This window comes from Myodes glareolus, chromosome 23 (assembly GCF_982192425.1).
Source record: "Myodes glareolus chromosome 23, mMyoGla1.1, whole genome shotgun sequence".
In the NCBI taxonomy this organism is placed as follows: Eukaryota; Metazoa; Chordata; class Mammalia; order Rodentia; family Cricetidae; genus Myodes; species Myodes glareolus.
In genome coordinates, this window is record NC_142048.1 from 267,672 (window position 1) to 338,995 (window position 71,324).

The window sequence follows — 71,324 nt, forward strand, 5'->3', positions numbered from 1 at the left end:
AATTGTTGGAACAGACTGCTTCTCTTTAAGAGAAACGCATGTGAGTTTTTTGTGAATGCTTGAGAGTAGTTTAAGGCAATTTCAAAGGAAAGTAATTTTCTCTGAAAGGACAGAATTTAGAAAGTGAAGCAACGCTCCATTCACTTCGCACAGTGAATTGAAGTGTTGGAACAGACTGCTTCTCTTTCAGAGAAACGCATGTGATTTTCTGGTGAATGCTTGTAGGTAGCTTAAGGCACTTTCAAAGGAAAGTGATTTTCTCTGAAAGGACAGCATTTAGAAAGTGAAGCAACACTCCATTCCCTTCGTGCAGTGAACTGAAGTGTTGGAACAGAGTGCTTCTCTTTCATAGAAAAGCATTAGTGTTTCTTGTGAATGCTTGCAAGTTGCTTAAGGCACTTTCAAAGGAAAGTGATTTTCTCTGAAAGGACAGCATTTAGAAAGTGAAGCAACACTCCATTCACTTTGTACAGTGAATTGAAGTGTTGGAACAGACTGCTTCTCTTACAGAGAAACGCATGTGAGTTTTTTTGAATGCTTGAAAGTAGTTTAAGGCACTTTCAATGGAAAGTGATTTTCTCTGAAAGGACAGAATTTAGAAAGTGAAGCAACACTCCATTCACTTCGCTCAGTGAATTGAAGTGTTGGAACAGACTGCTTCTCTTTCAGAGAAACGCATGTGTGTTTCCTGTGAATGCTAGAAAGTAGCTTAAGGCACTTTCAAAGGAAAGTGATTTTCTCTGAAAGGACAGCATTTAGAAAGTAAAGCAACACTCCATTCCCTTCGCGCAATGAATTGAAGTGTTGGAACAGACTGCTTCTCTTTCATAGAAACGCATTAGCGTTTCTTGTGAATGCTTGCAAGTAGCTTAAGGCACTTTCAAAGGAAAGGGATTTTCTCTGAAAGGACAGCATTTAGAAACTGAAGCAACACTCCATTCACTTCGCACAGTGAATTGAAGTCTTGGAACAGACTGCTTCTCTTTAAGAGAAACGCATGTGATTTTTTTGTGAATGCTTGAAAGTAGTTTAAGGCACTTTCAAAGGAAAGTGATTTTCTCTGAAAGGACATAATTTAGAAAGTGAAGCAACACTCCATTCACTTCGCACAGTGAATTGAAGTGTTCGAACAGACTGCCTCTCTTTCAGAGAAACGCATGTGAGTTTCTGGTGAATGCTTGTAAGTAGCTTAAGGCACGTTCAAAGGAAAGTGATTTTCTCTGAAAGGACAGAATTTCGAAAGTGAAGCAACACTCCATTCCCTTCGTGCAGTGAATTGAAGTGTTGGAACAGAGTGCTTCTCTTTCATAGAAACGCATTAGTGTTTCTTGTGAATGCTTGCAAGTTGCTTAAGGCACTTTCAAAGGAAAGTGATTTTCTCTGAAAGGACAGCATTTAGAAAGCGAAGCAACACTCCATTCACTTTGTACAGTGAATTGAAGTGTTGGAACAGACTGCTTCTCTTTCAGAGAAACGCATGTGAGTTTTTTTGAATGCTTGAAAGTAGTTTAAGGCACTTTCAATGGAAAGTGATTTTCTCTGAAAGGACAGCATTTAGAAAGTGAAGCAACACTCCATTCACTTCGCACAGTGAACTGAAGTGTTGGAGCAGACTGCTTCTCTTTCAGAGAAACGCATGTGTGTTTCCTGTGAATGCTAGAATGTAGCTTAAGGCACTTTCAATGGAAAGTGATTTTCTCTGAAAGGACAGAATTTAGAAAGTGAAGCAACACTCCATTCACTTCGCTCAGTGAATTGAAGTGTTGGAACAGACTGCTTCTCTTTCAGAGAAACGCATGTGTGTTTCCTGTGAATGCTAGAAAGTAGCTTAAGGCACTTTCAAAGGAAAGTGATTTTCTCTGAAAGGACAGCATTTAGAAAGTAAAGCAACACTCCATTCCCTTCGCGCGATGAATTGAAGTGTTGGAACAGACTGCTTCTCTTTCATAGAAACGCATTAGTGTTTCTTGTTAATGTTTGCAAGTTGCTTAAGGCACTTTCAAAGGAAAGTGATTTTCTCTGAAAGGACAGCATTTAGAAAGTGAAGCAACACTCCATTCACTTTGTACAGTGAATTGAAGTGTTGGAACAGATTGCTTCTCTTTCAGAGAAATGCATGTGAATTTCTGTTGAATGCTTGTAAGTAGCTTAAGGCACATTCAAAGGAAAGGGATTTTCTCTGAAAGGACAGAATTTAGAAAGTGAAGCAACACTCCATTCACTTCACACAGTGAATTGAAGTGTTGGAACAGACTGCTTCTCTTTCAGAGAAATGCATGTGAGTTTCTGTTGAATGCTTTTAAGTAGCTCAAGGCTCTTTCAAAGGAAAGTGATGTTCTCTGAAAGGACAGCATTTAGAAAGTAAAGCAACACTCCATACCCTTCGCGCAATGAATTGAAGTGTTGGAACAGACTGCTTCTCTTTCCTAGAAACGCATTAGTGTTTCTTGTGAATGCTTGCAAGTAGCTTAAGGCACTTTCAAAGGAAAGTGATTTTCTCTGAAAGGACAGCATTTAGAAAGTGAAGCAACACTCCAATCACTTCGCACATTGAATTGAAGTGTTGGAACAGACTGCTTCTCTTTCAGAGAAACGCATGTGAGTTTCTGTTGAATGCTTGTAAGTAGCTTAAGGCACTTTCAAAGGAAAGTGATTTTCTCTGAAAGGACAGCATTTAGAAAGTGAGGCAACACTCCATTCACTTCACACAGTGAATTGAAGTGTTGGAACAGATTGCTTCTCTTTCAGAGAAACGCATGTGAGTTTCTTCCTAATGCTTGCAAGTAGCTTAAGGCACTTTCAGAGGAAAGTGATTTTCTCTGAAAGGACAGCATTTAGAAAGTGAAGCAACACTCCATTCACTTCGCACAGTGAATTGAAGTGTTGGAACAGACTGCTTCTCTTTCAGAGAAACGCATGAGAGTTTCTTCCTAATGCTTGCAAGTAGCTTAAGGCACTTTCAAAGGAAAGTGATTTTCTCTGAAAGGACAGCATTTGGAAAGTGAAGACACACTCCATTCATTTCGAACAGTGATTGAAGTGTTGGAACAGACTGCTTCTCTTTCAGAGAAACGCATGTGAGTTTCTGGTGAATGCTTGTAAGTAGCTTAAGGCACTTTCAAAGGAAAGTGATTTTCTCTGAAAGGACAGCATTTAGAAAGTGAAGCAACACTCCATTCACTTAGCACAGTGAATTGAAGTGTTGGAACAGACTGCTTCTCTTTCAGAGAAATGCATGTGAGTTTCTGTTGAATGCTTGTAAGTCGCTTAAGGCACATTCAAAGGAAAGTGATTTTCTCTGAAAGGACAGCATTTAGAAAGTGAAGCAACACTCCATTCACTTCGCAGAGTGAACTGAAGTATTGGAACAGACTCCTTCTCTTGCAGAGAAGCGCATGTGAGTTTCTGGTGAATGCTTGTAAGTACCTTAAGGCACTTTCAAAGGAAAGTCATTTTCTCTGAAAGGACAGCATTTAGAAAGTGAAGCAGCACTCCATTCACTTCGCACAGTGAATTGAAGTGTTGGAAAAGATTGCTTCTCTTTCAGAGAAACGCATGTGAGTTTCTTGTGAATGTTAGCATGTTGCTTAAGGCACTTTCAAAGGAAAGTGATTTTCTCTGAAAGGACAGCATTTAGAAACTGAAGCAACACTCCATTCACTTCGCACAGTGAATTGAAGTCTTGGAACAGACTGCTTCTCTTTAAGAGAAACGCATGTGATTTTTTTGTGAATGCTTGCAAGTAGCTTAAGGCACTTTCAAAGGAAAGTGATTTTCTCTGAAAGGACATAATTTAGAAAGTGAAGCAACACTCCATTCACTTCGCACAGTGAATTGAAGTGTTGGAACAGACTGCCTCTCTTTCAGAGAAACGCATGTGAGTTTCTGGTGAATGCTTGTAAGTAGCTTAAGGCACGTTCAAAGGAAAGTGATTTTCTCTGAAAGGACAGAATTTCGAAAGTGAAGCAACACTCCATTCCCTTCGTGCAGTGAATTGAAGTGTTGGAACAGAGTGCTTCTCTTTCATAGAAACGCATTAGTGTTTCTTGTGAATGCTTGCAAGTTGCTTAAGGCACTTTCAAAGTAAAGTGATTTTCTCTGAAAGGACATAATTTAGAAAGTGAAGCAACACTCCATTCACTTCGCACAGTGAATTGAAGTGTTGGAACAGACTGCTTCTCTTTCAGAGAAACAGATGTGAGTTTCTGTTGAATGCTTGTAAGTAGCTTAAGGCACTTTCAAAGGAAAGTGATTTTCTCTGAAAGGACAGAATTTAGAAAGTGAAGCAACACTCCATTCACTTCGCACATTGAATTGAAATGTTGGAACAGACTGCTTCTCTTTCAGAGAAACGCATGTGAGTTTCTGTTGAATGCTTGTAAGTAACTTAAGGCACTTTCAAAGGAAAGTGATTTTCTCTGAAAGGACAGCATTTAGAAAGTGAGGCAACACTCCATTCACTTCACACAGTGAATTGAAGTGTTGGAACAGATTGCTTCTCTTTCAGAGAAACGCATGTGAGTTTCTTCCTAATGCTTGCAAGTAGCTCAAGGCACTTTCAAAGGAAAGTGATTTTCTCTGAAAGGACAGCATTTAGAAAGTGAAGCAACACTCCATTCACTTCGCACAGTGAATTGAAGTGTTGGAACAGACTGCTTCTCTTTCAGAGAAACGCATGTGAGTTTCTTCCTAATGCTTGCAAGTAGCTTAAGGCACTTTCAAAGGAAAGTGATTTTCTCTGAAAGGACAGCATTTAGAAAGTGAAGCAACACTCCGTTCATTTCGAACAGTGAATTGAAGTGTTGGAACAGACTGCTTCTCTTTCAGAGAAACGCATGTGAGTTTCTGTTGAATGCTTGTAAGTAGCTTAAGGCACTTTCAAAGGAAAGTGATTTTCTCTGAAAGGACAGGATTTAGAAAGTGAAGCAACACTCCATTCACTTCGCACAGTGAATTGAAGTGTTGGAACAGACTGCTTCTCTTTCAGAAAAATGCATGTGAGTTTCTGTTGAATGCTTGTAAGTAGCTTAAGGCACTTTCAAAGGAAAGTGATTTTCTCTGAAAGGACAGCATTTAGAAAGTGAAGCAACACTCCATTCACTTCGCAGAGTGAATTGAAGTATTGGAACAGATTGCTTCTCTTTCAGAGAAACGCATGTGAGTTTCTGGTGAAAGCTTGTAAGTAGCTTAAGGCACTTTCAAAGGAAAGTGATTTTCTCTGAAAGGACAGCATTTAGAAAGTAAAGCAACACTCCATTCCCTTCGTGCAGTGAATTGAAGTGTTGGAACAGAGTGCTTCTCTTTCATAGAAACGCATTAGTGTTTCCTGTGAATGCTTGCAAGTTGCTTAAGGCACTTTCAAAGGGAAGTGATTTTCTCTGAAAGGACAGCATTTAGAAAGTGAAGCAACACTCCATTCACTTTGTACAGTGAATTGAAGTGTTGGAACAGACTGCTTCTCTTTCAGAGAAACGCATGTGAGTTTTTTTGAATGTTTGAAAGTAGTTTAAGGCACTTTCAATGGAAAGTGATTTTCTCTGAAAGGACAGTATTTAGAAAGTGAAGCAACACTCCATTCACTTCGCACAGTGAATTGAAGTGGTGGAACAGATTGCTTCTCTTTCAGAGAAACGCATGTGAGTTTCTGGTGAATGCTTGTAAGTAGCTTAAGGCACTTTCAAAGGAAAGTGATTTTCTCTGAAAGGACAGCATTTAGAAAGTGAAGCAACACTCCATTCCCTACGTGCAGTGAATTGAAGTGTTGGAACAGAGTGCTTCTCTTTCATAGAAACGCATTAGTGTTTCTTGTGAATGCTTGCAAGTAGCTTAAGGCACTTTCAAAGGAAAGTGATTTTCTCTGAAAGGACAGCATTTAGAAAGTGAGGCAACACTCCATTCACTTCACACAGTGAATTGAAGTGTTGGAACAGATTGCTTCTCTTTCAGAGAAACGCATGTGAGTTTCTTCCTAATGCTTGCAAGTTGCTTAAGACACTTTCAAAGGAAAGTGATTTTCTCTGAAAGGACATAATTTAGAAAGTGAAGCAACACTCCATTCACTTCGCACAGTGAATTGAAGTGTTGGAACAGACTGCTTCTCTTTCAGAGAAATGCATGTGAGTTTCTGTTGAATGCTTGTAAGTAGCTTAAGGCACTTTCAAAGGAAAGTGATTTTCTCTGAAAGGACAGCATTTAGAAAGTGAAGCAACACTCCATTCACTTCGCACAGTGAACTGAAGTGTTGGAACAGACTGCTTCTCTTTCAGAGAAACGCATGTTTGTTTCCTGTGAATGCTAGAATGTAGCTTAAGGCACTTTCAAAATAAAGTGATTTTCTCTGAAAGGACAGCATTTAGAAAGTGAAGTAACATTCCATTCACTTCGCACAGTGAATTGAAGTGTTGGAACCGACTGCTTCTCTTTCAGAGAAATGCATGTGAGTTTCTGTTGAATGCTTGTAAGTAGCTCAAGGCTCTTTCAAAGGAAAGTGATTTTCTCTGAAAGGACAGCGTTTAGAAAGTAAAGCAACACTCCATTCCCTTCGCGCAATGAATTGAAGTGTTGGAACAGACTGCTTCCCTTTCATAGAAACGTATTAGTGTTTCTTGTGAATGCTTGCAAGTAGCTTAAGGCACTTTCAAAGTAAAGTGATTTTCTCTGAAAGGACAGAATTTAGAAAGTGAAGCAACACTCCATTCACTTCGCACATTGAATTGAAGTGTTGGAAGAGACTGCTTCTCTTTCAGAGAAACGCATGTGAGTTTCTGTTGAATGCTTGTAAGTAGCTTAAGGCACTTTCAAAGGAAAGTGATTTTCTCTGAAAGGACAGCATTTAGAAAGTGAGGCAACACTCCATTCACTTCACACAGTGAATTGAAGTGTTGGAACAGATTGCTTCTCTTTCAGAGAAACGCATGTGAGTTTCTTCCTAATGCTTGCAAGTAGCTCAAGGCACTTTCAAAGGAAAGTGATTTTCTCTGAAAGGACAGCATTTAGAAAGTGAAGCAACACTCCATTCACTTCGCACAGTGAATTGAAGTGTTGGAACAGACTGCTTCTCTTTCAGAGAAACGCATGTGAGTTTCTGTTGAATGCTTGTAAGTAGCTTAAGGCACTTTCAAAGGAAAGTGATTTTCTCTGAAAGGACAGCATTTAGAAAGTGAGGCAACACTCCATTCACTTCACACAGTGAATTGAAGTGTTGGAACAGATTGCTTCTCTTTCAGAGAAACGCATGTGAGTTTCTTCCTAATGCTTGCAAGTAGCTTAAGGCACTTTCAGAGGAAAGTGATTTTCTCTGAAAGGACAGCATTTAGAAAGTGAAGCAACACTCCATTCACTTCGCACAGTGAATTGAAGTGTTGGAACAGACTGCTTCTCTTTCAGAGAAACGCATGAGAGTTTCTTCCTAATGCTTGCAAGTAGCTTAAGGCACTTTCAAAGGAAAGTGATTTTCTCTGAAAGGACAGCATTTAGAAAGTGAAGACACACTCCATTCATTTCGAACAGTGATTGAAGTGTTGGAACAGACTGCTTCTCTTTCAGAGAAACGCATGTGAGTTTCTGGTGAATGCTTGTAAGTAGCTTAAGGCACTTTCAAAGGAAAGTGATTTTCTCTGAAAGGACAGCATTTAGAAAGTGAAGCAACACTCCATTCACTTCGCACAGTGAATTGAAGTGTTGGAACAGACTGCTTCTCTTTCAGAGAAATGCATGTGAGTTTCTGTTGAATGCTTGTAAGTCGCTTAAGGCACATTCAAAGGAAAGTGATTTTCTCTGAAAGGACAGCATTTAGAAAGTGAAGCAACACTCCATTCACTTCGCACAGTGAATTGAAGTGTTCGAACAGACTGCCTCTCTTTCAGAGAAACGCATGTGAGTTTCTGGTGAATGCTTGTAAGTAGCTTAAGGCACGTTCAAAGGAAAGTGATTTTCTCTGAAAGGACAGAATTTCGAAAGTGAAGCAACACTCCATTCCCTTCGTGCAGTGAATTGAAGTGTTGGAACAGAGTGCTTCTCTTTCATAGAAACGCATTAGTGTTTCTTGTGAATGCTTGCAAGTTGCTTAAGGCACTTTCAAAGGAAAGTGATTTTCTCTGAAAGGACAGCATTTAGAAAGCGAAGCAACACTCCATTCACTTTTTACAGTGAATTGAAGTGTTGGAACAGACTGCTTCTCTTTCAGAGAAACGCATGTGAGTTTTTTTGAATGCTTGAAAGTAGTTTAAGGCACTTTCAATTGAAAGTGATTTTCTCTGAAAGGACAGCATTTAGAAAGTGAAGCAACACTCCATTCACTTCGCACAGTGAACTGAAGTGTTGGAGCAGACTGCTTCTCTTTCAGAGAAACGCATGTGTGTTTCCTGTGAATGCTAGAATGTAGCTTAAGGCACTTTCAAAATAAAGTGATTTTCTCTGAAAGGACAGCATTTAGAAAGTGAAGTAACATTCCATTCACTTCGCACAGTGAATTGAAGTGTTGGAACCGACTGCTTCTCTTTCAGAGAAATGCATGTGAGTTTCTGCTGAATACTTGTAAGTAGCTCAAGGCACTTTCAAAGGAAAGTGATTTTCTCTGAAAGGACAGCATTTAGAAAGTGAAGCAACACTCCATTCACTTCGCACAGTGAATTGAATTGTTGGAACAGACTGCTTCTCTTTAAGAGAAACGCATGTGAGTTTTTTGTTAATGCTTGAGAGTAGTTTAAGGCAATTTCAAAGGAAAGTAATTTTCTCTGAAAGGACAGAATTTAGAAAGTGAAGCAACGCTCCATTCACTTCGCACAGTGAATTGAAGTGTTGGAACAGACTGCTTCTCTTTCAGAGAAACGCATGTGAGTTTCTGGTGAATGCTTGTAGGTAGCTTAAGGCACTTTCAAAGGAAAGTGATTTTCTCTGAAAGGACAGCATTTAGAAAGTGAAGCAACACTCCATTCCCTTCGTGCAGTGAATTGAAGTGTTGGAACAGAGTGCTTCTCTTTCATAGAAAAGCATTAGTGTTTCTTGTGAATGCTTGCAAGTTGCTTAAGGCACTTTCAAAGGAAAGTGATTTTCTCTGAAAGGACAGCATTTAGAAAGTGAAGCAACACTCCATTCACTTTGTACAGTGAATTGAAGTGTTGGAACAGACTGCTTCTCTTTCAGAGAAACGCATGTGAGTTTTTTTGAATGCTTGAAAGTAGTTTAAGGCACTTTCAATGGAAAGTGATTTTCTCTGAAAGGACAGAATTTAGAAAGTGAAGCAACACTCCATTCACTTCGCTCAGTGAATTGAAGTGTTGGAACAGACTGCTTCTCTTTCAGAGAAACGCATGTGTGTTTCCTGTGAATGCTAGAAAGTAGCTTAAGGCACTTTCAAAGGAAAGTGATTTTCTCTGAAAGGACAGCATTTAGAAAGTAAAGCAACACTCCATTCCCTTCGCGCAATGAATTGAAGTGTTGGAACAGACTGCTTCTCTTTCATAGAAACGCATTAGTGTTTCTTGTGAATGCTTGCAAGTAGCTTAAGGCACTTTCAAAGGAAAGGGATTTTCTCTTAAAGGACAGCATTTAGAAAGTGAAGAAACACTCCATTCACTTCGCACAGTGAATTGAAGTGTTGGAACAGACTGCTTCTCCTTCAGAGAAACGCATGTGAGTTTTTTGTGAATGCTTGAAAGTAGTTTAAGGCACTTTCAATGGAAAGTGATTTTCTCTGAAAGGACAGCATTTAGAAAGTGAGGCAACACTACATTCACTTCGCACAGTGAATTGAAGTGTTGGAACAGACTGCTTCTGTTTCAGAGAAAAGCATGTGAGTTTCTGGTGAATGCTTGTAAGTAGCTTAAGGCACTTTCAAAGGAAAGTGATTTTCTCTGAAAGGACAGCATTTAGAAAGTGAAGCAACACTCCATTCCCTTCGTGCAGTGAATTGAAGTGTTGGAACAGAGTGCTTCTCTTTCATATAAACGCATTAGTGTTTCTTGTGAATGCTTGCAAGTTGCTTAAGGCACTTTCAAAGTAAAGTGATTTTCTCTGAAAGGACATAATTTAGAAAGTGAAGCAACACTCCATTCACTTCGCACAGTGAATTGAAGTGTTGGAACAGACTGCTTCTCTTTCAGAGAAATGCATGTGAGTTTCTGTTGAATGCTTGTAAGTAGCTTAAGGCACTTTCAAAGGAAAGTGATTTTCTCTGAAAGGACAGAATTTAGAAAGTGAAGCAACACTCCATTCACTTCGCACATTGAATTGAAATGTTGGAACAGACTGCTTCTCTTTCAGAGAAACGCATGTGAGTTTCTGTTGAATGCTTGTAAGTAACTTAAGGCACTTTCAAAGGAAAGTGATTTTCTCTGAAAGGACAGCATTTAGAAAGTGAGGCAACACTCCATTCACTTCACACAGTGAATTGAAGTGTTGGAACAGATTGCTTCTCTTTCAGAGAAACGCATGTGAGTTGCTTCCTAATGCTTGCAAGTAGCTCAAGGCACTTTCAAAGGAAAGTGATTTTCTCTGAAAGGACAGCATTTAGAAAGTGAAGCAACACTCCATTCACTTCGCACAGTGAATTGAAGTGTTGGAACAGACTGCTTCTCTTTCAGAGAAACGCATGTGAGTTTCTTCCTAATGCTTGCAAGTAGCTTAAGGCACTTTCAAAGGAAAGTGATTTTCTCTGAAAGGACAGCATTTAGAAAGTGAAGCAACACTCCGTTCATTTCGAACAGTGAATTGAAGTGTTGGAACAGACTGCTTCTCTTTCAGAGAAACGCATGTGAGTTTCTGTTGAATGCTTGTAAGTAGCTTAAGGCACTTTCAAAGGAAAGTGATTTTCTCTGAAAGGACAGGATTTAGAAAGTGAAGCAACACTCCATTCACTTCGCACAGTGAATTGAAGTGTTGGAACAGACTGCTTCTCTTTCAGAGAAATGCATGTGAGTTTCTGTTGAATGCTTGTAAGTAGCTTAAGGCACTTTCAAAGGAAAGTGATTTTCTCTGAAAGGACAGCATTTAGAAAGTGAAGCAACACTCCATTCACTTCGCAGAGTGAATTGAAGTATTGGAACAGATTGCTTCTCTTTCAGAGAAACGCATGTGAGTTTCTGGTGAAAGCTTGTAAGTAGCTTAAGGCACTTTCAAAGGAAAGTGATTTTCTCTGAAAGGACAGCATTTAGAAAGTAAAGCAACACTCCATTCCCTTCGTGCAGTGAATTGAAGTGTTGGAACAGAGTGCTTCTCTTTCATAGAAACGCATTAGTGTTTCCTGTGAATGCTTGCAAGTTGCTTAAGGCACTTTCAAAGGGAAGTGATTTTCTCTGAAAGGACAGCATTTAGAAAGTGAAGCAACACTCCATTCACTTTGTACAGTGAATTGAAGTGTTGGAACAGACTGCTTCTCTTTCAGAGAAACGCATGTGAGTTTTTTTGAATGTTTGAAAGTAGTTTAAGGCACTTTCAATGGAAAGTGATTTTCTCTGAAAGGACAGTATTTAGAAAGTGAAGCAACACTCCATTCACTTCGCACAGTGAATTGAAGTGGTGGAACAGATTGCTTCTCTTTCAGAGAAACGCATGTGAGTTTCTGGTGAATGCTTGTAAGTAGCTTAAGGCACTTTCAAAGGAAAGTGATTTTCTCTGAAAGGACAGCATTTAGAAAGTGAAGCAACACTCCATTCCCTACGTGCAGTGAATTGAAGTGTTGGAACAGAGTGCTTCTCTTTCATAGAAACGCATTAGTGTTTCTTGTGAATGCTTGCAAGTAGCTTAAGGCACTTTCAAAGGAAAGTGATTTTCTCTGAAAGGACAGCATTTAGAAAGTGAGGCAACACTCCATTCACTTCACACAGTGAATTGAAGTGTTGGAACAGATTGCTTCTCTTTCAGAGAAACGCATGTGAGTTTCTTCCTAATGCTTGCAAGTTGCTTAAGACACTTTCAAAGGAAAGTGATTTTCTCTGAAAGGACATAATTTAGAAAGTGAAGCAACACTCCATTCACTTCGCACAGTGAATTGAAGTGTTGGAACAGACTGCTTCTCTTTCAGAGAAATGCATGTGAGTTTCTGTTGAATGCTTGTAAGTAGCTTAAGGCACTTTCAAAGGAAAGTGATTTTCTCTGAAAGGACAGCATTTAGAAAGTGAAGCAACACTCCATTCACTTCGCACAGTGAACTGAAGTGTTGGAACAGACTGCTTCTCTTTCAGAGAAACGCATGTTTGTTTCCTGTGAATGCTAGAATGTAGCTTAAGACACTTTCAAAATAAAGTGATTTTCTCTGAAAGGACAGCATTTAGAAAGTGAAGTAACATTCCATTCACTTCGCACAGTGAATTGAAGTGTTGGAACCGACTGCTTCTCTTTCAGAGAAATGCATGTGAGTTTCTGTTGAATGCTTGTAAGTAGCTCAAGGCTCTTTCAAAGGAAAGTGATTTTCTCTGAAAGGACAGCGTTTAGAAAGTAAAGCAACACTCCATTCCCTTCGCGCAATGAATTGAAGTGTTGGAACAGACTGCTTCCCTTTCATAGAAACGTATTAGTGTTTCTTGTGAATGCTTGCAAGTAGCTTAAGGCACTTTCAAAGTAAAGTGATTTTCTCTGAAAGGACAGAATTTAGAAAGTGAAGCAACACTCCATTCACTTCGCACATTGAATTGAAGTGTTGGAACAGACTGCTTCTCTTTCAGAGAAACGCATGTGAGTTTCTGTTGAATGCTTGTAAGTAGCTTAAGGCACTTTCAAAGGAAAGTGATTTTCTCTGAAAGGACAGCATTTAGAAAGTCAAGCAACACTCCATTCACTTCGTGCAGAGAATTGAAGTGTTGGAACAGAGTGCTTCTCTTTCATAGAAACGCATTAGTGTTTCTTGTGAATGCTTGCAAGTTGCTTAAGGCACTTTCAAAGGAAAGTGATTTTCTCTGAAAGGACATGATTTAGAAAGTGAAGCAACACTCCATTCACTTCGCACAGTGAATTGAAGTGTTGGAACAGATTGCTTCTCTTTCAGAGAAACGCATGTGAGTTTCTTCCTAATGCTTGCAAGTAGCTCAAGGCACTTTCAAAGGAAAGTGATTTTCTCTGAAAGGACAGCATTTAGAAAGTGAAGCAACACTCCATTCACTTCGCACAGTGAATTGAAGTGTTGGAACAGACTGCTTCTCTTTCAGAGAAACGCATGTGAGTTTCTTCCTAATGCTTGCAAGTAGCTTAAGGCACTTTCAAAGGAAAGTGATTTTCTCTGAAAGGACAGCATTTAGAAAGTGAAGCAACACTCCATTCATTTCGAACAGTGAATTGAAGTGTTGGAACAGACTGCTTCTCTTTCAGAGAAACGCATGTGAGTTTCTGTTGAATGCTTGTAAGTAGCTTAAGGCACTTTCAAAGGAAAGTGATTTTCTCTGAAAGGACAGGATTTAGAAAGTGAAGCAACACTCCATTCACTTCGCACAGTGAATTGAAGTGTTGGAACAGACTGCTTCTCTTTCAGAGAAATGCATGTGAGTTTCTGTTGAATGCTTGTAAGTAGCTTAAGGCACTTTCAAAGAAAGTGATTTTCTCTGAAAGGACAGCATTTAGAAAGTGAAGCAACACTCCATTCACTTCGCAGAGTGAATTGAAGTATTGGAACAGATTGCTTCTCTTTCAGAGAAACGCATGTGAGTTTCTGGTGAAAGCTTGTAAGTAGCTTAAGGCACTTTCAAAGGAAAGTGATTTTCTCTGAAAGGACAGCATTTAGAAAGTAAAGCAACACTCCATTCCCTTCGTGCAGTGAATTGAAGTGTTGGAACAGAGTGCTTCTCTTTCATAGAAACGCATTAGTGTTTCCTGTGAATGCTTGCAAGTTGCTTAAGGCACTTTCAAAGGGAAGTGATTTTCTCTGAAAGGACAGCATTTAGAAAGTGAAGCAACACTCCATTCACTTTGTACAGTGAATTGAAGTGTTGGAACAGACTGCTTCTCTTTCAGAGAAACGCATGTGAGTTTTTTTGAATGTTTGAAAGTAGTTTAAGGCACTTTCAATGGAAAGTGATTTTCTCTGAAAGGACAGTATTTAGAAAGTGAAGCAACACTCCATTCACTTCGCACAGTGAATTGAAGTGTTGGAACAGATTGCTTCTCTTTCAGAGAAACGCATGTGAGTTTCTTCCTAATGCTTGCAAGTTGCTTAAGGCACTTTCAAAGGAAAGTGATTTTCTCTGAAAGGACATAATTTAGAAAGTGAAGCAACACTCCATTCACTTCGCACAGTGAATTGAAGTGTTGGAACAGACTGCTTCTCTTTCAGAGAAATGCATGTGAGTTTCTGTTGAATGCTTGTAAGTAGCTTAAGGCACTTTCAAAGGAAAGTGATTTTCTCTGAAAGGACAGCATTTAGAAAGTGAAGCAACACTCCATTCACTTCGCACAGTGAACTGAAGTGTTGGAACAGACTGCTTCTCTTTCAGAGAAACGCATGCGTGTTTCCTGTGAATGCTAGAATGTAGCTTAAGGCACTTTCAAAATAAAGTGATTTTCTCTGAAAGGACAGCATTTAGAAAGTGAAGTAACATTCCATTCACTTCGCACAGTGAATTGAAGTGTTGGAACCGACTGCTTCTCTTTCAGAGAAATGCATGTGAGTTTCTGTTGAATGCTTGTAAGTAGCTCAAGGCTCTTTCAAAGGAAAGTGATTTTCTCTGAAAGGACAGCGTTTAGAAAGTAAAGCAACACTCCATTCCCTTCGCGCAATGAATTGAAGTGTTGGAACAGACTGCTTCTCTTTCATAGAAACGTATTAGTGTTTCTTGTGAATGCTTGCAAGTAGCTTAAGGCACTTTCAAAGTAAAGTGATTTTCTCTGAAAGGACATAATTTAGAAAGTGTAGCAACACTCCATTCACTTCGCACAGTGAATTGAAGTGTTGGAACAGACTGCTTCCTTTTCAGCGAAATGCATGTGAGTTTCTGTTGAATGCTTGTAAGTAGCTTAAGGCACTTTCAAAGGAAAGTGATTTTCTCTGAAAGGACAGAATTTAGAAAGTGAAGCAACACTCCATTCACTTCGCACATTGAATTGAAGTGTTGGAACAGACTGCTTCTCTTTCAGAGAAACGCATGTGAGTTTCTGTTGAATGCTTGTAAGTAGCTTAAGGCACTTTCAAAGGAAAGTGATTTTCTCTGAAAGGACAGCATTTAGAAAGTGAGGCAACACTCCATTCACTTCACACAGTGAATTGAAGTGTTGGAGCAGATTGCTTCTCTTTCAGAGAAACGCATGTGAGTTTCTTCCTAATGCTTGCAAGTAGTTTAAGGCACTTTCAAAGGAAAGTGATTTTCTCTGAAAGGACAGCATTTAGAAAGTGAAGCAACACTCCATTCACTTCGCACAGAGAATTGAAGTGTTGGAACAGACTGCTTCTCTTTCAGAGAAACGCATGTGAGTTTCTTCCTAATGATTGCAAGTAGCTTAAGGCACTTTCAAAGGAAAGTGATTTTCTCTGAAAAAACAGCATTTAGAAAGTGAAGCAACACTCCATTCATTTCGAACAGTGAATTGAAGTGTTGGAACAGACTGCTTCTCTTTCAGAGAAACGCATGTGAGTTTCTGTTGAATGCTTGTAAGTAGCTTAAGGCACTTTCAAAGGAAAGTGATTTTCTCTGAAAGGACAGCATTTAGAAAGTGAAGCAACACTCCATTCACTTCGCACAGTGAATAGAAGTGTTAGAACAGACTGCTTCTCTTTCAGAGAAATGCATGTGAGTTTCTGTTGAATGCTTGTAAGTAGCTTCAGGCACTTTCAAAGGAAAGTGATTTTCTCTGAAAGGACAGCATTTAGAAAGTGAAGCAACACTCCATTCACTTCGCAGAGTGAATTGAAGTATTGGAACAGATTGCTTCTCTTTCAGAGAAACGCATGTGAGTTTCTGGTGAATGCTTGTAAGTAGCTTAAGGCACTTTCAAAGGAAAGTGATTTTCTCTGAAAGGACAGCATTTAGAAAGTGAAGCAACACTCCATTCCCTTCGTGCAGTGAATTGAAATGTTGGAACAGAGTGCTTCTCTTTCAGAGAAACGCATTAGTGTTTCTTGTGAATGCTTGCAAGTAGCTTAAGGCACTTTCAAAGGAAAGTGATTTTCTCTGAAAGGACAGCATTTAGAAACTGAAGCAACACTCCATTCACTTCGCACAGTGAATTGAATTGTTGGAACAGACTGCTTCTCTTTAAGAGAAACGCATGTGAGTTTTTTGTGAAAGCTTGAAAGTAGTTTAAGGCAATTTCAAAGGAAAGTGATTTTCTCTGAAAGGACAGAATTTAGAAAGTGAAGCAACACTCCATTCACTTCGCACAGTGAATTGAAGTGTTGGAACAGACTGCTTCTCTTTCAGAGAAACGCATGTGAGTTTCTGGTGAATGCTTGTAGGTAGCTTAAGGCACTTTCAAAGGAAAGTGATTTTCTCTGAAAGGACAGCATTTAGAAAGTGAAGCAACACTCCATTCCCTTCGTGCAGTGAATTGAAGTGTTGGAACAGAGTGCTTCTCTTTCATAGAAACGCATTAGTGTTTCTTGTGAATGCTTGCAAGTTGCTTAAGGCACTTTCAAAGGAAAGTGATTTTCTCTGAAAGGACAGCATTTAGAAAGTGAAGCAACACTCCATTCACTTTGTACAGTGAATTGAAGTGTTGGAACAGACTGCTTCTCTTTCAGAGAAACGCATGTGAGTTTTTTTGAATGCTTGAAAGTAGTTTAAGGCACTTTCAATGGAAAGTGATTTTCTCTGAAAGGACAGAATTTAGAAAGTGAAGCAACACTCCATTCACTTCGCTCAGTGAACTGAAGTGTTGGAACAGACTGCTTCTCTTTCAGAGAAACGCATGTGTGTTTCCTGTGAATGCTAGAAAGTAGCTTAAGGCACTTTCAAAGGAAAGTGATTTTCTCTGAAAGGACAGCATTTAGAAAGTAAAGCAACACTCCATTCCCTTCGCGCAATGAATTGAAGTGTGGGAACAGACTGCTTCTCTTTCATAGAAACGCATTAGTGTTTTTTGTGAATGCTTGAAAGTAGTTTAAGGCAATTTCAAAATAAAGTGATTTTCTCTGAAAGGACAGAATTTAGAAAGTGAAGCAACACTCCATTCACTTCGCACAGTGAATTGAAGTGTTGGAACAGACTGCTTCTCTTTCGAGAAACGCATGTGAGTTTCTGGTGAATGCTTGTAGGTAGCTTAAGGCACTTTCAAAGGAAAGTGATTTTCTCTGAAAGGACAGCATTTAGAAAGTGAAGCAACACTCCATTCCCTTCGTGCAGTGAATTGAAGTGTTGGAACAGAGTGCTTCTCTTTCAGAGAAACGCATAAGTGTTTCTTGTGAATGCTTGCAAGTTGCTTAAGGCACTTTCAAAGGAAAGTGATTTTCTCTGAAAGGACAGCATTTAGAAAGTGAAGCAACACTCCATTCACTTCTCTCAGTGAATTGAAGTGTTGGAACAGACTGCTTCTCTTTCAGAGAAACGCATGTGTGTTTCCTGTGAATGCTAGAAAGTAGCTTAAGGCACTTTCAAAGGAAAGTGATTTTCTCTGAAAGGAAAGCATTTAGAAAGTAAAGCAACACTCCATTCCCTTCGCGCAATGAATTGAAGTGTGGGAACAGACTGCTTCTCTTTCATAGAAACGCATTAGTGTTTCTTGTGAATGCTTGCAAGTAGCTTAAGGCACTTTCAAAGGAAAGGGATTTTCTCTTAAAGGACAGCATTTAGAAAGTGAAGAAACACTCCATTAACTTCGCACAGTGAATTGAAGTGTTGGAACAGACTGCTTCTCTTTCAGAGAAACGCATGTGAGTTTTTTGAATTCTTGAAAGTAGTTTAAGGCACTTTCAATGGAAAGTGATTTTCTCTGAAAGGACAGCATTTAGAAAGTGAGGCAACACTCCATTCACTTCGCACAGTGAATTGAAGTGTTGGAACAGACTGCTTCTGTTTCAGAGAAACGCATGTGAGTTTCTGTTGAATGCTTGTAAGTAGCTTAAGGCACTTTCAAAGAAAGTGATTTTCTCTGAAAGGACAGCATTTAGAAAGTGAGGCAACACTCCATTCACTTCACACAGTGAATTGAAGTGTTGGAACAGATTGCTTCTCTTTCAGAGAAACGCATGTGAGTTTCTTCGTAATGCTTGCAAGTAGCTTAAGGCACTTTCAAAGGAAAGTGATTTTCTCTGAAAGGACAGCATTTAGAAAGTGAAGCAACACTCCATTCACTTCGCACAGTGAATTGAAGTGTTTGAACAGACTGCTTCTCTCTCAGAGAAACGCATGTGAGTTTCTTCCTAATGCTTGAAAGTAGCTTAAGGCACTTTCAAAGGAAAGTGATTTTCTCTGAAAGGACAGCATTTAGAAAGTGAAGCAACACTCCATTCATTTCGAACAGTGAATTGAAGTGTTGGAACATACTGCTTCTCTTTCAGAGAAACGCATGTGAGTTTCTGGTGAATGTTTGAAAGTAGCTTAAGGCACTTTCAAAGGAAAGTGATTTTCTCTGAAAGGACAGCATTTAGAAAGTGAAGCAACACTCCATTCACTTCACACAGTGAATTGAAGTGTTGGTACAGACTGCTTCTCTTTCAGAGAAATGCATGTGAGTTTTTGTTGAATGCTTGTAAGTAGCTTAAGGCACTTTCAAAGGAAAGTGATTTTCTCTGAAAGGACAGCATTTAGAAAGTGAAGCAACACTCCATTCACTTCGCAGAGTGAATTGAAGTGTTGGAACAGACTGCTTCTCTTTCAGAGAAACGCATGTGAGTTTCTGTTGAATGCTTGTAAGTAGCTTAAGGCAGTTTCAAGGAAAGTGATTTTCTCTGAAAGGACAGCATTTAGAAAGTGAGGAAACACTCCATTCACTTCACACAATGAATTGAAGTGTTGGAACAGATTGCTTCTCTTTCAGAGAAACGCATGTGAGTTTCTTCCTAATGCTTGCAAGTAGTTTAAGGCACTTTCAAAGGAAAGTGATTTTCTCTGAAAGGACAGCATTTAGAAAGTGAAGCAACACTTCATTCACTTCGCACAGTGAATTGAAGTGTTGGAACAGACTGCTTCTCTTTCAGAGAAATGCATGTGAGTTTCTTCCTAATGCTTGCAAGTAGCTTAAGGCAATTTCAAAGGAAAGTGATTTTCTCTGAAAAAACAGCATTTAGAAAGTGATGCAACACTCCATTCATTTCGCACAGTGAATTGAAGTGTTGGAACAGACTGCTTCTCTTTCAGAGAAACGCATGTGAGTTTCTTCCTAATGCTTGCAAGTAGCTTAAGGCACTTTCAAAGGAAAGTGATTTTCTCTGAAAGGACAGCATTTAGAAAGTGAAGCAACACTCCATTCATTTCGAACAGTGAATTGAAGTGTTGGAACAGACTGCTTCTCTTTCAGAGAAACGCATGTGAGTTTCTTCCTAATGCTTGCAAGTAGCTTAAGGCACTTTCAAAGGAAAGTGATTTTCTCTGAAAGGACAGCATTTAGAAAGTGAAGCAACACTCCATTCATTTCGAACAGTGAATTGAAGTGTTGGAACAGACTGCTTCTCTTTCAGAGAAACGCATGTGAGTTTCTGTTGAATGCTTGTAAGTAGCTTAAGGCACTTTCAAAGGAAAGTGATTTTCTCTGAAAGGACAGGATTTAGAAAGTGAAGCAACACTCCATTCACTTCGCACAGTGAATTGAAGTGTTGGAACAGACTGCTTCTCTTTCAGAGAAATGCATGTGAGTTTCTGTTGAATGCTTGTAAGTAGCTTAAGGCACTTTCAAAGGAAAGTGATTTTCTCTGAAAGGACAGAATTTAGAAAGTGAAGCAACACTCCATTCACTTCGCACAGTGAATTGAAGTGTTGGAACAGACTGCTTCTCTTTCAGAGAAACGCATGTGAGTTTCTGTTGAATGCTTGTAAGTAGCTTAAGGCACTTTCAAAGGAAAGTGATTTTCTCTGAAAGGACAGGATTTAGAAAGTGAAGCAACACTCCATTCACTTCGCACAGTGAATTGAAGTGTTGGAACAGACTGCTTCTCTTTCAGAGAAATGCATGTGAGTTTCTGTTGAATGCTTGTAAGTAGCTTAAGGCACTTTCAAAGAAAGTGATTTTCTCTGAAAGGACAGCATTTAGAAAGTGAAGCAACACTCCATTCACTTCGCAGAGTGAATTGAAGTATTGGAACAGATTGCTTCTCTTTCAGAGAAACGCATGTGAGTTTCTGGTGAAAGCTTGTAAGTAGCTTAAGGCACTTTCAAAGGAAAGTGATTTTCTCTGAAAGGACAGCATTTAGAAAGTAAAGCAACACTCCATTCCCTTCGTGCAGTGAATTGAAGTGTTGGAACAGAGTGCTTCTCTTTCATAGAAACGCATTAGTGTTTCCTGTGAATGCTTGCAAGTTGCTTAAGGCACTTTCAAAGGGAAGTGATTTTCTCTGAAAGGACAGCATTTAGAAAGTGAAGCAACACTCCATTCACTTTGTACAGTGAATTGAAGTGTTGGAACAGACTGCTTCTCTTTCAGAGAAACGCATGTGAGTTTTTTTGAATGTTTGAAAGTAGTTTAAGGCACTTTCAATGGAAAGTGATTTTCTCTGAAAGGACAGTATTTAGAAAGTGAAGCAACACTCCATTCACTTCGCACAGTGAATTGAAGTGGTGGAACAGATTGCTTCTCTTTCAGAGAAACGCATGTGAGTTTCTGGTGAATGCTTGTAAGTAGCTTAAGGCACTTTCAAAGGAAAGTGATTTTCTCTGAAAGGACAGCATTTAGAAAGTGAAGCAACACTCCATTCCCTACGTGCAGTGAATTGAAGTGTTGGAACAGAGTGCTTCTCTTTCATAGAAACGCATTAGTGTTTCTTGTGAACGCTTGCAAGTAGCTTAAGGCACTTTCAAAGGAAAGTGATTTTCTCTGAAAGGACAGCATTTAGAAAGTGAGGCAACACTCCATTCACTTCACACAGTGAATTGAAGTGTTGGAACAGATTGCTTCTCTTTCAGAGTAACGCATGTGAGTTTCTTCCTAATGCTTGCAAGTTGCTTAAGGCACTTTCAAAGGAAAGTGATTTTCTCTGAAAGGAAAGCATTTAGAAAGTAAAGCAACACTCCATTCCCTTCGCGCAATGAATTGAAGTGTGGGAACAGACTGCTTCTCTTTCATAGAAACGCATTAGTGTTTCTTGTGAATGCTTGCAAGTAGCTTAAGGCACTTTCAAAGGAAAGGGATTTTCTCTTAAAGGACAGCATTTAGAAAGTGAAGAAACACTCCATTCACTTCGCACAGTGAATTGAAGTGTTGGAACAGACTGCTTCTCTTTCAGAGAAACGCATGTGAGTTTTTTGAATTCTTGAAAGTAGTTTAAGGCACTTTCAATGGAAAGTGATTTTCTCTGAAAGGACAGCATTTAGAAAGTGAGGCAACACTCCATTCACTTCGCACAGTGAATTGAAGTGTTGGAACAGACTGCTTCTGTTTCAGAGAAACGCATGTGAGTTTCTGTTGAATGCTTGTAAGTAGCTTAAGGCACTTTCAAAGAAAGTGATTTTCTCTGAAAGGACAGCATTTAGAAAGTGAGGCAACACTCCATTCACTTCACACAGTGAATTGAAGTGTTGGAACAGATTGCTTCTCTTTCAGAGAAACGCATGTGAGTTTCTTCGTAATGCTTGCAAGTAGCTTAAGGCACTTTCAAAGGAAAGTGATTTTCTCTGAAAGGACAGCATTTAGAAAGTGAAGCAACACTCCATTCACTTCGCACAGTGAATTGAAGTGTTTGAACAGACTGCTTCTCTCTCAGAGAAACGCATGTGAGTTTCTTCCTAATGCTTGAAAGTAGCTTAAGGCACTTTCAAAGGAAAGTGATTTTCTCTGAAAGACAGCATTTAGAAAGTGAAGCAACACTCCATTCATTTCGAACAGTGAATTGAAGTGTTGGAACATACTGCTTCTCTTTCAGAGAAACGCATGTGAGTTTCTGGTGAATGCCTGTAAGTAGCTTAAGGCACTTTCAAAGGAAAGTGATTTTCTCTGAAAGGACAGCATTTAGAAAGAGAAGCAACACTCCATTCACTTCACACAGTGAATTGAAGTGTTGGTACAGACTGCTTCTCTTTCAGAGAAATGCATGTGAGTTTTTGTTGAATGCTTGTAAGTAGCTTAAGGCACTTTCAAAGGAAAGTGATTTTCTCTGAAAGGACAGCATTTAGAAAGTGAAGCAACACTCCATTCACTTCGCAGAGTGAATTGAAGTGTTGGAACAGACTGCTTCTCTTTCAGAGAAACGCATGTGAGTTTCTGTTGAATGCTTGTAAGTAGCTTAAGGCACTTTCAAGGAAAGTGATTTTCTCTGAAAGGACAGCATTTAGAAAGTGAGGAAACACTCCATTCACTTCACACAATGAATTGAAGTGTTGGAACAGATTGCTTCTCTTTCAGAGAAACGCATGTGAGTTTCTTCCTAATGCTTGCAAGTAGTTTAAGGCACTTTCAAAGGAAAGTGATTTTCTCTGAAAGGACAGCATTTAGAAAGTGAAGCAACACTTCATTCACTTCGCACAGTGAATTGAAGTGTTGGAACAGACTGCTTCTCTTTCAGAGAAATGCATGTGAGTTTCTTCCTAATGCTTGCAAGTAGCTTAAGGCAATTTCAAAGGAAAGTGATTTTCTCTGAAAAAACAGCATTTAGAAAGTGAAGCAACACTCCATTCATTTCGCACAGTGAATTGAAGTGTTGGAACAGACTGCTTCTCTTTCAGAGAAACGCATGTGAGTTTCTTCCTAATGCTTGCAAGTAGCTTAAGGCACTTTCAAAGGAAAGTGATTTTCTCTGAAAGGACAGCATTTAGAAAGTGAAGCAACACTCCATTCATTTCGCACAGTGAATTGAAGTGTTGGAACAGACTGCTTCTCTTTCAGAGAAACGCATGTGAGTTTCTTCCTAATGCTTGCAAGTAGCTTAAGGCACTTTCAAAGGAAAGTGATTTTCTCTGAAAGGACAGCATTTAGAAAGTGAAGCAACACTCCATTCATTTCGAACAGTGAATTGAAGTGTTGGAACAGACTGCTTCTCTTTCAGAGAAACGCATGTGAGTTTCTGTTGAATGCTTGTAAGTAGCTTAAGGCACTTTCAAAGGAAAGTGATTTTCTCTGAAAGGACAGGATTTAGAAAGTGAAGCAACACTCCATTCACTTCGCACAGTGAATTGAAGTGTTGGAACAGACTGCTTCTCTTTCAGAGAAATGCATGTGAGTTTCTGTTGAATGCTTGTAAGTAGCTTAAGGCACTTTCAAAGGAAAGTGATTTTCTCTGAAAGGACAGCATTTAGAAAGTGAAGCAACACTCCATTCACTTCGCACAGTGAATTGAAGTGTTGGAACAGACTGCTTCTCTTTCAGAGAAACGCATGTGAGTTTCTGTTGAATGCTTGTAAGTAGCTTAAGGCACTTTCAAAGGAAAGTGATTTTCTCTGAAAGGACAGGATTTAGAAAGTGAAGCAACACTCCATTCACTTCGCACAGTGAATTGAAGTGTTGGAACAGACTGCTTCTCTTTCAGAGAAATGCATGTGAGTTTCTGTTGAATGCTTGTAAGTAGCTTAAGGCACTTTCAAAGAAAGTGATTTTCTCTGAAAGGACAGCATTTAGAAAGTGAAGCAACACTCCATTCACTTCGCAGAGTGAATTGAAGTATTGGAACAGATTGCTTCTCTTTCAGAGAAACGCATGTGAGTTTCTGGTGAAAGCTTGTAAGTAGCTTAAGGCACTTTCAAAGGAAAGTGATTTTCTCTGAAAGGACAGCATTTAGAAAGTAAAGCAACACTCCATTCCCTTCGTGCAGTGAATTGAAGTGTTGGAACAGAGTGCTTCTCTTTCATAGAAACGCATTAGTGTTTCCTGTGAATGCTTGCAAGTTGCTTAAGGCACTTTCAAAGGGAAGTGATTTTCTCTGAAAGGACAGCATTTAGAAAGTGAAGCAACACTCCAGTCACTTTGTACAGTGAATTGAAGTGTTGGAACAGACTGCTTCTCTTTCAGAGAAACGCATGTGAGTTTTTTTGAATGTTTGAAAGTAGTTTAAGGCACTTTCAATGGAAAGTGATTTTCTCTGAAAGGACAGTATTTAGAAAGTGAAGCAACACTCCATTCACTTCGCACAGTGAATTGAAGTGGTGGAACAGATTGCTTCTCTTTCAGAGAAACGCATGTGAGTTTCTGGTGAATGCTTGTAAGTAGCTTAAGGCACTTTCAAAGGAAAGTGATTTTCTCTGAAAGGACAGCATTTAGAAAGTGAAGCAACACTCCATTCCCTACGTGCAGTGAATTGAAGTGTTGGAACAGAGTGCTTCTCTTTCATAGAAACGCATTAGTGTTTCTTGTGAACGCTTGCAAGTAGCTTAAGGCACTTTCAAAGGAAAGTGATTTTCTCTGAAAGGACAGCATTTAGAAAGTGAGGCAACACTCCATTCACTTCACACAGTGAATTGAAGTGTTGGAACAGATTGCTTCTCTTTCAGAGAAACGCATGTGAGTTTCTTCCTAATGCTTGCAAGTTGCTTAAGGCACTTTCAAAGGAAAGTGATTTTCTCTGAAAGGACATAATTTAGAAAGTGAAGCAACACTCCATTCACTTCGCACAGTGAATTGAAGTGTTGGAACAGACTGCTTCTCTTTCAGAGAAATGCATGTGAGTTTCTGTTGAATGCTTGTAAGTAGCTTAAGGCACTTTCAAAGGAAAGTGATTTTCTCTGAAAGGACAGCATTTAGAAAGTGAAGCAACACTCCATTCACTTCGCACAGTGAACTGAAGTGTTGGAACAGACTGCTTCTCTTTCAGAGAAACGCATCCGTGTTTCCTGTGAATGCTAGAATGTAGCTTAAGGCACTTTCAAAATAAAGTGATTTTCTCTGAAAGGACAGCATTTAGAAAGTGAAGTAACATTCCATTCACTTTGCACAGTGAATTGAAGTGTTGGAACCGACTGCTTCTCTTTCAGAGAAATGCATGTGAGTTTCTGTTGAATGCTTGTAAGTAGCTCAAGGCTCTTTCAAAGGAAAGTGATTTTCTCTGAAAGGACAGCGTTTAGAAAGTAAAGCAACACTCCATTCCCTTCGCGCAATGAATTGAAGTGTTGGAACAGACTGCTTCTCTTTCATAGAAACGTATTAGTGTTACTTGTGAATGCTTGCAAGTAGCTTAAGGCACTTTCAAAGTAAAGTGATTTTCTCTGAAAGGACATAATTTAGAAAGTGTAGCAACACTCCATTCACTTCGCACAGTGAATTGAAGTGTTGGAACAGACTGCTTCCTTTTCAGCGAAATGCATGTGAGTTTCTGTTGAATGCTTGTAAGTAGCTTAAGGCACTTTCAAAGGAAAGTGATTTTCTCTGAAAGGACAGCATTTAGAAAGTGAGGCAACACTCCATTCACTTCACACAGTGAATTGAAGTGTTGGAGCAGATTGCTTCTCTTTCAGAGAAACGCATGTGAGTTTCTTCCTAATGCTTGCAAGTAGTTTAAGGCACTTTCAAAGGAAAGTGATTTTCTCTGAAAGGACAGCATTTAGAAAGTGAAGCAACACTCCATTCACTTCGCACAGAGAATTGAAGTGTTGGAACAGACTGCTTCTCTTTCAGAGAAACGCATGTGAGTTTCTTCCTAATGATTGCAAGTAGCTTAAGGCACTTTCAAAGGAAAGTGATTTTCTCTGAAAAAACAGCATTTAGAAAGTGAAGCAACACTCCATTCATTTCGAACAGTGAATTGAAGTGTTGGAACAGACTGCTTCTCTTTCAGAGAAACGCATGTGAGTTTCTGTTGAATGCTTGTAAGTAGCTTAAGGCACTTTCAAAGGAAAGTGATTTTCTCTGAAAGGACAGCATTTAGAAAGTGAAGCAACACTCCATTCACTTCGCACAGTGAATAGAAGTGTTAGAACAGACTGCTTCTCTTTCAGAGAAATGCATGTGAGTTTCTGTTGAATGCTTGTAAGTAGCTTAAGGCACTTTCAAAGGAAAGTGATTTTCTCTGAAAGGACAGCATTTAGAAAGTGAAGCAACACTCCATTCACTTCGCAGAGTGAATTGAAGTATTGGAACAGATTGCTTCTCTTTCAGAGAAACGCATGTGAGTTTCTGGTGAATGCTTGTAAGTAGCTTAAGGCACTTTCAAAGGAAAGTGATTTTCTCTGAAAGGACAGCATTTAGAAAGTGAAGCAACACTCCATTCCCTACGTGCAGTGAATTGAAGTGTTGGAACAGAGTGCTTCTCTTTCATAGAAACGCATTAGTGTTTCTTGTGAACGCTTGCAAGTAGCTTAAGGCACTTTCAAAGGAAAGTGATTTTCTCTGAAAGGACAGCATTTAGAAAGTGAGGCAACACTCCATTCACTTCACACAGTGAATTGAAGTGTTGGAACAGATTGCTTCTCTTTCAGAGAAACGCATGTGAGTTTCTTCCTAATGCTTGCAAGTTGCTTAAGGCACTTTCAAAGGAAAGTGTTTTTCTCTGAAAGGACATAATTTAGAAAGTGAAGCAACACTCCATTCACTTCGCACAGTGAATTGAAGTGTTGGAACAGACTGCTTCTCTTTCAGAGAAATGCATGTGAGTTTCTGTTGAATGCTTGCAAGTAGTTTAAGGCACTTTCAAAGGAAAGTGATTTTCTCTGAAAGGACAGCATTTAGAAAGTGAAGCAACACTCCATTCACTTCGCACAGAGAATTGAAGTGTTGGAACAGACTGCTTCTCTTTCAGAGAAACGCATGTGAGTTTCTTCCTAATGATTGCAAGTAGCTTAAGGCACTTTCAAAGGAAAGTGATTTTCTCTGAAAAAACAGCATTTAGAAAGTGAAGCAACACTCCATTCATTTCGAACAGTGAATTGAAGTGTTGGAACAGACTGCTTCTCTTTCAGAGAAACGCATGTGAGTTTCTGTTGAATGCTTGTAAGTAGCTTAAGGCACTTTCAAAGGAAAGTGATTTTCTCTGAAAGGACAGCATTTAGAAAGTGAAGCAACACTCCATTCACTTCGCACAGTGAATAGAAGTGTTAGAACAGACTGCTTCTCTTTCAGAGAAATGCATGTGAGTTTCTGTTGAATGCTTGTAAGTAGCTTAAGGCACTTTCAAAGGAAAGTGATTTTCTCTGAAAGGACAGCATTTAGAAAGTGAAGCAACACTCCATTCACTTCGCAGAGTGAATTGAAGTATTGGAACAGATTGCTTCTCTTTCAGAGAAACGCATGTGAGTTTCTGGTGAATGCTTGTAAGTAGCTTAAGGCACTTTCAAAGGAAAGTGATTTTCTCTGAAAGGACAGCATTTAGAAAGTGAAGCAACACTCCATTCCCTTCGTGCAGTGAATTGAAATGTTGGAACAGAGTGCTTCTCTTTCAGAGAAACGCATTAGTGTTTCTTGTGAATGCTTGCAAGTTGCTTAAGGCACTTTCAAAGGAAAGTGATTTTCTCTGAAAGGACAGCATTTAGAAAGTGAAGCAACACTCCATTCCCTTCGTGCAGTGAATTGAAGTGTTGGAACAGAGTGCTTCTCTTTCAGAGAAACGCATTAGTGTTTCTTGTGAATGCTTGCAAGTTGCTTAAGGCACTTTCAAAGGAAAGTGATTTTCTCTGAAAGGACAGCATTTAGAAAGTGAAGCAACACTCCATTCACTTTGTACAGTGAATTGAAGTGTTGGAACAGACTGCTTCTCTTTCAGAGAAACGCATGTGAGTTTTTTTGAATGCTTGAAAGTAGTTTAAGGCACTTTCAATGGAAAGTGATTTTCTCTGAAAGGACAGAATTTAGAAAGTGAAGCAACACTCCATTCACTTCGCTCAGTGAACTGAAGTGTTGGAACAGACTGCTTCTCTTTCAGAGAAACGCATGTGTGTTTCCTGTGAATGCTAGAAAGTAGCTTAAGGCACTTTCAAAGGAAAGTGATTTTCTCTGAAAGGACAGCATTTAGAAAGTAAAGCAACACTCCATTCCCTTCGCGCAATGAATTGAAGTGTGGGAACAGACTGCTTCTCTTTCATAGAAACGCATTAGTGTTTTTTGTGAATGCTTGAAAGTAGTTTAAGGCAATTTCAAAGGAAAGTGATTTTCTCTGAAAGGACAGAATTTAGAAAGTGAAGCAACACTCCATTCACTTCGCACAGTGAATTGAAGTGTTGGAACAGACTGCTTCTCTTTCGAGAAACGCATGTGAGTTTCTGGTGAATGCTTGTAGGTAGCTTAAGGCACTTTCAAAGGAAAGTGATTTTCTCTGAAAGGACAGCATTTAGAAAGTGAAGCAACACTCCATTCCCTTCGTGCAGTGAATTGAAGTGTTGGAACAGAGTGCTTCTCTTTCAGAGAAACGTATAAGTGTTTCTTGTGAATGCTTGCAAGTTGCTTAAGGCACTTTCAAAGGAAAGTGATTTTCTCTGAAAGGACAGCATTTAGAAAGTGAAGCAACACTCCATTCACTTTGTACAGTGAATTGAAGTGTTGGAACAGACTGCTTCTCTTTCAGAGAAACGCATGTGAGTTTTTTTGAATGCTTGAAAGTAGTTTAAGGCACTTTCAATGGAAAGTGATTTTCTCTGAAAGGACAGAATTTAGAAAGTGAAGCAACACTCCATTCACTTCGCTCAGTGAATTGAAGTGTTGGAACAGACTGCTTCTCTTTCAGAGAAACGCATGTGTGTTTCCTGTGAATGCTAGAAAGTAGCTTAAGGCACTTTCAAAGGAAAGTGATTTTCTCTGAAAGGAAAGCATTTAGAAAGTAAAGCAACACTCCATTCCCTTCGCGCAATGAATTGAAGTGTGGGAACAGACTGCTTCTCTCTCAGAGAAACGCATGTGAGTTTCTTCCTAATGCTTGAAAGTAGCTTAAGGCACTTTCAAAGGAAAGTGATTTTCTCTGAAAGGACAGCATTTAGAAAGTGAAGCAACACTCCATTCATTTCGAACAGTGAATTGAAGTGTTGGAACATACTGCTTCTCTTTCAGAGAAACGCATGTGAGTTTCTGGTGAATGCCTGTAAGTAGCTTAAGGCACTTTCAAAGGAAAGTGATTTTCTCTGAAAGGACAGCATTTAGAAAGTGAAGCAACACTCCATTCACTTCACACAGTGAATTGAAGTGTTGGTACAGACTGCTTCTCTTTCAGAGAAATGCATGTGAGTTTTTGTTGAATGCTTGTAAGTAGCTTAAGGCACTTTCAAAGGAAAGTGATTTTCTCTGAAAGGACAGCATTTAGAAAGTGAAGCAACACTCCATTCACTTCGCAGAGTGAATTGAAGTGTTGGAACAGACTGCTTCTCTTTCAGAGAAACGCATGTGAGTTTCTGTTGAATGCTTGTAAGTAGCTTAAGGCACTTTCAAGGAAAGTGATTTTCTCTGAAAGGACAGCATTTAGAAAGTGAGGAAACACTCCATTCACTTCACACAATGAATTGAAGTGTTGGAACAGATTGCTTCTCTTTCAGAGAAACGCATGTGAGTTTCTTCCTAATGCTTGCAAGTAGTTTAAGGCACTTTCAAAGGAAAGTGATTTTCTCTGAAAGGACAGCATTTAGAAAGTGAAGCAACACTTCATTCACTTCGCACAGTGAATTGAAGTGTTGGAACAGACTGCTTCTCTTTCAGAGAAATGCATGTGAGTTTCTTCCTAATGCTTGCAAGTAGCTTAAGGCAATTTCAAAGGAAAGTGATTTTCTCTGAAAAAACAGCATTTAGAAAGTGAAGCAACACTCCATTCATTTCGCACAGTGAATTGAAGTGTTGGAACAGACTGCTTCTCTTTCAGTGAAACGCATGTGAGTTTCTTCCTAATGCTTGCAAGTAGCTTAAGGCACTTTCAAAGGAAAGTGATTTTCTCTGAAAGGACAGCATTTAGAAAGTGAAGCAACACTCCATTCATTTCGAACAGTGAATTGAAGTATTGGAACAGATTGCTTCTCTTTCAGAGAAACGCATGTGAGTTTCTGGTGAAAGCTTGTAAGTAGCTTAAGGCACTTTCAAAGGAAAGTGATTTTCTCTGAAAGGACAGCATTTAGAAAGTAAAGCAACACTCCATTCCCTTCGTGCAGTGAATTGAAGTGTTGGAACAGAGTGCTTCTCTTTCATAGAAACGCATTAGTGTTTCCTGTGAATGCTTGAAAGTTGCTTAAGGCACTTTCAAAGGGAAGTGATTTTCTCTGAAAGGACAGCATTTAGAAAGTGAGGCAACACTCCATTCACTTCACACAGTGAATTGAAGTGTTGGAACAGATTGCTTCTCTTTCAGAGAAACGCATGTGAGTTTCTTCCTAATGCTTGCAAGTTGCTTAAGGCACTTTCAAAGGAAAGTGATTTTCTCTGAAAGGACATAATTTAGAAAGTGAAGCAACACTCCATTCACTTCGCACAGTGAATTGAAGTGTTGGAACAGACTGCTTCTCTTTCAGAGAAATGCATGTGAGTTTCTGTTGAATGCTTGTAAGTAGCTTAAGGCACTTTCAAAGGAAAGTGATTTTCTCTGAAAGGACAGCATTTAGAAAGTGAAGCAACACTCCATTCACTTCGCACAGTGAACTGAAGTGTTGGAACAGACTGCTTCTCTTTCAGAGAAACGCATGCGTGTTTCCTGTGAATGCTAGAATGTAGCTTAAGGCACTTTCAAAATAAAGTGATTTTCTCTGAAAGGACAGCATTTAGAAAGTGAAGTAACATTCCATTCACTTCGCACAGTGAATTGAAGTGTTGGAACCGACTGCTTCTCTTTCAGAGAAATGCATGTGAGTTTCTGTTGAATGCTTGTAAGTAGCTCAAGGCTCTTTCAAAGGAAAGTGATTTTCTCTGAAAGGACAGCGTTTAGAAAGTAAAGCAACACTCCATTCCCTTCGCGCAATGAATTGAAGTGTTGGAACAGACTGCTTCTCTTTCATAGAAACGTATTAGTGTTTCTTGTGAATGCTTGCAAGTAGCTTAAGGCACTTTCAAAGTAAAGTGATTTTCTCTGAAAGGACATAATTTAGAAAGTGTAGCAACACTCCATTCACTTCGCACAGTGAATTGAAGTGTTGGAACAGACTGCTTCCTTTTCAGCGAAATGCATGTGAGTTTCTGTTGAATGCTTGTAAGTAGCTTAAGGCACTTTCAAAGGAAAGTGATTTTCTCTGAAAGGACAGAATTTAGAAAGTGAAGCAACACTCCATTCACTTCGCACATTGAATTGAAGTGTTGGAACAGACTGCTTCTCTTTCAGAGAAACGCATGTGAGTTTCTGTTGAATGCTTGTAAGTAGCTTAAGGCACTTTCAAAGGAAAGTGATTTTCTCTGAAAGGACAGCATTTAGAAAGTGAGGCAACACTCCATTCACTTCACACAGTGAATTGAAGTGTTGGAGCAGATTGCTTCTCTTTCAGAGAAACGCATGTGAGTTTCTTCCTAATGCTTGCAAGTAATTTAAGGCACTTTCAAAGGAAAGTGATTTTCTCTGAAAGGACAGCATTTAGAAAGTGAAGCAACACTCCATCCACTTCGCACAGTGAATTGAAGTGTTGGAACAGACTGCTTCTCTTTCAGAGAAACGCATGTGAGTTTCTTGTGAATTCTTGCAAGTTGCTTAAGGCACTTTCAAAGGAAAGTGATTTTCTCTGAAAGGACAGCATTTAGAAAGTGAAGCAACACTCCATTCACTTCGCACAGTGAATTGAAGTGTTGGAACAGACTGCTTCTCTTTCACAGAAACGCATGTGAGTTTTTTGTGAATGCTTGAAAGTAGTTAAGGCACTTTCAAAGGAAAGTGATTTTCTCTGAAAGGACAGCATTTAGAAAGTGAGGCAACACTCCATTCACTTCACACAGTGAATTGAAGTGTTGGAACAGATTGCTTCTCTTTCAGAGAAACGCATGTGAGTTTCTTCGTAATGCTTGCAAGTAGCTTAAGGCACTTTCAAAGGAAAGTGATTTTCTCTGAAAGGACAGCATTTAGAAAGTGAAGCAACACTCCATTCACTTCGCACAGTGAATTGAAGTGTTTGAACAGACTGCTTCTCTCTCAGAGAAACGCATGTGAGTTTCTTCCTAATGCTTGAAAGTAGCTTAAGGCACTTTCAAAGGAAAGTGATTTTCTCTGAAAGGACAGCATTTAGAAAGTGAAGCAACTCTCCATTCATTTCGAACAGTGAATTGAAGTGTTGGAACATACTGCTTCTCTTTCAGAGAAACGCATGTGAGTTTCTGGTGAATGCCTGTAAGTAGCTTAAGGCACTTTCAAAGGAAAGTGATTTTCTCTGAAAGGACAGCATTTAGAAAGTGAAGCAACACTCCATTCACTTCACACAGTGAATTGAAGTGTTGGTACAGACTGCTTCTCTTTCAGAGAAATGCATGTGAGTTTTTGTTGAATGCTTGTAAGTAGCTTAAGGCACTTTCAAAGGAAAGTGATTTTCTCTGAAAGGACAGCATTTAGAAAGTGAAGCAACACTCCATTCACTTCGCAGAGTGAATTGAAGTGTTGGAACAGACTGCTTCTCTTTCAGAGAAACGCATGTGAGTTTCTGTTGAATGCTTGTAAGTAGCTTAAGGCACTTTCAAGGAAAGTGATTTTCTCTGAAAGGACAGCATTTAGAAAGTGAGGAAACACTCCATTCACTTCACACAATGAATTGAAGTGTTGGAACAGATTGCTTCTCTTTCAGAGAAACGCATGTGAGTTTCTTCCTAATGCTTGCAAGTAGTTTAAGGCACTTTCAAAGGAAAGTGATTTTCTCTGAAAGGACAGCATTTAGAAAGTGAAGCAACACTTCATTCACTTCGCACAGTGAATTGAAGTGTTGGAACAGACTGCTTCTCTTTCAGAGAAATGCATGTGAGTTTCTTCCTAATGCTTGCAAGTAGCTTAAGGCAATTTCAAAGGAAAGTGATTTTCTCTGAAAAAACAGCATTTAGAAAGTGAAGCAACACTCCATTCATTTCGCACAGTGAATTGAAGTGTTGGAACAGACTGCTTCTCTTTCAGAGAAACGCATGTGAGTTTCTTCCTAATGCTTGCAAGTTGCTTAAGGCACTTTCAAAGGAAAGTGATTTTCTCTGAAAGGACATAATTTAGAAAGTGAAGCAACACTCCATTCACTTCGCACAGTGAATTGAAGTGTTGGAACAGACTGCTTCTCTTTCAGAGAAATGCATGTGAGTTTCTGTTGAATGCTTGTAAGTAGCTTAAGGCACTTTCAAAGGAAAGTGATTTTCTCTGAAAGGACAGCATTTAGAAAGTGAAGCAACACTCCATTCACTTCGCACAGTGAACTGAACTGTTGGAACAGACTGCTTCTCTTTCAGAGAAACGCATGCGTGTTTCCTGTGAATGCTAGAATGTAGCTTAAGGCACTTTCAAAATAAAGTGATTTTCTCTGAAAGGACAGCATTTAGAAAGTGAAGTAACATTCCATTCACTTTGCACAGTGAATTGAAGTGTTGGAACCGACTGCTTCTCTTTCAGAGAAATGCATGTGAGTTTCTGTTGAATGCTTGTAAGTAGCTCAAGGCTCTTTCAAAGGAAAGTGATTTTCTCTGAAAGGACAGCGTTTAGAAAGTAAAGCAACACTCCATTCCCTTCGCGCAATGAATTGAAGTGTTGGAACAGACTGCTTCTCTTTCATAGAAACGTATTAGTGTTTCTTGTGAATACTTGCAAGTAGCTTAAGGCACTTTCAAAGTAAAGTGATTTTCTCTGAAAGGACATAATTTTGAAAGTGTAGCAACACTCCATTCACTTCGCACAGTGAATTGAAGTGTTGGAACAGACTGCTTCCTTTTCAGCGAAATGCATGTGAGTTTCTGTTGAATGCTTGTAAGTAGCTTAAGGCACTTTCAAAGGAAAGTGATTTTCTCTGAAAGGACAGAATTTAGAAAGTGAAGCAACACTCCATTCACTTCGCACATTGAATTGAAGTGTTGGAACAGACTGCTTCTCTTTCAGAGAAACGCATGTGAGTTTCTGTTGAATGCTTGTAAGTAGCTTAAGGCACTTTCAAAGGAAAGTGATTTTCTCTGAAAGGACAGCATTTAGAAAGTGAGGCAACACTCCATTCACTTCACACAGTGAATTGAAGTGTTGGAGCAGATTGCTTCTCTTTCAGAGAAACGCATGTGAGTTTCTTCCTAATGCTTGCAAGTAGTTTAAGGCACTTTCAAAGGAAAGTGATTTTCTCTGAAAGGACAGCATTTAGAAAGTGAAGCAACACTCCATTCCCTTCGTGCAGTGAATTGAAGTGTTGGAACAGAGTGCTTCTCTTTCATAGAAACGCATTAGTGTTTCTTGTGAATGCTTGCAAGTTGCTTAAGGCACTTTCAAAGGAAAGTGATTTTCTCTGAAAGGACAGCATTTAGAAAGTGAAGCAACACTCCATTCACTTTGTACAGTGAATTGAAGTGTTGGAACAGACTGCTTCTCTTTCAGAGAAACGCATGTGAGTTTTTTTGAATGCTTGAAAGTAGTTTAAGGCACTTTCAATGGAAAGTGATTTTCTCTGAAAGGACAGAATTTAGAAAGTGAAGCAACACTCCATTCACTTCGCTCAGTGAACTGAAGTGTTGGAACAGACTGCTTCTCTTTCAGAGAAACGCATGTGTGTTTCCTGTGAATGCTAGAAAGTAGCTTAAGGCACTTTCAAAGGAAAGTGATTTTCTCTGAAAGGACAGCATTTAGAAAGTAAAGCAACACTCCATTCCCTTCGCGCAATGAATTGAAGTGTGGGAACAGACTGCTTCTCTTTCATAGAAACGCATTAGTGTTTTTTGTGAATGCTTGAAAGTAGTTTAAGGCAATTTCAAAGGAAAGTGATTTTCTCTGAAAGGACAGAATTTAGAAAGTGAAGCAACACTCCATTCACTTCGCACAGTGAATTGAAGTGTTGGAACAGACTGCTTCTCTTTCGAGAAACGCATGTGAGTTTCTGGTGAATGCTTGTAGGTAGCTTAAGGCACTTTCAAAGGAAAGTGATTTTCTCTGAAAGGACAGCATTTAGAAAGTGAAGCAACACTCCATTCCCTTCGTGCAGTGAATTCAAGTGTTGGAACAGAGTGCTTCTCTTTCAGAGAAACGCATAAGTGTTTCTTGTGAATGCTTGCAAGTTGCTTAAGGCACTTTCAAAGGAAAGTGATTTTTTCTGAAAGGACAGCATTTAGAAAGTGAAGCAACACTCCATTCACTTTGTACAGTGAATTGAAGTGTTGGAACAGACTGCTTCTCTTTCAGAGAAACGCATGTGAGTTTTTTTGAATGCTTGAAAGTAGTTTAAGGCATTTCAATGGAAAGTGATTTTCTCTGAAAGGACAGAATTTAGAAAGTGAAGCAACACTCCATTCACTTCGCTCAGTGAATTGAAGTGTTGGAACACACTGCTTCTCTTTCAGAGAAACGCATGTGTGTTTCCTGTGAATGCTAGAAAGTAGCTTAAGGCACTTTCAAAGGAAAGTGATTTTCTCTGAAAGGAAAGCATTTAGAAAGTAAAGCAACACTCCATTCCCTTCGCGCAATGAATTGAAGTGTGGGAACAGACTGCTTCTCTTTCATAGAAACGCATTAGTGTTTCTTGTGAATGCTTGCAAGTAGCTTAAGGCACTTTCAAAGGAAAGGGATTTTCTCTTAAAGGACAGCATTTAGAAAGTGAAGAAACACTCCATTCACTTCGCACAGTGAATTGAAGTGTTGGAACAGACTGCTTCTCTTTCAGAGAAACGCATGTGAGTTTTTTGAATTCTTGAAAGTAGTTTAAGGCACTTTCAATGGAAAGTGATTTTCTCTGAAAGGACAGCATTTAGAAAGTGAGGCAACACTCCATTCACTTCGCACAGTGAATTGAAGTGTTGGAACAGACTGCTTCTGTTTCAGAGAAACGCATGTGAGTTTCTGTTGAATGCTTGTAAGTAGCTTAAGGCACTTTCAAAGAAAGTGATTTTCTCTGAAAGGACAGCATTTAGAAAGTGAGGCAACACTCCATTCACTTCACACAGTGAATTGAAGTGTTGGAACAGATTGCTTCTCTTTCAGAGAAACGCATGTGAGTTTCTTCGTAATGCTTGCAAGTAGCTTAAGGCACTTTCAAAGGAAAGTGATTTTCTCTGAAAGGACAGCATTTAGAAAGTGAAGCAACACTCCATTCACTTCGCACAGTGAATTGAAGTGTTTGAACAGACTGCTTCTCTCTCAGAGAAACGCATGTGAGTTTCTTCCTAATGCTTGAAAGTAGCTTAAGGCACTTTCAAAGGAAAGTGATTTTCTCTGAAAGGACAGCATTTAGAAAGTGAAGCAACACTCCATTCATTTCGAACAGTGAATTGAAGTGTTGGAACATACTGCTTCTCTTTCAGAGAAACGCATGTGAGTTTCTGGTGAATGCCTGTAAGTAGCTTAAGGCACTTTCAAAGGAAAGTGATTTTCTCTGAAAGGACAGCATTTAGAAAGTGAAGCAACACTCCATTCACTTCACACAGTGAATTGAAGTGTTGGTACAGACTGCTTCTCTTTCAGAGAAATGCATGTGAGTTTTTGTTGAATGCTTGTAAGTAGCTTAAGGCACTTTCAAAGGAAAGTGATTTTCTCTGAAAGGACAGCATTTAGAAAGTGAGGCAACACTCCATTCACTTCGCACAGTGAATTGAAGTGTTGGAACAGACTGCTTCTGTTTCAGAGAAACGCATGTGAGTTTCTGTTGAATGCTTGTAAGTAGCTTAAGGCACTTTCAAAGAAAGTGATTTTCTCTGAAAGGACAGCATTTAGAAAGTGAGGCAACACTCCATTCACTTCACACAGTGAATTGAAGTGTTGGAACAGATTGCTTCTCTTTCAGAGAAACGCATGTGAGTTTCTTCCTAATGCTTGCAAGTAGTTTAAGGCACTTTCAAAGGAAAGTGATTTTCTCTGAAAGGACAGCATTTAGAAAGTGAAGCAACACTTCATTCACTTCGCACAGTGAATTGAAGTGTTGGAACAGACTGCTTCTCTTTCAGAGAAATGCATGTGAGTTTCTTCCTAATGCTTGCAAGTAGCTTAAGGCAATTTCAAAGGAAAGTGATTTTCTCTGAAAAAACAGCATTTAGAAAGTGAAGCAACACTCCATTCATTTCGCACAGTGAATTGAAGTGTTGGAACAGACTGCTTCTCTTTCAGAGAAACGCATGTGAGTTTCTTCCTAATGCTTGCAAGTAGCTTAAGGCACTTTCAAAGGAAAGTGATTTTCTCTGAAAGGACAGCATTTAGAAAGTGAAGCAACACTCCATTCATTTCGAACAGTGAATTGAAGTATTGGAACAGATTGCTTCTCTTTCAGAGAAACGCATGTGAGTTTCTGGTGAAAGCTTGTAAGTAGCTTAAGGCACTTTCAAAGGAAAGTGATTTTCTCTGAAAGGACAGCATTTAGAAAGTAAAGCAACACTCCATTCCCTTCGTGCAGTGAATTGAAGTGTTGGAACAGAGTGCTTCTCTTTCATAGAAACGCATTAGTGTTTCTTGTGAATGCTTGCAAGTAGCTTAAGGCACTTTCAAAGGAAAGTGATTTTCTCTGAAAGGACAGCATTTAGAAAGTGAGGCAACACTCCATTCACTTCACACAGTGAATTGAAGTGTTGGAACAGATTGCTTCTCTTTCAGAGAAACGCATGTGAGTTTCTTCCTAATGCTTGCAAGTTGCTTACGACACTTTCAAAGGAAAGTGATTTTCTCTGAAAGGACATAATTTAGAAAGTGAAGCAACACTCCATTCACTTCGCACAGTGAATTGAAGTGTTGGAACAGACTGCTTCTCTTTCAGAGAAATGCATGTGAGTTTCTGTTGAATGCTTGTAAGTAGCTTAAGGCACTTTCAAAGGAAAGTGATTTTCTCTGAAAGGACAGCATTTAGAAAGTGAAGCAACACTCCATTCACTTCGCACAGTGAACTGAAGTGTTGGAACAGACTGCTTCTCTTTCAGAGAAACGCATGTTTGTTTCCTGTGAATGCTAGAATGTAGCTTAAGGCACTTTCAAAATAAAGTGATTTTCTCTGAAAGGACAGCATTTAGAAAGTGAAGTAACATTCCATTCACTTCGCACAGTGAATTGAAGTGTTGGAACCGACTGCTTCTCTTTCAGAGAAATGCATGTGAGTTTCTATTGAATGCTTGTAAGTAGCTCAAGGCTCTTTCAAAGGAAAGTGATTTTCTCTGAAAGGACAGCGTTTAGAAAGTAAAGCAACACTCCATTCCCTTCGCGCAATGAATTGAAGTGTTGGAACAGACTGCTTCTCTTTCATAGAAACGTATTAGTGTTTCTTGTGAATGCTTGCAAGTAGCTTAAGGCACTTTCAAAGTAAAGTGATTTTCTCTGAAAGGACAGAATTTAGAAAGTGAAGCAACACTCCATTCACTTCGCACATTGAATTGAAGTGTTGGAACAGACTGCTTCTCTTTCAGAGAAACGCATGTGAGTTTCTGTTGAATGCTTGTAAGTAGCTTAAGGCACTTTCAAAGGAAAGTGATTTTCTCTGAAAGGACAGCATTTAGAAAGTGAGGCAACACTCCATTCACTTCACACAGTGAATTGAAGTGTTGGAACAGATTGCTTCTCTTTCAGAGAAACGCATGTGAGTTTCTTCCTAATGCTTGCAAGTAGCTCAAGGCACTTTCAAAGGAAAGTGATTTTCTCTGAAAGGACAGCATTTAGAAAGTGAAGCAACACTCCATTCATTTCGAACAGTGAATTGAAGTGTTGGAACAGACTGCTTCTCTTTCAGAGAAACGCATGTGAGTTTCTGTTGAATGCTTGTAAGTAGCTTAAGGCACTTTCAAAGGAAAGTGATTTTCTCTGAAAGGACAGGATTTAGAAAGTGAAGCAACACTCCATTCACTTCGCACAGTGAATTGAAGTGTTGGAACAGACTGCTTCTCTTTCAGAGAAATGCATGTGAGTTTCTGTTGAATGCTTGTAAGTAGCTTAAGGCACTTTCAAAGAAAGTGATTTTCTCTGAAAGGACAGCATTTAGAAAGTGAAGCAACACTCCATTCACTTCGCAGAGTGAATTGAAGTATTGGAACAGATTGCTTCTCTTTCAGAGAAACGCATGTGAGTTTCTGGTGAAAGCTTGTAAGTAGCTTAAGGCACTTTCAAAGGAAAGTGATTTTCTCTGAAAGGACAGCATTTAGAAAGTAAAGCAACACTCCATTCCCTTCGTGCAGTGAATTGAAGTGTTGGAACAGAGTGCTTCTCTTTCATAGAAACGCATTAGTGTTTCCTGTGAATGCTTGCAAGTTGCTTAAGGCACTTTCAAAGGGAAGTGATTTTCTCTGAAAGGACAGCATTTAGAAAGTGAAGCAACACTCCATTCACTTTGTACAGTGAATTGAAGTGTTGGAACAGACTGCTTCTCTTTCAGAGAAACGCATGTGAGTTTTTTTGAATGTTTGAAAGTAGTTTAAGGCACTTTCAATGGAAAGTGATTTTCTCTGAAAGGACAGTATTTAGAAAGTGAAGCAACACTCCATTCACTTCGCACAGTGAATTGAAGTGGTGGAACAGATTGCTTCTCTTTCAGAGAAACGCATGTGAGTTTCTGGTGAATGCTTGTAAGTAGCTTAAGGCACTTTCAAAGGAAAGTGATTTTCTCTGAAAGGACAGCATTTAGAAAGTGAAGCAACACTCCATTCCCTACGTGCAGTGAATTGAAGTGTTGGAACAGAGTGCTTCTCTTTCATAGAAACGCATTAGTGTTTCTTGTGAACGCTTGCAAGTAGCTTAAGGCACTTTCAAAGGAAAGTGATTTTCTCTGAAAGGACAGCATTTAGAAAGTGAGGCAACACTCCATTCACTTCACACAGTGAATTGAAGTGTTGGAACAGATTGCTTCTCTTTCAGAGAAACGCATGTGAGTTTCTTCCTAATGCTTGCAAGTTGCTTAAGGCACTTTCAAAGGAAAGTGATTTTCTCTGAAAGGACATAATTTAGAAAGTGAAGCAACACTCCATTCACTTCGCACAGTGAATTGAAGTGTTTGAACAGACTGCTTCTCTCTCAGAGAAACGCATGTGAGTTTTTTGAATTCTTGAAAGTAGTTTAAGGCACTTTCAATGGAAAGTGATTTTCTCTGAAAGGACAGCATTTAGAAAGTGAGGCAACACTCCATTCACTTCGCACAGTGAATTGAAGTGTTGGAACAGACTGCTTCTGTTTCAGAGAAACGCATGTGAGTTTCTGTTGAATGCTTGTAAGTAGCTTAAGGCACTTTCAAAGAAAGTGATTTTCTCTGAAAGGACAGCATTTAGAAAGTGAGGCAACACTCCATTCACTTCACACAGTGAATTGAAGTGTTGGAACAGATTGCTTCTCTTACAGAGAAACGCATGTGAGTTTCTTCGTAATGCTTGCAAGTAGCTTAAGGCACTTTCAAAGGAAAGTGATTTTCTCTGAAAGGACAGCATTTAGAAAGTGAAGCAACACTCCATTCACTTCGCACAGTGAATTGAAGTGTTTGAACAGACTGCTTCTCTCTCAGAGAAACGCATGTGAGTTTCTTCATAATGCTTGAAAGTAGCTTAAGGCACTTTCAAAGGAAAGTGATTTTCTCTGAAAGGACAGCATTTAGAAAGTGAAGCAACACTCCATTCATTTCGAACAGTGAATTGAAGTGTTGGAACATACTGCTTCTCTTTCAGAGAAACGCATGTGAGTTTCTGGTGAATGCCTGTAAGTAGCTTAAGGCACTTTCAAAGGAAAGTGATTTTCTCTGAAAGGACAGCATTTAGAAAGTGAAGCAACACTCCATTCACTTCACACAGTGAATTGAAGTGTTGGTACAGACTGCTTCTCTTTCAGAGAAATGCATGTGAGTTTTTGTTGAATGCTTGTAAGTAGCTTAAGGCACTTTGAAAGGAAAGTGATTTTCTCTGAAAGGACAGCATTTAGAAAGTGAGGCAACACTCCATTCACTTCGCACAGTGAATTGAAGTGTTGGAACAGACTGCTTCTGTTTCAGAGAAACGCATGTGAGTTTCTGTTGAATGCTTGTAAGTAGCTTAAGGCACTTTCAAAGAAAGTGATTTTCTCTGAAAGGACAGCATTTAGAAAGTGAGGCAACACTCCATTCACTTCACACAGTGAATTGAAGTGTTGGAACAGATTGCTTCTCTTTCAGAGAAACGCATGTGAGTTTCTTCCTAATGCTTGCAAGTAGTTTAAGGCACTTTCAAAGGAAAGTGATTTTCTCTGAAAGGACAGCATTTAGAAAGTGAAGCAACACTTCATTCACTTCGCACAGTGAATTGAAGTGTTGGAACAGACTGCTTCTCTTTCAGAGAAATGCATGTGAGTTTCTTCCTAATGCTTGCAAGTAGCTTAAGGCAATTTCAAAGGAAAGTGATTTTCTCTGAAAAAACAGCATTTAGAAAGTGAAGCAACACTCCATTCATTTCGCACAGTGAATTGAAGTGTTGGAACAGACTGCTTCTCTTTCAGAGAAACGCATGTGAGTTTCTTCCTAATGCTTGCAAGTAGCTTAAGGCACTTTCAAAGGAAAGTGATTTTCTCTGAAAGGACAGCATTTAGAAAGTGAAGCAACACTCCATTCATTTCGAACAGTGAATTGAAGTATTGGAACAGATTGCTTCTCTTTCAGAGAAACGCATGTGAGTTTCTGGTGAAAGCTTGTAAGTAGCTTAAGGCACTTTCAAAGGAAAGTGATTTTCTCTGAAAGGACAGCATTTAGAAAGTAAAGCAACACTCCATTCCCTTCGTGCAGTGAATTGAAGTGTTGGAACAGAGTGCTTCTCTTTCATAGAAACGCATTAGTGTTTCTTGTGAATGCTTGCAAGTAGCTTAAGGCACTTTCAAAGGAAAGTGATTTTCTCTGAAAGGACAGCATTTAGAAAGTGAGGCAACACTCCATTCACTTCACACAGTGAATTGAAGTGTTGGAACAGATTGCTTCTCTTTCAGAGAAACGCATGTGAGTTTCTTCCTAATGCTTGCAAGTTGCTTAAGACACTTTCAAAGGAAAGTGATTTTCTCTGAAAGGACATAATTTAGAAAGTGAAGCAACACTCCATTCACTTCGCACAGTGAATTGAAGTGTTGGAACAGACTGCTTCTCTTTCAGAGAAATGCATGTGAGTTTCTGTTGAATGCTTGTAAGTAGCTTAAGGCACTTTCAAAGGAAAGTGATTTTCTCTGAAAGGACAGCATTTAGAAAGTGAAGCAACACTCCATTCACTTCGCACAGTGAACTGAAGTGTTGGAACAGACTGCTTCTCTTTCAGAGAAACGCATGTTTGTTTCCTGTGAATGCTAGAATGTAGCTTAAGGCACTTTCAAAATAAAGTGATTTTCTCTGAAAGGACAGCATTTAGAAAGTGAAGTAACATTCCATTCACTTCGCACAGTGAATTGAAGTGTTGGAACCGACTGCTTCTCTTTCAGAGAAATGCATGTGAGTTTCTATTGAATGCTTGTAAGTAGCTCAAGGCTCTTTCAAAGGAAAGTGATTTTCTCTGAAAGGACAGCGTTTAGAAAGTAAAGCAACACTCCATTCCCTTCGCGCAATGAATTGAAGTGTTGGAACAGACTGCTTCTCTTTCATAGAAACGTATTAGTGTTTCTTGTGAATGCTTGCAAGTAGCTTAAGGCACTTTCAAAGTAAAGTGATTTTCTCTGAAAGGACAGAATTTAGAAAGTGAAGCAACACTCCATTCACTTCGCACATTGAATTGAAGTGTTGGAACAGACTGCTTCTCTTTCAGAGAAACGCATGTGAGTTTCTGTTGAATGCTTGTATGTAGCTTAAGGCACTTTCAAAGGAAAGTGATTTTCTCTGAAAGGACAGCATTTAGAAAGTGAGGCAACACTCCATTCACTTCACACAGTGAATTGAAGTGTTGGAACAGATTGCTTCTCTTTCAGAGAAACGCATGTGAGTTTCTTCCTAATGCTTGCAAGTAGCTCAAGGCACTTTCAAAGGAAAGTGATTTTCTCTGAAAGGACAGCATTTAGAAAGTGAAGCAACACTCCATTCACTTCGCACAGTGAATTGAAGTGTTGGAACAGACTGCTTCTCTTTCAGAGAAACGCATGTGAGTTTCTTCCTAATGCTTGCAAGTAGCTTAAGGCACTTTCAAAGGAAAGTGATTTTCTCTGAAAGGACAGCATTTAGAAAGTGAAGCAACACTCCATTCATTTCGAACAGTGAATTGAAGTGTTGGAACAGACTGCTTCTCTTTCAGAGAAACGCATGTGAGTTTCTGTTGAATGCTTGTAAGTAGCTTAAGGCACTTTCAAAGGAAAGTGATTTTCTCTGAAAGGACAGGATTTAGAAAGTGAAGCAACACTCCATTCACTTCGCACAGTGAATTGAAGTGTTGGAACAGACTGCTTCTCTTTCAGAGAAATGCATGTGAGTTTCTGTTGAATGCTTGTAAGTAGCTTAAGGCACTTTCAAAGGAAAGTGATTTTCTCTGAAAGGACAGGATTTAGAAAGTGAAGCAACACTCCATTCATTTCGAACAGTGAATTGAAGTGTTGGAACAGACTGCTTCTCTTTCAGAGAAATGCATGTGAGTTTCTTCCTAATGCTTGCAAGTAGCTTAAGGCAATTTCAAAGGAAAGTGATTTTCTCTGAAAAAACAGCATTTAGAAAGTGAAGCAACACTCCATTCATTTCGCACAGTGAATTGAAGTGTTGGAACAGACTGCTTCTCTTTCAGAGAAACGCATGTGAGTTTCTTCCTAATGCTTGCAAGTAGCTTAAGGCACTTTCAAAGGAAAGTGATTTTCTCTGAAAGGACAGCATTTAGAAAGTGAAGCAACACTCCATTCATTTCGAACAGTGAATTGAAGTATTGGAACAGATTGCTTCTCTTTCAGAGAAACGCATGTGAGTTTCTGGTGAAAGCTTGTAAGTAGCTTAAGGCACTTTCAAAGGAAAGTGATTTTCTCTGAAAGGACAGCATTTAGAAAGTAAAGCAACACTCCATTCCCTTCGTGCAGTGAATTGAAGTGTTGGAACAGAGTGCTTCTCTTTCATAGAAACGCATTAGTGTTTCCTGTGAATGCTTGCAAGTTGCTTAAGGCACTTTCAAAGGGAAGTGATTTTCTCTGAAAGGACAGCATTTAGAAAGTGAAGCAACACTCCATTCACTTTGTACAGTGAATTGAAGTGTTGGAACCGACTGCTTCTCTTTCAGAGAAACGCATGTGAGTTTTTTTGAATGTTTGAAAGTAGTTTAAGGCACTTTCAATGGAAAGTGATTTTCTCTGAAAGGACAGTATTTAGAAAGTGAAGCAACACTCCATTCACTTCGCACAGTGAATTGAAGTGGTGGAACAGATTGCTTCTCTTTCAGAGAAACGCATGTGAGTTTCTGGTGAATGCTTGTAAGTAGCTTAAGGCACTTTCAAAGGAAAGTGATTTTCTCTGAAAGGACAGCATTTAGAAAGTGAAGCAACACTCCATTCCCTACGTGCAGTGAATTGAAGTGTTGGAACAGAGTGCTTCTCTTTCATAGAAACGCATTAGTGTTTCTTGTGAATGCTTGCAAGTAGCTTAAGGCACTTTCAAAGGAAAGTGATTTTCTCTGAAAGGACAGCATTTAGAAAGTGAGGCAACACTCCATTCACTTCACACAGTGAATTGAAGTGTTGGAACAGATTGCTTCTCTTTCAGAGAAACGCATGTGAGTTTCTTCCTAATGCTTGCAAGTTGCTTAAGACACTTTCAAAGGAAAGTGATTTTCTCTGAAAGGACATAATTTAGAAAGTGAAGCAACACTCCATTCACTTCGCACAGTGAATTGAAGTGTTGGAACAGACTGCTTCTCTTTCAGAGAAATGCATGTGAGTTTCTGTTGAATGCTTGTAAGTAGCTTAAGGCACTTTCAAAGGAAAGTGATTTTCTCTGAAAGGACAGCATTTAGAAAGTGAAGCAACACTCCATTCACTTCGCACAGTGAACTGAAGTGTTGGAACAGACTGCTTCTCTTTCAGAGAAACGCATGTTTGTTTCCTGTGAATGCTAGAATGTAGCTTAAGGCACTTTCAAAATAAAGTGATTTTCTCTGAAAGGACAGCATTTAGAAAGTGAAGTAACATTCCATTCACTTCGCACAGTGAATTGAAGTGTTGGAACCGACTGCTTCTCTTTCAGAGAAATGCATGTGAGTTTCTGTTGAATGCTTGTAAGTAGCTCAAGGCTCTTTCAAAGGAAAGTGATTTTCTCTGAAAGGACAGCGTTTAGAAAGTAAAGCAACACTCCATTCCCTTCGCGCAATGAATTGAAGTGTTGGAACAGACTGCTTCTCTTTCATAGAAACGTATTAGTGTTTCTTGTGAATGCTTGCAAGTAGCTTAAGGCTCTTTCAAAGTAAAGTGATTTTCTCTGAAAGGACAGAATTTAGAAAGTGAAGCAACACTCCATTCACTTCGCACATTGAATTGAAGTGTTGGAACAGACTGCTTCTCTTTCAGAGAAACGCATGTGAGTTTCTGTTGAATGCTTGTAAGTAGCTTAAGGCACTTTCAAAGGAAAGTGATTTTCTCTGAAAGGACAGCATTTAGAAAGTGAAGCAACACTCCATTCATTTCGAACAGTGAATTGAAGTGTTGGAACATACTGCTTCTCTTTCAGAGAAACGCATGTGAGTTTCTGGTGAATGCCTGTAAGTAACTTAAGGCACTTTCAAAGGAAAGTGATTTTCTCTGAAAGGACAGCATTTAGAAAGTGAAGCAACACTCCATTCACTTCACACAGTGAATTGAAGTGTTGGTACAGACTGCTTCTCTTTCAGAGAAATGCATGTGAGTTTTTGTTGAATGCTTGTAAGTAGCTTAAGGCACTTTCAAAGGAAAGTGATTTTCTCTGAAAGGACAGCATTTAGAAAGTGAAGCAACACTCCATTCACTTCGCAGAGTGAATTGAAGTGTTGGAACAGACTGCTTCTCTTTCAGAGAAACGCATGTGAGTTTCTGTTGAATGCTTGTAAGTAGCTTAAGGCACTTTCAAGGAAAGTGATTTTCTCTGAAAGGACAGCATTTAGAAAGTGAGGAAACACTCCATTCACTTCACACAATGAATTGAAGTGTTGGAACAGATTGCTTCTCTTTCAGAGAAACGCATGTGAGTTTCTTCCTAATGCTTGCAAGTAGTTTAAGGCACTTTCAAAGGAAAGTGATTTTCTCTGAAAGGACAGCATTTAGAAAGTGAAGCAACACTTCATTCACTTCGCACAGTGAATTGAAGTGTTGGAACAGACTGCTTCTCTTTCAGAGAAATGCATGTGAGTTTCTTCCTAATGCTTGCAAGTAGCTTAAGGCAATTTCAAAGGAAAGTGATTTTCTCTGAAAAAACAGCATTTAGAAAGTGAAGCAACACTCCATTCATTTCGCACAGTGAATTGAAGTGTTGGAACAGACTGCTTCTCTTTCAGAGAAACGCATGTGAGTTTCTTCCTAATGCTTGCAAGTAGCTTAAGGCACTTTCAAAGGAAAGTGATTTTCTCTGAAAGGACAGCATTTAGAAAGTGAAGCAACACTCCATTCATTTCGAACAGTGAATTGAAGTATTGGAACAGATTGCTTCTCTTTCAAGGAAAGGAATGTGAGTTTCTGGTGAAAGCTTGTAAGTAGCTTAAGGCACTTTCAAAGGAAAGTGATTTTCTCTGAAAGGACAGCATTTAGAAAGTAAAGCAACACTCCATTCCCTTCGTGCAGTGAATTGAAGTGTTGGAACAGAGTGCTTCTCTTTCATAGAAACGCATTAGTGTTTCTTGTGAATGCTTGCAAGTAGCTTAAGGCACTTTCAAAGGAAAGTGATTTTCTCTGAAAGGACAGCATTTAGAAAGTGAGGCAACACTCCATTCACTTCACACAGTGAATTGAAGTGTTGGAACAGATTGCTTCTCTTTCAGAGAAACGCATGTGAGTTTCTTCCTAATGCTTGCAAGTTGCTTAAGACACTTTCAAAGGAAAGTGATTTTCTCTGAAAGGACATAATTTAGAAAGTGAAGCAACACTCCATTCACTTCGCACAGTGAATTGAAGTGTTGGAACAGACTGCTTCTCTTTCAGAGAAATGCATGTGAGTTTCTGTTGAATGCTTGTAAGTAGCTTAAGGCACTTTCAAAGGAAAGTGATTTTCTCTGAAAGGACAGCATTTAGAAAGTGAAGCAACACTCCCTTCACTTCGCACAGTGAACTGAAGTGTTGGAACAGACTGCTTCTCTTTCAGAGAAACGCATGTTTGTTTCCTGTGAATGCTAGAATGTAGCTTAAGGCACTTTCAAAATAAAGTGATTTTCTCTGAAAGGACAGCATTTAGAAAGTGAAGTAACATTCCATTCACTTCGCACAGTGAATTGAAGTGTTGGAACCGACTGCTTCTCTTTCAGAGAAATGCATGTGAGTTTCTATTGAATGCTTGTAAGTAGCTCAAGGCTCTTTCAAAGGAAAGTGATTTTCTCTGAAAGGACAGCGTTTAGAAAGTAAAGCAACACTCCATTCCCTTCGCGCAATGAATTGAAGTGTTGGAACAGACTGCTTCTCTTTCATAGAAACGTATTAGTGTTTCTTGTGAATGCTTGCAAGTAGCTTAAGGCACTTTCAAAGTAAAGTGATTTTCTCTGAAAGGACAGAATTTAGAAAGTGAAGCAACACTCCATTCACTTCGCACATTGAATTGAAGTGTTGGAACAGACTGCTTCTCTTTCAGAGAAACGCATGTGAGTTTCTGTTGAATGCTTGTAAGTAGCTTAAGGCACTTTCAAAGGAAAGTGATTTTCTCTGAAAGGACAGCATTTAGAAAGTGAGGCAACACTCCATTCACTTCACACAGTGAATTGAAGTGTTGGAACAGATTGCTTCTCTTTCAGAGAAACGCATGTGAGTTTCTTCCTAATGCTTGCAAGTAGCTCAAGGCACTTTCAAAGGAAAGTGATTTTCTCTGAAAGGACAGCATTTAGAAAGTGAAGCAACACTCCATTCACTTCGCACAGTGAATTGAAGTGTTGGAACAGACTGCTTCTCTTTCAGAGAAACGCATGTGAGTTTCTTCCTAATGCTTGCAAGTAGCTTAAGGCACTTTCAAAGGAAAGTGATTTTCTCTGAAAGGACAGCATTTAGAAAGTGAAGCAACACTCCATTCATTTCGAACAGTGAATTGAAGTGTTGGAACAGACTGCTTCTCTTTCAGAGAAACGCATGTGAGTTTCTGTTGAATGCTTGTAAGTAGCTTAAGGCACTTTCAAAGGAAAGTGATTTTCTCTGAAAGGACAGGATTTAGAAAGTGAAGCAACACTCCATTCACTTCGCACAGTGAATTGAAGTGTTGGAACAGACTGCTTCTCTTTCAGAGAAATGCATGTGAGTTTCTGTTGAATGCTTGTAAGTAGCTTAAGGCACTTTCAAAGAAAGTGATTTTCTCTGAAAGGACAGCATTTAGAAAGTGAAGCAACACTCCATTCACTTCGCAGAGTGAATTGAAGTATTGGAACAGATTGCTTCTCTTTCAGAGAAACGCATGTGAGTTTCTGGTGAAAGCTTGTAAGTAGCTTAAGGCACTTTCAAAGGAAAGTGATTTTCTCTGAAAGGACAGCATTTAGAAAGTAAAGCAACACTCCATTCCCTTCGCGCAATGAATTGAAGTGTTGGAACAGACTGCTTCTCTTTCATAGAAACGTATTAGTGTTTCTTGTGAATGCTTGCAAGTAGCTTAAGGCACTTTCAAAGTAAAGTGATTTTCTCTGAAAGGACATAATTTAGAAAGTGTAGCAACACTCCATTCACTTCGCACAGTGAATTGAAGTGTTGGAACAGACTGCTTCCTTTTCAGCGAAATGCATGTGAGTTTCTGTTGAATGCTTGTAAGTAGCTTAAGGCACTTTCAAAGGAAAGTGATTTTCTCTGAAAGGACAGAATTTAGAAAGTGAAGCAACACTCCATTCACTTCGCACATTGAATTGAAGTGTTGGAACAGACTGCTTCTCTTTCAGAGAAACGCATGTGAGTTTCTGTTGAATGCTTGTAAGTAGCTTAAGGCACTTTCAAAGGAAAGTGATTTTCTCTGAAAGGACAGCATTTAGAAAGTGAGGCAACACTCCATTCACTTCACACAGTGAATTGAAGTGTTGGAGCAGATTGCTTCTCTTTCAGAGAAACGCATGTGAGTTTCTTCCTAATGCTTGCAAGTAGTTTAAGGCACTTTCAAAGGAAAGTGATTTTCTCTGAAAGGACAGCATTTAGAAAGTGAAGCAACACTCCATTCACTTCGCACAGAGAATTGAAGTGTTGGAACAGACTGCTTCTCTTTCAGAGAAACGCATGTGAGTTTCTTCCTAATGATTGCAAGTAGCTTAAGGCACTTTCAAAGGAAAGTGATTTTCTCTGAAAAAACAGCATTTAGAAAGTGAAGCAACACTCCATTCATTTCGAACAGTGAATTGAAGTGTTGGAACAGACTGCTTCTCTTTCAGAGAAACGCATGTGAGTTTCTGTTGAATGCTTGTAAGTAGCTTAAGGCACTTTCAAAGGAAAGTGATTTTCTCTGAAAGGACAGCATTTAGAAAGTGAAGCAACACTCCATTCACTTCGCACAGTGAATAGAAGTGTTAGAACAGACTGCTTCTCTTTCAGAGAAATGCATGTGAGTTTCTGTTGAATGCTTGTAAGTAGCTTAAGGCACTTTCAAAGGAAAGTGATTTTCTCTGAAAGGACAGCATTTAGAAAGTGAAGCAACACTCCATTCACTTCGCAGAGTGAATTGAAGTATTGGAACAGATTGCTTCTCTTTCAGAGAAACGCATGTGAGTTTCTGGTGAATGCTTGTAAGTAGCTTAAGGCACTTTCAAAGGAAAGTGATTTTCTCTGAAAGGACAGCATTTAGAAAGTGAAGCAACACTCCATTCCCTTCGTGCAGTGAATTGAAATGTTGGAACAGAGTGCTTCTCTTTCAGAGAAACGCATTAGTGTTTCTTGTGAATGCTTGCAAGTTGCTTAAGGCACTTTCAAAGGAAAGTGATTTTCTCTGAAAGGACAGCATTTAGAAACTGAAGCAACACTCCATTCACTTCGCACAGTGAATTGAATTGTTGGAACAGACTGCTTCTCTTTAAGAGAAACGCATGTGAGTTTTTTGTGAAAGCTTGAAAGTAGTTTAAGGCAATTTCAAAGGAAAGTGATTTTCTCTGAAAGGACAGAATTTAGAAAGTGAAGCAACACTCCATTCACTTCGCACAGTGAATTGAAGTGTTGGAACAGACTGCTTCTCTTTCAGAGAAACGCATGTGAGTTTCTGGTGAATGCTTGTAGGTAGCTTAAGGCACTTTCAAAGGAAAGTGATTTTCTCTGAAAGGACAGCATTTAGAAAGTGAAGCAACACTCCATTCCCTTCGTGCAGTGAATTGAAGTGTTGGAACAGAGTGCTTCTCTTTCATAGAAACGCATTAGTGTTTCTTGTGAATGCTTGCAAGTTGCTTAAGGCACTTTCAAAGGAAAGTGATTTTCTCTGAAAGGACAGCATTTAGAAAGTGAAGCAACACTCCATTCACTTTGTACAGTGAATTGAAGTGTTGGAACAGACTGCTTCTCTTTCAGAGAAACGCATGTGAGTTTTTTTGAATGCTTGAAAGTAGTTTAAGGCACTTTCAATGGAAAGTGATTTTCTCTGAAAGGACAGAATTTAGAAAGTGAAGCAACACTCCATTCACTTCGCTCAGTGAACTGAAGTGTTGGAACAGACTGCTTCTCTTTCAGAGAAACGCATGTGTGTTTCCTGTGAATGCTAGAAAGTAGCTTAAGGCACTTTCAAAGGAAAGTGATTTTCTCTGAAAGGACAGCATTTAGAAAGTAAAGCAACACTCCATTCCCTTCGCGCAATGAATTGAAGTGTGGGAACAGACTGCTTCTCTTTCATAGAAACGCATTAGTGTTTTTTGTGAATGCTTGAAAGTAGTTTAAGGCAATTTCAAAGGAAAGTGATTTTCTCTGAAAGGACAGAATTTAGAAAGTGAAGCAACACTCCATTCACTTCGCACAGTGAATTGAAGTGTTGGAACAGACTGCTTCTCTTTCGAGAAACGCATGTGAGTTTCTGGTGAATGCTTGTAGGTAGCTTAAGGCACTTTCAAAGGAAAGTGATTTTCTCTGAAAGGACAGCATTTAGAAAGTGAAGCAACACTCCATTCCCTTCGTGCAGTGAATTGAAGTGTTGGAACAGAGTGCTTCTCTTTCAGAGAAACGCATAAGTGTTTCTTGTGAATGCTTGCAAGTTGCTTAAGGCACTTTCAAAGGAAAGTGATTTTCTCTGAAAGGACAGCATTTAGAAAGTGAAGCAACACTCCATTCACTTTGTACAGTGAATTGAAGTGTTGGAACAGACTGCTTCTCTTTCAGAGAAACGCATGTGAGTTTTTTTGAATGCTTGAAAGTAGTTTAAGGCACTTTCAATGGAAAGTGATTTTCTCTGAAAGGACAGAATTTAGAAAGTGAAACAACACTCCATTCACTTCGCTCAGTGAATTGAAGTGTTGGAACAGACTGCTTCTCTTTCAGAGAAACGCATGTGTGTTTCCTGTGAATGCTAGAAAGTAGCTTAAGGCACTTTCAAAGGAAAGTGATTTTCTCTGAAAGGAAAGCATTTAAAAAGTAAAGCAACACTCCATTCCCTTCGCACAATGAATTGAAGTGTGGGAACAGACTGCTTCTCTTTCATAGAAACGCATTAGTGTTTCTTGTGAATGCTTGCAAGTAGCTTAAGGCACTTTCAAAGGAAAGGGATTTTCTCTTAAAGGACAGCATTTAGAAAGTGAAGAAACACTCCATTCACTTCGCACAGTGAATTGAAGTGTTGGAACAGACTGCTTCTCTTTCAGAGAAACGCATGTGAGTTTTTTGAATTCTTGAAAGTAGTTTAAGGCACTTTCAATGGAAAGTGATTTTCTCTGAAAGGACAGCATTTAGAAAGTGAGGCAACACTCCATTCACTTCGCACAGTGAATTGAAGTGTTGGAACAGACTGCTTCTGTTTCAGAGAAACGCATGTGAGTTTCTGTTGAATGCTTGTAAGTAGCTTAAGGCACTTTCAAAGAAAGTGATTTTCTCTGTAAGGACAGCATTTAGAAAGTGAGGCAACACTCCATTCACTTCACACAGTGAATTGAAGTGTTGGAACAGATTGCTTCTCTTTCAGAGAAACGCATGTGAGTTTCTTCGTAATGCTTGCAAGTAGCTTAAGGCACTTTCAAAGGAAAGTGATTTTCTCTGAAAGGACAGCATTTAGAAAGTGAAGCAACACTCCATTCACTTCGCACAGTGAATTGAAGTGTTTGAACAGACTGCTTCTCTCTCAGAGAAACGCATGTGAGTTTCTTCCTAATGCTTGAAAGTAGCTTAAGGCACTTTCAAAGGAAAGTGATTTTCTCTGAAAGGACAGCATTTAGAAAGTGAAGCAACACTCCATTCATTTCGAACAGTGAATTGAAGTGTTGGAACATACTGCTTCTCTTTCAGAGAAACGCATGTGAGTTTCTGGTGAATGCCTGTAAGTAGCTTAAGGCACTTTCAAAGGAAAGTGATTTTCTCTGAAAGGACAGCATTTAGAAAGTGAAGCAACACTCCATTCACTTCACACAGTGAATTGAAGTGTTGGTACAGACTGCTTCTCTTTCAGAGAAATGCATGTGAGTTTTTGTTGAATGCTTGTAAGTAGCTTAAGGCACTTTCAAAGGAAAGTGATTTTCTCTGAAAGGACAGCATTTAGAAAGTGAAGCAACACTCCATTCACTTCGCAGAGTGAATTGAAGTGTTGGAACAGACTGCTTCTCTTTCAGAGAAACGCATGTGAGTTTCTATTGAATGCTTGTAAGTAGCTTAAGGCACTTTCAAGGAAAGTGATTTTCTCTGAAAGGACAGCATTTAGAAAGTGAGGAAACACTCCATTCACTTCACACAATGAATTGAAGTGTTGGAACAGATTGCTTCTCTTTCAGAGAAACGCATGTGAGTTTCTTCCTAATGCTTGCAAGTAGTTTAAGGCACTTTCAAAGGAAAGTGATTTTCTCTGAAAGGACAGCATTTAGAAAGTGAAGCAACACTTCATTCACTTCGCACAGTGAATTGAAGTGTTGGAACAGACTGCTTCTCTTTCAGAGAAATGCATGTGAGTTTCTTCCTAATGCTTGCAAGTAGCTTAAGGCAATTTCAAAGGAAAGTGATTTTCTCTGAAAAAACAGCATTTAGAAAGTGAAGCAACACTCCATTCATTTCGAACAGTGAATTGAAGTGGTGGAACAGACTGCTTCTCTTTCAGAGAAACGCATGTGAGTTTCTGTTGAATGCTTGAAAGTAGCTTAAGGCACTTTCAAAGGAAAGTGATTTTCTCTGAAAGGACAGCATTTAGAAAGTAAAGCAACACTCCATTCACTTCTTACAGTGAATAGAAGTGTTGGAACAGACTGCTTCTCTTTCATAGAAACGCATTAGTGTTTCTTGTGAATGCTTGCAAGTAGCTAAAGGCACTTTCAAAGGAAAGGGATTTTCTCTTCAAGGACAGCATTTAGAAAGTGAAGAAACACTCCATTCACTTCGCACAGTGAATTGAAGTGTTGGAACAGACTGCTTCTCTTTCAGAGAAACGCATGTGAGTTTTTTGTGAATGCTTGAAAGTAGTTTAAGGCACTTTCAATGGAAAGTGATTTTCTCCGAAAGGACAGCATTTAGAAAGTGAGGCAACACTACATTCACTTCGCACAGTGAATTGAAGTGTTGGAACAGACTGCTTCTGTTTCAGAGAAACGCATGTGAGTTTTTTGGGAATGCTTGTAAGTAGCTTAAGGCACTTTCAAAGGAAAGTGATTTTCTCTGAAAGGACAGCATTTAGAAAGTGAGGCAACACTCCATTCACTTCACACAGTGAATTGAAGTGTTGGAACAGATTGCTTCTCTTTCAGAGAAACGCATGTGAGTTTCTTCCTAATGCTTGCAAGTAGCTTAAGGCACTTTCAAAGGAAAGTGATTTTCTCTGAAAGGACAGCATTTAGAAAGTGAAGCAACACTCCATTCACTTCGCACAGTGAATTGAAGTGTTGGAACAGACTGCTTCTTTTTCAGAGAAACGCATGTGAGTTTCTTCCTAATGCTTGCAAGTAGCTTAAGGCACTTTCAAAGGAAAGTGATTTTCTCTGAAAGGACAGCATTTAGAAAGTGAAGCAACACTCCATTCATTTCGAACAGTGAATTGAAGTGTTGGAACAGACTGCTTCTCTTTCAGAGAAACGCATGTGAGTTTATGTTGAATGCTTGTAAGTAGCTTAAGGCACTTTCAAAGGAAAGTGATTTTCTCTGAAAGGACAGCATTTAGAAAGTGAAGCAACACTACATTCACTTCACACAGTGAATTGAAGTGTTGGAACAGATTGCTTCTCTTTCAGAGAAACGCATGTGAGTTTCTTCCTAATGCTTGCAAGTTGCTTAAGGCACTTTCAAAGTAAAGTGATTTTCTCTGAAAGGACAGCATTTAGAAAGTGAAGCAACACTCCATTCACTTCGCACAGTGAATTGAACTGTTGGAACAGACTGCTTCTCTTTCAGAGAAATGCATGTGAGTTTCTGTTGAATGCTTGTAAGTAGCTTAAGGCACTTTCAAAGGAAAGTGATTTTCTCTGAAAGGACAGCATTTAGAAAGTGAAGCAACACTCCATTCACTTCGCACATTGAATTGAAGTGTTGGAACAGACTGCTTCTCTTTCAGAGAAACGCATGTGAGTTTCTGTTGAATGCTTGTAAGTAGCTTAAGGCACTTTCAAAGGAAAGTGATTATCTCTGAAAGGACAGCATTTAGAAAGTGAGGCAACACTCCATTCACTTCACATAGTGAATTTAAGTGTTGGAACAGATTGCTTCTCTTTCAGAGAAACGCATGTGAGTTTCTTCCTAATGCTTGCAAGTAGTTTAAGGCACTTTCAAAGGAAAGTGATTTTCTCTGAAAGGACAGCATTTAGAAAGTGAAGCAACACTCCATTCACTTCGCACAGTGAATTGAAGTGTTGAAACAGACTGCTTCTCTTTCAGAGAAATGCATGTGAGTTTCTTCCTAATGCTTGCAAGTAGCTTAAGGCACTTTCAAAGGAAAGTGATTTTCTCTGAAAAAACAGCATTTAGAAAGTGAAGCAACACTCCATTCATTTCGAACAGTGAATTGAAGTGTTGGAACAGACTGCTTCTCTTTCAGAGAAACGCATGTGAGTTTCTGTTGAATGCTTGTAAGTAGCTTAAGGCACTTTCAAAGGAAAGTGATTTTCTCTGAAAGGACAGCATTTAGAAAGTGAAGCAACACTCCATTCATTTCGAACAGTGAATTGAAGTGTTGGAACATACTGCTTCTCTTTCAGAGAAACGCATGTGAGTTTCTGGTGAATGCTTGTAAGTAGCTTAAGGCACTTTCAAAGGAAAGTGATTTTCTCTGAAAGGACAGCATTTAGAAAGTGAAGCAACACTCCATTCACTTGGCACAGTGAATTGAAGTGTTGGAACAGACTGCTTCTCTTTCAGAGAAATGCATGTGAGTTTTTGTTGAATGCTTGTAAGTAGCTTAAGGCACTTTCAAAGGAAAGTGATTTTCTCTGAAAGGACAGCATTTAGAAAGTGAAGCAACACTCCATTCACTTCGCAGAGTGAATTGAAGTATTGCAACAGATTGCTTCTCTTTCAGAGAAACGCATGTGAGTTTCTGGTGAATGCTTGTAAGTAGCTTAAGGCACTTTCAAAGGAAAGTGATTTTCTCTGAAAGGACAGCATTTAGAAAGTGAAGCAACACTCCATTCCCTTCGTGCAATGAATTGAAGTGTTGGAACAGAGTGCTTCTCTTTTATAGAAACGCATTAGTGTTTCTTGTGAATGCTTGCAAGTTGCTTAAGGCACTTTCAAAGTAAAGTGATTTTCTCTGAAAGGACAGCATTTAGAAAGTGAAGCAACACTCCATTCACTTCGCACAGTGAATTGAAGTGTTGGAACAGACTGCTTCTTTTTCAGAGAAACGCATGTGAGTTTCTTCCTAATGCTTGCAAGTAGCTTAAGGCACTTTCAAAGGAAAGTGATTTTCTCTGAAAGGACAGCATTTAGAAAGTGAAGCAACACTCCATTCATATCGAACAGTGAATTGAAGTGTTGGAACAGACTGCTTCTCTTTCAGAGAAACGCATGTGAGTTTATGTTGAATGCTTGTAAGTAGCTTAAGGCACTTTCAAAGGAAAGTGATTTTCTCTGAAAGGACAGCATTTAGAAAGTGAAGCAACACTACATTCACTTCACACAGTGAATTGAAGTGTTGGAACAGATTGCTTCTCTTTCAGAGAAACGCATGTGAGTTTCTTCCTAATGCTTGCAAGTTGCTTAAGGCACTTTCAAAGTAAAGTGATTTTCTCTGAAAGGACAGCATTTAGAAAGTGAAGCAACACTCCATTCACTTCGCACAGTGAATTGAACTGTTGGAACAGACTGCTTCTCTTTCAGAGAAACGCATGTGAGTTTCTGTTGAATGCTTGTAAGTAGCTTAAGGCACTTTCAAAGGAAAGTGATTATCTCTGAAAGGACAGCATTTAGAAAGTGAGGCAACACTCCATTCACTTCACATAGTGAATTTAAGTGTTGGAACAGATTGCTTCTCTTTCAGAGAAACGCATGTGAGTTTCTTCCTAATGCTTGCAAGTAGTTTAAGGCACTTTCAAAGGAAAGTGATTTTCTCTGAAAGGACAGCATTTAGAAAGTGAAGCAACACTCCATTCACTTCGCACAGTGAATTGAAGTGTTGAAACAGACTGCTTCTCTTTCAGAGAAATGCATGTGAGTTTCTTCCTAATGCTTGCAAGTAGCTTAAGGCACTTTCAAAGGAAAGTGATTTTCTCTGAAAAAACAGCATTTAGAAAGTGAAGCAACACTCCATTCATTTCGAACAGTGAATTGAAGTGTTGGAACAGACTGCTTCTCTTTCAGAGAAACGCATGTGAGTTTCTGTTGAATGCTTGTAAGTAGCTTAAGGCACTTTCAAAGGAAAGTGATTTTCTCTGAAAGGACAGCATTTAGAAAGTGAAGCAACACTCCATTCATTTCGAACAGTGAATTGAAGTGTTGGAACATACTGCTTCTCTTTCAGAGAAACGCATGTGAGTTTCTGGTGAATGCTTGTAAGTAGCTTAAGGCACTTTCAAAGGAAAGTGATTTTCTCTGAAAGGACAGCATTTAGAAAGTGAAGCAACACTCCATTCACTTGGCACAGTGAATTGAAGTGTTGGAACAGACTGCTTCTCTTTCAGAGAAATGCATGTGAGTTTTTGTTGAATGCTTGTAAGTAGCTTAAGGCACTTTCAAAGGAAAGTGATTTTCTCTGAAAGGACAGCATTTAGAAAGTGAAGCAACACTCCATTCACTTCGCAGAGTGAATTGAAGTATTGCAACAGATTGCTTCTCTTTCAGAGAAACGCATGTGAGTTTCTGGTGAATGCTTGTAAGTAGCTTAAGGCACTTTCAAAGGAAAGTGATTTTCTCTGAAAGGACAGCATTTAGAAAGTGAAGCAACACTCCATTCCCTTCGTGCAATGAATTGAAGTGTTGGAACAGAGTGCTTCTCTTTTATAGAAACGCATTAGTGTTTCTTGTGAATGCTTGCAAGTTGCTTAAGGCACTTTCAAAGTAAAGTGATTTTCTCTGAAAGTACATAATTTAGAAAGTGAAGCAACACTCCATTCACTTCGCACAGTGAATTGAAGTGTTGGAACAGACTGCTTCTCTTTCAGAGAAATGCATGAGAGTTTCTGTTGAATGCTTGTAAGTAGCTTAAGGCACTTTCAAAGGAAAGTGATTTTCTCTGAAAGGACAGAATTTAGAAAGTCAAGCAACACTCCATTCACTTCGCACATTGAATTGAAGTGTTGGAACAGACTGCTTCTCTTTCAGAGAAACGCATGTGAGTTTCTGTTGAATGCTTGTAAGTAGCTTAAGGCACTTTCAAGGAAAGTGCTTCTCTCTGAAAGGACAGCATTTAGAAAGTGAGGCAACAATCCATTCACTTCACACAGTGAATTGAAGTGTTGGAACAGATTGCTTCTCTTTCAGAGAAACGCATGTGAGTTTCTGGTGAATGCTTGCAAGTAGCTTAAGGCACTTTCAAAGGAAAGTGATTTTCTCTGAAAGGACAGCATTTAGAAAGTGAAGCAACACTCCATTCACTTCGCACAGTGAATTGAAGTGTTGGAACAGACTGCTTCTTTTTCAGAGAAACGCATGTGAGTTTCTTCCTAATGCTTGTAAGTAGCTTAAGGCACTTTCAAAGGAAAGTGATTTTCTCTGAAAGGACAGCATTTAGAAAGTGAAGCAACACTCCATACATTTCGAACAGTGAATTGAAGTGTTGGAACAGATTGCTTCTCTTTCAGAGAAACGCATGTGAGTTTCCGTTGAATGCTTGTAAGTAGCTTAAGGCACTTTCAAAGGAAAGTGATTTTCTCTGAAAGGACAGCATTTAGAAAGTGAAGCAACACTACATTCACTTCACACAGTGAATTGAAGTGTTGGAACAGATTGCTTCTCTTTCAGAGAAACGCATGTGAGTTTCTTCCTAATGCTTGCAAGTTGCTTAAGGCACTTTCAAAGTAAAGTGATTTTCTCTGAAAGGACATAATTTAGAAAGTGAAGCAACACTCCATTCACTTCGCACAGTGAATTGAAGTGTTGGAACAGACTGCTTCTCTTTCAGAGAAATGCATGTGAGTTTCTGTTGAATGCTTGTAAGTAGCTTAAGGCACTTTCAAAGGAAAGTGATTTTCTCTGAAAGGACAGCATTTAGAAAGTGAAGCAACACTACATTCACTTCACACAGTGAATTGAAGTGTTGGAACAGATTGCTTCTCTTTCAGAGAAACGCATGTGAGTTTCTTCCTAATGCTTGTAAGTAGCTTAAGGCACTTTCAAAGGAAAGTGATTTTCTCTGAAAGGACAGCATTTAGAAAGTGAAGCAACACTCCATTCACTTCGCACAGTGAATTGAAGTGTTGGAACAGACTGCTTCTTTTTCAGAGAAACGCATGTGAGTTTCTTCCTAATGCTTGCAAGTAGCTTAAGGCACTTTCAAAGGAAAGTGATTTTCTCTGAAAGGACAGCATTTAGAAAGTGAAGCAACACTCCATTCATTTCGAACAGTGAATTGAAGTGTTGGAACAGACTGCTTCTCTTTCAGAGAAACGCATGTGAGTTTATGTTGAATGCTTGTAAGTAGCTTAAGGCACTTTCAAAGGAAAGTGATTTTCTCTGAAAGGACAGCATTTAGAAAGTGAAGCAACACTACATTCACTTCACACAGTGAATTGAAGTGTTGGAACAGATTGCTTCTCTTTCAGAGAAACGCATGTGAGTTTCTTCCTAATGCTTGCAAGTTGCTTAAGGCACTTTCAAAGTAAAGTGATTTTCTCTGAAAGGACAGCATTTAGAAAGTGAAGCAACACTCCATTCACTTCGCACAGTGAATTGAAGTGTTGGAACAGACTGCTTCTCTTTCAGAGAAATGCATGTGAGTTTCTGTTGAATGCTTGTAAGTAGCTTAAGGCACTTTCAAAGGAAAGTGATTTTCTCTGAAAGGACAGCATTTAGAAAGTGAAGCAACACTCCATTCACTTCGCACATTGAATTGAAGTGTTGGAACAGACTGCTTCTCTTTCAGAGAAACGCATGTGAGTTTCTGTTGAATGCTTGTAAGTAGCTTAAGGCACTTTCAAAGGAAAGTGATTATCTCTGAAAGGACAGCATTTAGAAAGTGAGGCAACGCTCCATTCACTTCACATAGTGAATTTAAGTGTTGGAACAGATTGCTTCTCTTTCAGAGAAACGCATGTGAGTTTCTTCCTAATGCTTGCAAGTAGTTTAAGGCACTTTCAAAGGAAAGTGATTTTCTCTGAAAGGACAGCATTTAGAAAGTGAAGCAACACTCCATTCACTTCGCACAGTGAATTGAAGTGTTGAAACAGACTGCTTCTCTTTCAGAGAAATGCATGTGAGTTTCTTCCTAATGCTTGCAAGTAGCTTAAGGCACTTTCAAAGGAAAGTGATTTTCTCTGAAAAAACAGCATTTAGAAAGTGAAGCAACACTCCATTCATTTCGAACAGTGAATTGAAGTGTTGGAACAGACTGCTTCTCTTTCAGAGAAACGCATGTGAGTTTCTGTTGAATGCTTGTAAGTAGCTTAAGGCACTTTCAAAGGAAAGTGATTTTCTCTGAAAGGACAGCATTTAGAAAGTGAAGCAACACTCCATTCATTTCGAACAGTGAATTGAAGTGTTGGAACATACTGCTTCTCTTTCAGAGAAACGCATGTGAGTTTCTGGTGAATGCTTGTAAGTAGCTTAAGGCACTTTCAAAGGAAAGTGATTTTCTCTGAAAGGACAGCATTTAGAAAGTGAAGCAACACTCCATTCACTTGGCACAGTGAATTGAAGTGTTGGAACAACTGCTTCTCTTTCAGAGAAATGCATGTGAGTTTTTGTTGAATGCTTGTAAGTAGCTTAAGGCACTTTCAAAGGAAAGTGATTTTCTCTGAAAGGACAGCATTTAGAAAGTGAAGCAACACTCCATTCACTTCGCAGAGTGAATTGAAGTATTGCAACAGATTGCTTCTCTTTCAGAGAAACGCATGTGAGTTTCTGGTGAATGCTTGTAAGTAGCTTAAGGCACTTTCAAAGGAAAGTGATTTTCTCTGAAAGGACAGCATTTAGAAAGTGAAGCAACATTCCATTCCCTTCGTGCAATGAATTGAAGTGTTGGAACAGAGTGCTTCTCTTTCATAGAAACGCATTAGTGTTTCTTGTGAATGCTTGCAAGTTGCTTAAGGCACTTTCAAAGTAAAGTGATTTTCTCTGAAAGAACATAATTTAGAAAGTGAAGCAACACTCCATTCACTTCGCACAGTGAATTGAAGTGTTGGAACAGACTGCTTCTCTTTCAGAGAAATGCATGAGAGTTTCTGTTGAATGCTTGTAAGTAGCTTAAGGCACTTTCAAAGGAAAGTGATTTTCTCTGAAAGGACAGAATTTAGAAAGTCAAGCAACACTCCATTCACTTCGCACATTGAATTGAAGTGTTGGAACAGACTGCTTCTCTTTCAGAGAAACGCATGTGAGTTTCTGTTGAATGCTTGTAAGTAGCTTAAGGCACTTTCAAGGAAAGTGATTCTCTCTGAAAGGACAGCATTTAGAAAGTGAGGCAACACTCCATTCACTTCACACAGTGAATTGAAGTGTTGGAACAGATTGCTTCTCTTTCAGAGAAACGCATGTGAGTTTCTTCCTAATGCTTGCAAGTAGCTTAAGGCACTTTCAAAGGAAAGTGATTTTCTCTGAAAGGACAGCATTTAGAAAGTGAAGCAACACTCCATTCACTTCGCACAGTGAATTGAAGTGTTGGAACAGACTGCTTCTTTTTCAGAGAAACGCATGTGAGTTTCTTCCTAATGCTTGTAAGTAGCTTAAGGCACTTTCAAAGGAAAGTGATTTTCTCTGAAAGGACAGCATTTAGAAAGTGAAGCAACACTCCATACATTTCGAACAGTGAATTGAAGTGTTGGAACAGATTGCTTCTCTTTCAGAGAAACGCATGTGAGTTTCTGTTGAATGCTTGTAAGTAGCTTAAGGCACTTTCAAAGGAAAGTGATTTTCTCTGAAAGGACAGCATTTAGAAAGTGAAGCAACACTACATTCACTTCACACAGTGAATTGAAGTGTTGGAACAGATTGCTTCTCTTTCAGAGAAACGCATGTGAGTTTCTTCCTAATGCTTGCAAGTTGCTTAAGGCACTTTCAAAGTAAAGTGATTTTCTCTGAAAGGACATAATTTAGAAAGTGAAGCAACACTCCATTCACTTCGCACAGTGAATTGAAGTGTTGGAACAGACTGCTTCTCTTTCAGAGAAATGCATGTGAGTTTCTGTTGAATGCTTGTAAGTAGCTTAAGGCACTTTCAAAGGAAAGTGATTTTCTCTGAAAGGACAGCATTTAGAAAGTGAAGCAACACTCCATTCACTTCGCACAGTGAATTGAAGTGTTGGAACAGACTGCTTCTCTTTCAGAGAAACGCATGTGAGTTTCTGTTGAATGCTTGTAAGTAGCTTAAGGCACTTTCAAAGGAAAGTGATTTTCTCTGAAAGGACAGCATTTAGAAAGTGAGGCAACACTCCATTCACTTCACACAGTGAATTGAAGTATTGGAACAGATTGCTTCTCTTTCAGAGAAACGCATGTGAGTTTCTTCCTAATGCTTGCAAGTAGTTTAAGGCACTTTCAAAGGAAAGTGATTTTCTCTGAAAGGACAGCATTTAGAAAGTGAAGCAACACTCCATTCACTTCGCACAGTGAATTGAAGTGTTGGAACAGACTGCTTCTCTTTCAGAGAAATGCATGTGAGTTTCTTCCTAATGCTTGCAAGTAGCTTAAGGCACTTTCAAAGGAAAGTGATTTTCTCTGAAAAAACAGCATTTAGAAAATGAAGCAACACTCCATTCATTTCGAACAGTGAATTGAAGTGTTGGAACAGACTGCTTCTCTTTCAGAGAAACGCATGTGAGTTTCTGTTGAATGCTTGTAAGTAGCTTAAGGCACTTTCAAAGGAAAGTGATTTTCTCTGAAAGGACAGCATTTAGAAAGTGAAGCAACACTCCATTCACTTCGTACAGTGAATAGAAGTGTTGGAACAGACTGCTTCTCTTTCAGAGAAATGCATGTGAGTTTCTGTTGAATGCTTGTAAGTAGCTTAAGGCACTTTCATAGGAAAGTGATTTTCTCTGAAAGGACAGCATTTAGAAAGTGAAGCAACACTCCATTCACTTCGCAGAGTAAATTGAAGTATTGGAACAGATTGCTTCTCTTTCAGAGAAACGCATGTGAGTTTCTGGTGAATGCTTGTAAGTAGCTTAAGGCACTTTCAAAGGAAAGTGATTTTCTCTGAAAGGACAGCATTTAGAAAGTGAAGCAACACTCCATTCCCTTCGTGCAGTGAATTGAAGTGTTGGAACAGAGTGCTTCTCTTTCAGAGAAACGCATTAGTGTTTCTTGTGAATGCTTGCAAGTTGCTTAAGGCACTTTCAAAGGAAAGTGATTTTCTCTGAAAGGACAGCATTTAGAAAGTGAAGCAACACTCCATTCACTTTGTACAGTGAATTGAAGTGTTGGAACAGACTGCTTCTCTTTCAGAGAAACGCATGTGAGTTTTTTTGAATGCTTGAAAGTAGTTTAAGGCACTTTCAATGGAAAGTGATTTTCTCTGAAAGGACAGAATTTAGAAAGTGAAGCAACACTCCATTCACTTCGCTCAGTGAATTGAAGTGTTGGAACAGACTGCTTCTCTTTTAGAGAAACGCATGTGTGTTTCCTGTGAATGCTAGAAAGTAGCTTAAGGCACTTTCAAAGGAAAGTGATTTTCTCTGAAAGGACAGCATTTAGAAAGTAAAGCAACACTCCATTCCCTTCGCGCAATGAATTGAAGTGTGGGAACAGACTGCTTCTCTTTCATAGAAACGCATTAGTGTTTCTTGTGAATGCTTGCAAGTAGCTAAAGGCACTTTCAAAGGAAAGGGATTTTCTCTTAAAGGGCAGCATATAGAAAGTGAAGAAACACTCCATTCACTTCGCACAATGAATTGAAGTGTTGGAACAGACTGCTTCTCTTTCAGAGAAACGCATGTGAGTTTTTTGTGAATGCTTGAAAGTAGTTTAAGGCACTTTCAATGGAAAGTGATTTTCTCCGAAAGGACAGCATTTAGAAAGTGAGGCAACACTACATTCACTTCGCACAGTGAATTGAAGTGTTGGAACAGACTGCTTCTGTTTCAGAGAAACGCATGTGAGTTTTTTGTGAATGCTTGTAAGTAGCTTAAGGCACTTTCAAAGGAAAGTGATTTTCTCTGAAAGGACAGCATTTAGAAAGTGAGGCAACACTCCATTCACTTCACACAGTGAATTGAAGTGTTGGAACAGATTGCTTCTCTTTCAGAGAAACGCATGTGAGTTTCTTCCTAATGCTTGCAAGTAGCTTAAGGCACTTTCAAAGGAAAGTGATTTTCTCTGAAAGGACAGCATTTAGAAAGTGAAGCAACACTCCATTCACTTCGCACAGTGAATTGAAGTGTTGGAACAGACTGCTTCTTTTTCAGAGAAACGCATGTGAGTTTCTTCCTAATGCTTGCAAGTAGCTTAAGGCACTTTCAAAGGAAAGTGATTTTCTCTGAAAGAACAGCATTTAGAAAGTGAAGCAACACTCCATTCATTTCGAACAGTGAATTGAAGTGTTGGAACAGACTGCTTCTCTTTCAAAGAAACGCATGTGAGTTTATGTTGAATGCTTGTAAGTAGCTTAAGGCACTTTCAAAGGAAAGTGATTTTCTCTGAAAGGACAGCATTTAGAAAGTGAAGCAACACTACATTCACTTCAAACAGTGAATTGAAGTGTTGGAACAGATTGCTTCTCTTTCAGAGAAACGCATGTGAGTTTCTTCCTAATGCTTGCAAGTTGCTTAAGGCACTTTCAAAGTAAAGTGATTTTCTCTGAAAGGACATAATTTAGAAAGTGAAGCAACACTCCATTCACTTCGCACAGTGAATTGAAGTGTTGGAACAGACTGCTTCTCTTTCAGAGAAATGCATGTGAGTTTCTGTTTAATGCTTGTAAGTAGCTTAAGGCACTTTCAAAGGAAAGTGATTTTCTCTGAAAGGACAGCATTTAGAAAGTGAAGCAACACTCCATTCACTTCGCACATTGAATTGAAGTGTTGGAACAGACTGCTTCTCTTTCAGAGAAACGCATGTGAGTTTCTGTTGAATGCTTGTAAGTAGCTTAAGGCACTTTCAAAGGAAAGTGATTATCTCTGAAAGGACAGCATTTAGAAAGTGAGGCAACACTCCATTCACTTCACACAGTGAATTGAAGTGTTGGAACAGATTGCTTCTCTTTCAGAGAAACGCATGTGAGTTTCTTCCTAATGCTTGCAAGTAGTTTAAGGCACTTTCAAAGGAAAGTGATTTTCTCTGAAAGGACAGCATTTAGAAAGTGAAGCAACACTCCATTCACTTCGCACAGTGAATTGAAGTGTTGAAACAGACTGCTTCTCTTTCAGAGAAATGCATGTGAGTTTCTTCCTAATGCTTGCAAGTAGCTTAAGGCACTTTCAAAGGAAAGTGATTTTCTCTGAAAAAACAGCATTTAGAAAGTGAAGCAACACTCCATTCATTTCGAACAGTGAATTGAAGTGTTGGAACAGACTGCTTCTCTTTCAGAGAAACGCATGTGAGTTTCTGTTGAATGCTTGTAAGTAGCTTAAGGCACTTTCAAAGGAAAGTGATTTTCTCTGAAAGGACAGCATTTAGAAAGTGAAGCAACACTCCATTCATTTCGAACAGTGAATTGAAGTGTTGGAACATACTACTTCTCTTTCAGAGAAACGCATGTGAGTTTCTGGTGAATGCTTGTAAGTAGCTTAAGGCACTTTCAAAGGAAAGTGATTTTCTCTGAAAGGACAGCATTTAGAAAGTGAAGCAACACTCCATTCACTTGGCACAGTGAATTGAATTGTTGGAACAGACTGCTTCTCTTTCAGAGAAATGCATGTGAGTTTTTGTTGAATGCTTGTAAGTAGCTTAAGGCACTTTCAAAGGAAAGTGATTTTCTCTGAAAGGACAGCATTTAGAAAGTGAAGCAACACTCCATTCACTTCGCAGAGTGAATTGAAGTATTGCAACAGATTGCTTCTCTTTCAGAGAAACGCATGTGAGTTTCTGGTGAATGCTTTTAAGTAGCTTAAGGCACTTTCAAAGGAAAGTGATTTTCTCTGAAAGGACAGCATTTAGAAAGTGAAGCAACACTCCATTCCCTTCGTGCAATGAATTGAAGTGTTGGAACCGAGTGCTTCTCTTTCATAGAAACGCATTAGTGTTTCTTGTGAATGCTTGCATGTTGCTTAAGGCACTTTCAAAGTAAAGTGATTTTCTCTGAAAGTACATAATTTAGAAAGTGAAGCAACACTCCATTCACTTCGCACAGTGAATTGAAGTGTTGGAACAGACGGCTTCTCTTTCAGAGAAATGCATGAGAGTTTCTGTTGAATGCTTGTAAGTAGCTTAAGGCACTTTCAAAGGAAAGTGATTTTCTCTGAAAGGACAGAATTTAGAAAGTCAAGCAACACTCCATTCACTTCGCACATTGAATTGAAGTGTTGGAACAGACTGCTTCTCTTTCAGAGAAACGCATGTGAGTTTCTGTTGAATGCTTGTAAGTAGCTTAAGGCACTTTCAAGGAAAGTGATTCTCTCTGAAAGGACAGCATTTAGAAAGTGAGGCAACACTCCATTCACTTCACACAGTGAATTGAAGTGTTGGAACAGATTGCTTCTCTTTCAGAGAAACGCATGTGAGTTTCTTCCTAATGCTTGCAAGTAGCTTAAGGCACTTTCAAAGGAAAGTGATTTTCTCTGAAAGGACAGCATTTAGAAAGTGAAGCAACACTCCATTCACTTCGCACAGTGAATTGAAGTGTTGGAACAGACTGCTTCTTTTTCAGAGAAACGCATGTGAGTTTCTTCCTAATGCTTGTAAGTAGCTTAAGGCACTTTCAAAGGAAAGTGATTTTCTCTGAAAGGACAGCATTTAGAAAGTGAAGCAACACTCCATGCATTTCGAACAGTGAATTGAAGTGTTGGAACAGATTGCTTCTCTTTCAGAGAAACGCATGTGAGTTTCTGTTGAATGCTTGTAAGTAGCTTAAGGCACTTTCAAAGGAAAGTGATTTTCTCTGAAAGGACAGCATTTAGAAAGTGAAGCAACACTACATTCACTTCACACAGTGAATTGAAGTGTTGGAACAGATTGCTTCTCTTTCAGAGAAACGCATGTGAGTTTCTTCCTAATGCTTGCAAGTTGCTTAAGGCACTTTCAAAGTAAAGTGATTTTCTCTGAAAGGACATAATTTAGAAAGTGAAGCAACACTCCATTCACTTCGCACAGTGAATTGAAGTGTTGGAACAGACTGCTTCTCTTTCAGAGAAATGCATGTGAGTTTCTGTTGAATGCTTGTAAGTAGCTTAAGGCACTTTCAAAGGAAAGTGATTTTCTCTGAAAGGACAGCATTTAGAAAGTGAAGCAACACTCCATTCACTTCGCACAGTGAATTGAAGTGTTGGAACAGACTGCTTCTCTTTCAGAGAAACGCATGTGAGTTTCTGTTGAATGCTTGTAAGTAGCTTAAGGCACTTTCAAAGGAAAGTGATTTTCTCTGAAAGGACAGCATTTAGAAAGTGAGGCAACACTCCATTCACTTCACACAGTGAATTGAAGTATTGGAACAGATTGCTTCTCTTTCAGAGAAACGCATGTGAGTTTCTTCCTAATGCTTGCAAGTAGTTTAAGGCACTTTCAAAGGAAAGTGATTTTCTCCGAAAGGACAGCATTTAGAAAGTGAAGCAACCCTCCATTCACTTCGCACAGTGAATTGAAGTGTTGGAACAGACTGCTTCTCTTTCAGAGAAATGCATGTGAGTTTCTTCCTAATGCTTGCAAGTAGCTTAAGGCACTTTCAAAGGAAAGTGATTTTATCTGAAAAAACAGCATTTAGAAAATGAAGCAACACTCCATTCATTTCGAACAGTGAATTGAAGTGTTGGAACAGACTGCTTCTCTTTCAGAGAAACGCATGTGAGTTTCTGTTGAATGCTTGTAAGTAGCTTAAGGCACTTTCAAAGGAAAGTGATTTTCTCTGAAAGGACAGCATTTAGAAAGTGAAGCAACACTCCATTCACTTCGTACAGTGAATAGAAGTGTTGGAACAGACTGCTTCTCTTTCAGAGAAATGCATGTGAGTTTCTGTTGAATGCTTGTAAGTAGCTTAAGGCACTTTCATAGGAAAGTGATTTTCTCTGAAAGGACAGCATTTAGAAAGTGAAGCAACACTCCATTCACTTCGCAGAGTGAATTGAAGTATTGGAACAGATTGCTTCTCTTTCAGAGAAACGCATGTGAGTTTCTGGTGAATGCTTGTAAGTAGCTTAAGGCACTTTCAAAGGAAAGTGATTTTCTCTGAAAGGACAGCATTTAGAAAGTGAAGCAACACTCCATTCCCTTCGTGCAGTGAATTGAAGTGTTGGAACAGAGTGCTTCTCTTTCAGAGAAACGCATTAGTGTTTCTTGTGAATGCTTGCAAGTTGCTTAAGGCACTTTCAAAGGAAAGTGATTTTCTCTGAAAGGACAGCATTTAGAAAGTGAAGCAACACTCCATTCACTTTGTACAGTGAATTGAAGTGTTGGAACAGACTGCTTCTCTTTCAGAGAAACGCATGTGAGTTTTTTTGAATGCTTGAAAGTAGCTTAAGGCACTTTCAAAGGAAAGTGATTTTCTCTGAAAGGACAGCATTTAGAAAGTGAAGCAACACTCCATTCCCTTCGTGCAATGAATTGAAGTGTTGGAACAGAGTGCTTCTCTTTCATAGAAACGCATTAGTGTTTCTTGTGAATGCTTGCAAGTTGCTTAAGGCACTTTCAAAGTAAAGTGATTTTCTCTGAAAGTACATAATTTAGAAAGTGAAGCAACACTCCATTCACTTCGCACAGTGAATTGAAGTGTTGGAACAGACTGCTTCTCTTTCAGAGAAATGCATGAGAGTTTCTGTTGAATGCTTGTAAGTAGCTTAAGGCACTTTCAAAGGAAAGTGATTTTCTCTGAAAGGACAGAATTTAGAAAGTCAAGCAACACTCCATTCACTTCGCACATTGAATTGAAGTGTTGGAACAGACTGCTTCTCTTTCAGAGAAACGCATGTGAGTTTCTGTTGAATGCTTGTAAGTAGCTTAAGGCACTTTCAAAGGAAAGTGATTTTCTCTGAAAGGACAGCATTTAGAAAGTGAAGCAACACTCCATTCATTTCGAACAGTGAATTGAAGTGTTGGAACATACTACTTCTCTTTCAGAGAAACGCATGTGAGTTTCTGGTGAATGCTTGTAAGTAGCTTAAGGCACTTTCAAAGGAAAGTGATTTTCTCTGAAAGGACAGCATTTAGAAAGTGAAGCAACACTCCATTCACTTGGCACAGTGAATTGAATTGTTGGAACAGACTGCTTCTCTTTCAGAGAAATGCATGTGAGTTTTTGTTGAATGCTTGTAAGTAGCTTAAGGCACTTTCAAAGGAAAGTGATTTTCTCTGAAAGGACAGCATTTAGAAAGTGAAGCAACACTCCATTCACTTCGCAGAATGAATTGAAGTATTGCAACAGATTGCTTCTCTTTCAGAGAAACGCATGTGAGTTTCTGGTGAATGCTTGTAAGTAGCTTAAGGCACTTTCAAAGGAAAGTGATTTTCTCTGAAAGGACAGCATTTAGAAAGTGAAGCAACACTCCATTCCCTTCGTGCAATGAATTGAAGTGTTGGAACCGAGTGCTTCTCTTTCATAGAAACGCATTAGTGTTTCTTGTGAATGCTTGCATGTTGCTTAAGGCACTTTCAAAGTAAAGTGATTTTCTCTGAAAGTACATAATTTAGAAAGTGAAGCAACACTCCATTCACTTCGCACAGTGAATTGAAGTGTTGGAACAGACGGCTTCTCTTTCAGAGAAATGCATGAGAGTTTCTGTTGAATGCTTGTAAGTAGCTTAAGGCACTTTCAAAGGAAAGTGATTTTCTCTGAAAGGACAGAATTTAGAAAGTCAAGCAACACTCCATTCACTTCGCACATTGAATTGAAGTGTTGGAATAGACTGCTTCTCTTTCAGAGAAACGCATGTGAGTTTCTGTTGAATGCTTGTAAGTAGCTTAAGGCACTTTCAAGGAAAGTGATTCTCTCTGAAAGGACAGCATTTAGAAAGTGAGGCAACACTCCATTCACTTCACACAGTGAATTGAAGTGTTGGAACAGATTGCTTCTCTTTCAGAGAAACGCATGTGAGTTTCTTCCTAATGCTTGCAAGTAGCTTAAGGCACTTTCAAAGGAAAGTGATTTTCTCTGAAAGGACAGCATTTAGAAAGTGAAGCAACACTCCATTCACTTCGCACAGTGAATTGAAGTGTTGGAACAGACTGCTTCTTTTTCAGAGAAACGCATGTGAGTTTCTTCCTAATGCTTGTAAGTAGCTTAAGGCACTTTCAAAGGAAAGTGATTTTCTCTGAAAGGACAGCATTTAGAAAGTGAAGCAACACTCCATGCATTTCGAACAGTGAATTGAAGTGTTGGAACAGATTGCTTCTCTTTCAGAGAAACGCATGTGAGTTTCTGTTGAATGCTTGTAAGTAGCTTAAGGCACTTTCAAAGGAAAGTGATTTTCTCTGAAAGGACAGCATTTAGAAAGTGAAGCAACACTACATTCACTTCACACAGTGAATTGAAGTGTTGGAACAGATTGCTTCTCTTTCAGAGAAACGCATGTGAGTTTCTTCCTAATGCTTGCAAGTTGCTTAAGGCACTTTCAAAGTAAAGTGATTTTCTCTGAAAGGACATAATTTAGAAAGTGAAGCAACACTCCATTCACTTCGCACAGTGAATTGAAGTGTTGGAACAGACTGCTTCTCTTTCAGAGAAATGCATGTGAGTTTCTGTTGAATGCTTGTAAGTAGCTTAAGGCACTTTCAAAGGAAAGTGATTTTCTCTGAAAGGACAGCATTTAGAAAGTGAAGCAACACTCCATTCATTTCGCACAGTGAATTGAAGTGTTGGAACAGACTGCTTCTCTTTCAGAGAAACGCATGTGAGTTTCTGTTGAATGCTTGTAAGTAGCTTAAGGCACTTTCAAAGGAAAGTGATTTTCTCTGAAAGGACAGCATTTAGAAAGTGAGGCAACACTCCATTCACTTCACACAGTGAATTGAAGTATTGGAACAGATTGCTTCTCTTTCAGAGAAACGCATGTGAGTTTCTTCCTAATGCTTGCAAGTAGTTTAAGGCACTTTCAAAGGAAAGTGATTTTCTCTGAAAGGACAGCATTTAGAAAGTGAAGCAACACTCCATTCACTTCGCACAGTGAATTGAAGTGTTGGAACAGACTGCTTCTCTTTCAGAGAAATGCATGTGAGTTTCTTCCTAATGCTTTCAAGTACCTTAAGGCACTTTCAAAGGAAAGTGATTTTCTCTGAAAAAACAGCATTTAGAAAATGAAGCAACACTCCATTCATTTCGAACAGTGAATTGAAGTGTTGGAACAGACTGCTTCTCTTTCAGAGAAACGCATGTGAGTTTCTGTTGAATGCTTGTAAGTAGCTTAAGGCACTTTCAAAGGAAAGTGATTTTCTCTGAAAGGACAGCATTTAGAAAGTGAAGCAACACTCCATTCACTTCGTACAGTGAATAGAAGTGTTGGAACAGACTGCTTCTCTT